The sequence below is a fragment of the Scophthalmus maximus genome, chromosome 20 (genome assembly GCF_022379125.1).
Source record: "Scophthalmus maximus strain ysfricsl-2021 chromosome 20, ASM2237912v1, whole genome shotgun sequence".
NCBI classification, from domain to species: Eukaryota; Metazoa; Chordata; class Actinopteri; order Pleuronectiformes; family Scophthalmidae; genus Scophthalmus; species Scophthalmus maximus.
The window spans coordinates 11,576,354-11,648,442 of record NC_061534.1 but is presented as its reverse complement, the minus strand read 5'-3'; the positions used below and the strand labels follow the sequence as shown (position 1 = coordinate 11,648,442).

Sequence of the window (72,089 nt, the reverse complement as noted above, 5' to 3'; positions counted from 1 at the left end):
AGGAAACTTAAATATTTGATACCTCTTGCCTATAGAATACACTCTCTATACACAGCATATGTCAACTGCATATATGAGCACGTCACAGCTTCAGGGGAATTTTTTAAAGCTTGTTTTTATTTTATTTTTGACATGAGGTGGCATGATATTGGTGTTGATGCAGGAACATCAGAGAGTCCAGCTGGTTCCTCATCTGATGAAGAGGAACTGCTGCGATCAGGCCTGAGTTAATACAAGTTTTACAGCTGCAACACAGACGTTTAAATAGGTTTCAGTCATTTCACCATACTTTACAGAAGAGCGCTGTGTGTTTCTGATGCTCTGCTCTACATCCTCGAGTCTGCCACCATTAGATAGATAGATAGATAGGTACTTTATTGATCCCAAGCTGGGAAATTCCGGTGTTACAGCAGCAGGTATCACACAACCCATCTTACAAAATATACAAAAAAAATCAATGTAAAAAATACATGAATTCCAAAAATATAGAGAATAAGGAAAATAAATATAAAGAATTTACATGAGATATTCATAGTGGAAAAAGAGCGCAGTATGTGCAATCAGTTACCAGTAATGTGCAGAAGAACTTGAAGGTGCTTGTAAAGCTGAAGGTTTTTTTTAAATCTTATGAGCTGGTAGTCTTTTCTTGAAAGTCTTTTCCTGAAGGCCTTTTTAAAAGCACTGTACCTGTATTATACTGGCCATAGAAAGTATGATGGAAAGTCAGGATGGTAATATTTATTATAAAATCACATTAATTATTATATAATTCATTTATTTGTTATAACATTGACATGGATAAGCACTAGGGAAATCTTCATGATGATAGTAACAATGATTGAGGAATAATGTGCAATAGTTTTCAGCCATGAAGTAGAGACTAAAATTTAAAATCCCCCTTAAAACGGCGCGTGGTGCACGGAGAACCACGGTTCCGTATTCATGACCTGCCCCCCAGCCAGCAGACACGACACCGAGCGCAGCTGGCAGCAAAGTGTGGATGTTGATGTGTGTTTGTGTGTGCGCACATGGTGGCTGCATCTAAAGTAGCCCCTGTTGTACACTCACGGCACCGTGATTCAATTATATAGAGCCAGTGCCTTGCCTGAATATTAATCTGGGGGGCCCAAACTTGATTTGTCTGGCGATGGGGGACACAAGCCCATCTGGTTGTATGGTAAGTGTGACTCTGTGTGTGTGTGTGTGCGTGTGTGTGTGCACGTGTGCATGCACATGCGTGTGCATGAGAGGGGGTTGTCTGTCTATTGTGAGACACAGAGGGACCTGTCACCCAGCTCTGAGGAAGACTGATCAGTTTATAGGAGGCAGACAATCTCACACACACACACACACACACACACACACACACACACACACACACACACACACACACACTAGAGAAAAAATTAGGGATAGTATGGATATATTTTTCAAAATGCGGTTGATAAGCTGCTGGAAAATATGAAGATGTAATAACAATAGAAAAAAATCATCCCTCTGGCAAGAGAAGACTTAACATTTTTATTCGGGTAGAGATGAGATGAGTCACAATAAACAGTGAACACATCTGCACTAAATGGGAATTTGAAGCATTATTTTCTGCTGTTGTTGCCTTAAACTGAAGGAAAATTCAAATCTCTCTCCAGGCAGCTGACTTATCTTGTGGATGGACCATCATATTCAGTGTAATGACAACATAAAAACCCCATATACGCATACAGCTGTGTATGTATCCACGACCCCCTGAGGTCAAGAGGGACCCCCCCCCCCCACCCACACACACACACACACACACACCCTCCCGCCTCGTCCTTGTCACATTGCCCACAGTCCTTTGGGACAGAGGCAGCAGCGCCCCGGGGTAGGGACGCAGCCTCTCCTTGACCTCCCCTGTGTGCAAGTGACCTTCCTGTGACGTGTACGGTTAGCTTTTATACTGGTGGAGAGGTCAAAGGCAGTGGCTGAGAGGAAAGAGGCTGAATAGAGGGAAGGCAGCAGAGAGGAGGGAGAGGGGAGGGGGGTGGAAAAGGGTTGGAATAGAAAAAGAGATAGGGGAGAGAGAGCTGGGACAAAGAGCAGTGTGTGTGTGTGTGTGTGTGTGTGTGTGTGTGTGTGTGTGTGTGTGTGTGTGTGTGTGTGTGTGTGTGTGTGTGTGTGTGTGTGTGTGTGTGTGTGTGTGTGTGTGTGTGTGTGTGTGTGTGTGTGTGTGTGTGACAGACAGATGGGGGTGGGTTGAGGAAGTTAACAGTTCATCCAGCCTGTCTCTCGCATTCTGCTTCAGTTATTTATTTATTTTTTGCTTTTCTTACTTTTTTCGTCAACAGGAAGGCTGCAGGGTACAATAGGGGTGATAATGCAAGACAAATGCACGCACGCACACACGCACGCACACACGCACGCTTGAAAGCAAATTGCAAGGAAGGCGTCCATGCCTTTTTGCACATACGGCTGGTGTTTTGTTTTAGCCTGCGTGTGTTTGCATGGGTGATAGATAGAGGTGTGAAGAGGTGTAGACAGAGGAAACCATAACAACAGTGTCTGCAGACATTTCTAGCTTCTCTGTCTGTGTCATGTTTGTCTTTTCGTTAAAGGAAAAAAAAAAATCCCCCCCATCTGTTCTCCTCCCAACCTTAAAACTTCCCGAAAAAACAAACCTTTCACAAAGTAGCTTCTGTAAGCTCACCATTAACGGCCTCAACAGATCCCAAGTAGGTTTGATTGTCTATCTCAAAGGTTTTAAAACATAATTGCTATAAAAGAAAAATCAGGCAAAAACCACAAGTGTATCAGCTCATTAACTTGAAACACTTTTTTTTTTTTTAACAAGGCCGTATGGTGTCTTAATGAAAATATTAAAAAAAAGATTTACCTTCTCCTGCATCTGGCATTTGAATACATGGATTTTGGTTTGAGGTCACCTCTCGGGCAGCTTACTTCAAACGCCTTAAAAATGCAGGCTCAAATAAACGTTTAGCTATGTACGTTAGCTCGCAGCTCAAGATATGTTAACAATAATATCTCAGCAGAGCCTGTGGCTCTGTAATAACAGAGGGCCGAACAGGTTTTTACACCTGTATGTTAATCCTGACACTCTGGTGTTTCCCTTGGCTCTGAGGAGAGTGTTAAGACAAACTAGAGTTTAATTACTGACCAGGCAGTCACTCCCCGAACATGTTCCTTTGCACTGTAAACACACACGGCAGATTGAAAATAAGTAGATCTACTGTAACTCTATGATCTCCTCAATTCTTTGTTTCTGACTAACCTAATTTATGTACTCGACCTGTTTATTTCTGTTCATTTCATGAACATCCCTCATTTCCTGTCTTTATGCCGCCTTTATTGTGCCCCCCGATCTCCCCGCATACCTAGACCTTATCGGTTAAATGCACGTTTATGGTGTGAGCTTTATTAATAATTTAGATCAATAGTATCAGCCATTACAAGGAGGAAAAACACATGCCAGAGGAGATGTTAGCCACAATGGTTTTGTTCTGTAATGGCCAATCGATAACTTAATCAATCTGTCTGTGAGAAGCATGAATGATGATCGGCAATCAAGTCTCACCGGAACCAGCACAGCATGACTTTATTGGTAACACGCTAATTGGTTAAAAAAAATCAATCCAGTTTATCTGTTTGTCTAAGAAGTTTGTCAATAAGGCTGATTTTAGTCAAGATATTCCTCATATTTGTGATTACAGTGAGGTTTCACAGTTAAAATCGATCAGCAGAAAGCCAACAGTCGATGTCACTTTTCCAAAGCAATTACATATAAATGACTGTTCTGTGTGCAACACTTCTACACAGGCACGGATTTTTGAGATCACACCCAAACATCAGAATTAGCCCCAGGGGACTTGATAATTTTTTGTGTTCCCTTGTGATCCATTCTCTGTAACCTCGAGACGGCCATTTATAGTCAAACCTCGATTTCACCATTTTAGTGGAGGGTAAAAACGACACTCGGTGAGCAAGTCTGCGGGATAAGTACTGGAAATCCACCAAGGCTTCGAGCGACTGGGGAGACGAACCGCCCGCTCCTCACCGGCACGCCATGAAATAAAAACAAGTGTTTGTGAGAGGTGAGAACTGAGCCCGATCACCTTGACTAAATACCTGTTTCACACCAAAATGACCGTGTAGACCCGGATTTTTTAAACTCGGGTCGACCCGCGTTTAATCGGGTATTGGCCCCTTTCACACTGCGAGCAGACCAGGGTGTGATGGCCGTGTAGTGACAGGTGGCGGCCATAGGTGGCGGTAGAGAGCGGCGCGTGCCGTAAAAAAACAGAAAGCATGGTCGCCAGTGAGCCGGTGGTCAACGTCACCTTCTATCTTGTACTTGTCACTCTTTCAAAGTTTACAAACTCAGCGCAGTGTTACGAGCCGAGCCTGGTCCTTTAAGCAGGTGGCAACATGGGGTTTGAAGTGTGTGTGTGTGAGAGAAGAAGGTTGGTGCTGCACGATGTGTTTGTGTACATAGCTGCAGCCACATAGAGAATGGGCTCCGCACATCATCCATGTGAGCGACAGTTTATGGCCACTGTGTGTGTCCGCCGAAGGGTTGAAATAAAGTGCCCGGTTCTGAACCTCATCGATGATCTGGATTGTGTTAGTTGTTACCACAAACGGGCCAAAGCTCGGCTCAGCGATCTAGCTACAAGCGAGGTCTCTTTACTACAGCTGGTGAGGTGACAGCAGTTACCGACAGAGGATTCGAGCCTTCGTTGCCTGCGTCATCACGTAAATAAGCGGGTTCACCCGGGTGTGACGTTCACATCAATGCCGATGAGAGGAGAAGCCGATTATCACCCGGGTCTATTGCAGAGTCATTTGACCCGGGGCTGAATTCGCTTAAACGTTGTCACACTGCAGAAAATGCCAGGTGTTAGGGCAGGTTTAAACGGTTTTTTTGGCCAGTGTGAAAGGGGCTTAAGAGGACAAATATCCTGTTACCAAGACAACGTGCCTCTTAACACCTACTACTCCTCGGAAGAGAAACAAGCGTCACGATCTCGACTTGCCAAACACAATAACTGTGCGTGCGTGCGTGCGTGCGTGCGTGCGTGCGTGCGTGCGTGTTAAGCATTCAGAGCTGGAGCCTGGAGTCATTCCTCCCAGAAGCGTGGCATAGTTGTGCTGACACCAAATAATGTCACTATTGTAGCTCCTGGTGCCACCAATCTCCGCGTCGGCCCCAGTGTCTCCGAGAGAGGCCCTGCGATCGTCTGAATAGGGCGATGAATGGTCCTTTGTCTGCAGGCCTCGTGTCTGAAGTGCAGCCATGGAGGCTCTGACACACACACACACACACACACACACACACCACACACGTGGATGGGCAGATACGAGACCTCGTGAGATGGATAATGAGTGACTTTAAAGAGGTGAGAGATGCTCCAACCCACACACTGTCATTATCATATATATTGTATTGGCATTTCACTCATGACTCAATGTCAAAAAAAGGTACATATTTAATGAAAAGCGTGGCTCTCGGGTGAAGAGCACCAGGCCAGAGTGTGTAACACATCTGATCTCATTCAGCATGTTATTATTGTCATAAAGGAGCGATTATACACATTGTTACCTCAGGGAGCCATAAAGGGGCTTTAATGGAAATGGAACCCTTCACCACAAATGTCATTTTTAACACAGGTTTTAGAGGACTGCTGTTCTCCTGCAGCTTAATAGTATAAAGATTTAATTGGAGGGGAATCACCTCTGTTGCCAAGTTTCTTTGTGCTGAAAACTTGATAAAAAGACATTATGATGAATTGTCTGCTCCACCTCGCACAGGGAGAGATGGACATAAAGCTAGGTTCTGTTTCTTTGTCAGAAAGCGAAAGGAAGGAAATCTTGAATGGAGATACAGAAACAAGGGGAAAAGGGAGAGAACAAGTGTGTCTGTTGTGGACATCTCGGCTCTGTGGGCACAAATTGTTTTTCCGGCACAATGGAGCATTCAGCGGCAGACGGCAACATAGTCAGATCGCTGTCCCCGGCTCCTGCTCACCCTCTGGACTTACTGTGGTTTAGATCACCACATTACCCACTGACCAACCAGTGACATCAGACAACCAGTCAATATGTGTGTGTGTGTGTGTGTGTTTTTGTTTTTATGTTCACATCAATATATATCATTTAGTTTCCGTCAACACGAGAAGTAAAAAAAGTATGAATCATTATGTCGCCTTCGAATTTGGTGTCTCTTCAGTCTACAGCATGAGTGAAAATGTCCAAGCAAAAAAAAGAGATTAGAAAAAAACTGAAGCACTGAAATACAAAGTAAGCTTGTACATGTAGAAAAGGAGTTGACAGGAAGAGAGCTTCTTTGCAATTAGAAATAGAAATGGGTGACAAAAATGAATCAGGTGAAGGTGTCGACTGTTGAGCCTCCAGAACAGAACAGCGTCGGTGCACCTAGGCATAGATGTACTCACAGCTTACGATACACAGATAAATGAGTCTCTATGACACTACGTGTGGTCACTGTTGTAAAGACGCTTCAGTGGCAAGACGCCGGTCGGGACGCAGGTACTTTTCCTCAGAGCTGCTGAGGAAGTTGTCGACTCCACTTTGGAGATAACAGAGGAGAAGAAAGAAGTTCGTACACTGAAGCGCTTACCTCGTTTCCTGGCTCCTAGTTTTAACTAGCGGCAGTGTATAACCTCCAGTTAAATAAGTATGAATAAGTAGACTGGTTGTGTTACTTACTGATCTAGTTGAAAGAAGACAAACTGCATGTTGTGTTTGAAGGATCTGAATTCTGGGAGGTCTCTTTTGTTCCTCTATCAACGACATTCTTTTTCTCTGGCGAGGTTGAGTTATCGGCTGTTCCACCATCTGCCATTTCCATCACTGGGCATAGATACCTGGAGAAGGCTAATCTTTTCCTTGTTTTGGTTACGCAATGGATGACACAGTTCCATTGTGGCGTAAATCAAGACGTCCGTTTTCTGCGAAAACCACTTGGTGAAAGAGAATGACATGGTGAAAGCAAGACTTATAGGGGATCAGCATAAGAGTAGTTTGAGCAAAAAGTTTGTTTATTTCTGCTTTAAGTGGAAATCTTTGTGAGGTTAACCAGTTGCCTAAAGGTGATTTGTTATGATACAACAAAATATCAGCAGGCAGTGTGTGTATGTAGGTCATTGTAACGTCTTTTATTCCATATCCTATATATCCACCAACACTCCCTGTGAATGTCATTGTTCAAGTTGTAATCTTTCCAGTCTAAAAACACAGTTAAAGGACAATTCTGGTATAGGATTGAAGAACGTAAAATAAAAATATGGATTTGAATGTGTGCTCATACTGGTACAAACACTGTCTCAGCAGCTGCGGCACTAAACCGCTTTGGTTTGGTTACTAGGCGACCAGAAGACGCCTACGGTATTTAATATCTATGTTTGTATATGTGTGTGCTCGTCGGTGCCATGTGTGCATGTCATAGTTATGTACCAGATATAAAAGACACCGGGATGTGAAGAGAAGTAGGGGATGAGGGAGAAGACGAAAACAGCTCTTGTTTTAAATGTTGGATCTATTGGAGGATAAAAGACTTCAGAGCTATTAAGCTGCTGGAGTGGCAGCAGACAGAAATAATGAAGAGGTTCTGAATAATTCACACGCTGGCCGATTGTTTTTGTGTTTATCAATTCACTTTTCACTGTTCTACTTCAAAAGCTCTGCCACCTACGAGTCGACCAGAAATGTTGAGGTGAGCTGACCCTCTTGCAACAGCACTCTTACTGAGACGATTTCACTGATATCTCGGAGCAATGTAATCATGCCGTCTGTTCTTTCTGACTGCCTTGAGCCGAATGCATGTTCGTTTACTGTCTTCTTGCTGCTCAATATCACCATTATGTTTTACAAAGTCTCGGGGTCTTAGTATAAATCAATCAAACCCTGAGAGGGAAAACTGTTAAAAGGACAGGTGCTGCTCTCGATGTGCTCTCTTGAGGTTCCCAGCACGGCCAATCAGGCCAACTGGGGACTCTGCTTCACTGATGGAGGTGGAAGTGGCAGTGAGTGGTTCTATGTGTATCTGTGTTAGCAGGGTGACAGAGCTTCCGCTTGTCCGGGTTGTTGCCCTGCGCACTTTAAGAGGCTACAATCACCTGCCAGCTGGAACCAGAATAAGCAGACAAACAAATACAACAAATATTGACACTGTACTGTAAGGCTAGATCTCAATTTCAATGTCCATAACTGAAATCATAGGGAATTGGCAAAAGGAAATCAATTTATTAATTAATGCATAATTTTGTCAGATTTCATTGTTATTTGTACTCCTTGTTTCCACCTCAGCTAGGTATAAAAGCTTTAGATTTAGGGTTGGAATTAGGGTTTATGATTTTTATTTTAACACAAATTGAAAATTTGCATTGAAGACGTGGATTGAGACTCACTGTGTTCTCCTTTTAGCATTGATCAGTTTAGAATGGGTCTGATGGTGATACAATATGTACGATGATAATCAAAGTCACGTTCAAGTGAACACACCTAGAAAAAAGAAAATGACATCCTCACAGATGGTCCAATATTTGTTCACAGCTATCTAACAATGGCAGGACGAGGGCCCAGTGTGTCTTCTCGTCCGTGTGGGATGTGTGTATGGACAGTAGCTATCAACAAAACAAAGACAGACAGCAGATATTAAATTTAAAATTAAAGATGTTCTGTGTGCGTGTGTGTGTGTGTGTGTACATGAAATCATTTAGACCGAAGGTCCACAGCGATGCCTGGAACTTGTGGGCGTTCAGCTTTGATACTCACCATCCAAAATCACTGAATCATCACAGTATTCATACAACGCCAATACCAATAGAGTTTGGACACAAACAGATTTATTTAGGGAATGCAGTGTTGCCACCACCAAACCTCCTGACTCATTCATCATCACTGTGATGAGTGTGATAATTGGATATAGATGATGCAACCATGACTCAGGATTTGTGTATATGTAAAATGATCAATGTTACTTCAAGCCTACAGCAAATTCAAAAAGACTATTTTTCTGTTAAACTAAACCTTAGTTATTTAAGCATTTATTATTATAAGCTGTTATTCACACTTTAAAAGCGCCAAGACATATTGTAAATAATAGAACAAACCGGATCTTTTGTGCATGTCGGTCTTTTGGTGTTATAGTGCTGCTTAAATGACTGCCGGCTTCTACAGTGTGAACATTTCCCTGCATATGTAAGTGGAAATTGGAGTGTGTGAATGTGAAAAAGCTCTTTCTTCTGTTTTTCAACTGTAATTGTAACTGGCACCTACCTTCGCTCTCACCAGTTGACGCATCACCGGTGGCAGGGCATTTCAGCCTGATAATCAATACAAATTCCATGATTTGAGATGATCAAGGTGGTAGTTTAGAAACCAGGGCGTTCGCTGTTCGGACCAAGAAGCTGTTGAAAAATGAGGTGTTTGCGAATCAGCTGGTCGAATGGACAACCGTTATTTCAATGAGCCAGATACTTATTCAATCAGCGTGGCACGCATTCGGCTGCTGTGAATAATTAAATCGAATCAGTCAGAATTGGCAGATGCCCAACATCAAAGGACACTGCACGGGGATGGGACCAAAAAAAAAAACTTGACTGGAGCAGCACTAGTCTGGCATCACCAGAGCAATCTGCGCTTGGATAATGGATCTGGAACCCCTCAGTTCATTTTCGATTTTCTAGGCGCCGTTATCAACAGTCGCAGAGGAGACCTATAAACAATCTGAGGAATGAAATATGTGACGTAGAGTGAAAGAAAGATATATTGGAGAAGGAAGAAAGCTGTGGGAGGTGTTGCAGGAGCTCTTCGTATATGGATCATATGAACCATGTTTGCATTCATAGTCCAACTTACTCTGGATGTGACTCTGATAAAGATATATCGAGGAGGAACAACACCCATTTGTAACAAAGAGAATAAATCAAGACGAAGCTCAGGTCTGGAGATGATTGGTGATGACTAAGTGGTGAATCTGCCACGGTCTTTACGGATGATGTTGCCAGCGGGGCAGTTTGCAAATGATTATGATGCAGTTGAGTACTTGCATCCGGAAAGTCTGAAGCCATTAAGAATATCTAGGCTGTAAAAATAAAAAATAAAAAATCACAAATACAGTACATGATGAAATATTTATTTTGTCAGTTGCTTAGATTACAGTGATGAAAATGGTTGTTGATTTCTGATGACCAATTAATCATAATAGTCATTTATTCAGCAATCGTTAGATTGCGCGTCGTTAGAAAACAGACAAAAGAAAAGAAGGAAGTCGTCATTTTTTGTTTTTTTAATGTGATAGGTGTTTTTGGACATTTATTAGACTTAAGAGTCAATCAGTGATATATATTAATAATATGAATGAAATATGCAATATGCAATACCTTTTTGTCAGATGAATAAACTAAGGGCGCATTCACATCTACCTTGTTTGGTCAGGACCTTCTGACTTTACAGTTCAGTCAGAACCAAAATAACAGGTGTGAAAGGTGCTTCGGACCGCGGCCCAGACCAATGCACCAAAATTCTGTCTGACCAAAACGGGTGGTCGTGGTCCGATCAAACTTCTTTCACAGTGTGAAAACACTTTTTTTGGTTTGTTCAGACTTTCGTACCAATTCTAGGAAGGTGAGACGGCATTAAACAATAGAAGAAATAAAAGAAACGCAAGAGAGGCAAAAATTTGTCATGGTACCACATGGGGGGATGGACAAAATATTTAGGTGCATTGCAAGACCGATTTGCATTTGGCAAAGGATCTGAATCCCCTCAGTTCAGGTCATTTTTTATTTCTAGGGGCTGTTAACAACCAGTCGCAGAGAAGAGAAAACGTGTCATGGGACCACAAGGGGGGGACGGACGAAATATTTAAGTACATTTTCACAGGATAGCTTGCAAGTCTTCGCCTTTGATGATACGATGTTTGAAAAACAAGGACGTTCATGTGGCGCATTAGTGTCGAGTACTGCGCCTGAAGTAGTAACACCATAATGGTATGACGGTGGTAACTGGCTCATTCACTTTCTCCATTCGGAGAGGACGAAAGGACCATTAACCGAATTAATTAACAACACACACGTCATCAGACACACGTCAGTCTACAAACCACTCAATGTCAAGTAAAGGTAGAGGGGATGACCACGGGACGTATGCATGTCATACAAAATCATCTCTGTGCGCTCCCTAAATGGCAACGTGAAACCAAAACTCATACCTCTTTCACACCAAAATTACCGGGTAGACCCGGGTTTTTTAAACGGTGGTCGACCCGCGTTTGATCGGCAATTGGCCCCTTTCACACTGCGAGCAGACCCGGGTGCGATGGTGGTGTAGTGACGGGCGGCGGCCATAGGTGGCGGTAGAGAGCGGCGCGCGCCGTAAAAACAAGAAGAACAGTATAGTAAACGACAGAAAGCATGGTCGCCAGTGAGCCGGTGGTCAACGTCACCTTCTATCTTGTACTTGTCACTCTTTCAAAGTTTACAAACTCAGCGCAGTGTTACGAGCCGAGCCTGGTCCTTTAAGCAGGTGGCAACATGGGGTTTGAAGTGTGTGTGTGTGTGAGAGAAGAAGAAGGTTGGTGCTGCACGATGTGTTTGTGTACATAGCTGCAGCCACATAGAGAATGGGCTCCGCACATCATCCATGTGAGCGACAGTTTATGGCCACTGTGTGTGTCCGCCGAAGGGTTGAAATAAAGGTCCCCGTTCCAAACCTCATCGATGATCTGGATTGTGTTAGTTTTTACCACCAACGAGCCAAAGCTCGGCTCAGCGATCTAGCTACAAGCGAGGTCTCTTTACTACAGCTGGTGAGGTGACAGCAGTTACCGACAGAGGAGTCGAGCCTCCGTCGCCTCCGTCATCGCGCAAATTAGCGGGTTCACGGGTGTGACGTTCACATCAATGCCGATCGGAGGAGAAGCCGATTATCACCCGGGTCTATTGCAGAGTCATTTGACCCGGGGCTGAATGCCGATTAAACATTTTCACACTGCAGAAAATGCCGGGTGTTAATGGGTTTAAACAGGTTTTTTGGCCAGTGTGAAAGGGGCTTAACTGGATCACTAACAAGTACAACTACTTTATTACTACTACTTTAGTACTACTACCTTTATTCCAGACTTTCAAGTGTGAAAACGCCCTAAATCGTTGGTTGCTGCTTTTAAATAAAGTTAAATATTGATATTTAGACATTCACACCAACCATCCGCACCTACTGTGCATATGAAAATGTTGGTATATCGGTTGTTGTACTCACAAACTGAGAGGCGCACAGATACGCAACACAACATGTACATGTAGAGTTCATCGTGTGTGTGTGCGTGCAGTGGCTTAAGGGAGAGCCTGCAAGACAAAGCAGGACGTTGTACAAGAGTCCATGTGATTCACTGGCTGTGTGCGCCAAGCTCCTTTTTTTATGTGTTTACACACAGTATACTGAGAACACGCCTTGCACAGCACGCCACCTCACAAATCAAAGGAGTGCTGGCATGCAGGGGAGTGGGTCTGTAAAAGTGGGAGAAGCAGACGACGGCGGCAGCAGTTTTGATGAAGACACACTCGGGTTGATGTCAGCTCTTTGCTGTTGCCTTGCTCCAGTGCTTCTCTTTGATGAGCTGTCCACAGACCTTCGTGTTCTTCTCAGGGCTCTTTCTTTTTTGCTTCCCTTCACTCCGCTCTCTTTTGCCGTCTTTCAATTTGGTTCTCTTCACAGAACTTTTTTCGACTATCCGTCACAGAAGTTCAGGTTGCCTAGCAACAGGGTCGTGCTTGTCGCATCAGGTTGCCCCTATGACAGTCGCTAGGTGGGAGCCTGGCAACAAAGACATCAGGTCTTACTTCCCACCGCCTGCCTGCCGACACTTCTATCAACCTCCAAAGGCTGCAGTGTGTGTGTGTGCGTGTGTGTACAGTGTGTGTGTTCACTTCTGCTCCAGTGAGCAGCAGAAGGTCTGCTGATGCTACCCTTGTCCCTTTCTCATCCTCTAATTATGGTGTGTGTGTGTGCATGCGTGCGTGTGTACATGTTTGTGTGTGGATTTCTGCTTGAGTGATCGGTCACTGAGTGCAGCTCACAGCGGAAGCTTTGCTCACGCCAGGCTGTCAGCCACAAAGAGAGACGTATTTCTGGGTGGCTGGTGTGGTCAGGCTAGAAAATGACACACACAGACACACACAGACACACTAAATGACAGCGTTTAGCTGAGATGAACCTTGTAATAGAGATAAATGCGGCGAAAGAGTGGCTGATCTAATAATTCCTCCTCATGTTGTTTTGTTCTGTTCATACGCTCCTGATTTCTTTTCTGTGTTGGAACTTTTTTCTTCTTCTCCCTTTTCAATATTTTCCCCCTCTCCCTCGCCTTCGTTCCCCCTCTTTTCTCGTCTCCCCGTACGAAAGTCCGTCTGTTTACATTGGCATTGTGGATGTTGCCGCTGGCAGCAGCCGAGTGAGAACAGCCGACTGCAGCGCACACACTCTCAGCCAGGCCACTGCGAGGGCACACGTGCTCCTGAACAACAACGGCGCCACGCTTCCTCACCTGGGAGTGAGTTGTGTTATTCACATTTCTGCAGCAAAGGTCGAAGGTTGTTGCCATGCTGAGCTGAATGGTCTGATACTTCTCTCAGATACACTATTGCCGATATAATGTTTGTTTTTAATATCATAGAGCATTTAACAAGAACCTGCGTTACGTGGTCTTCTCTTTGAGTTTTGGTGTCTTTATTGTATATTGGAAATTGTGGAGCGATGGTGATTACACAACATGAGTTTAGCTAAATCTGCATCTCCTAGTTGTTGTCTATGTCGAGCAGGTGTTCCACCACTTTGGTCCAGTTTGAAATATTCTCAACTATTGTTGAGAATATTTTCTACAGACACTCATTGTGTTCAGAGGAGGAATCTTTTATGATCCCTTGACTTTTCTCCTGTCAACACTGTGAGATTAATGATGATTGGATGAAATATCACCACATTTAGTTCAAATATTCAGGGCCCCTGCCCCTCAGGGTGAATTAATATATGTGCGGTGATTCCCGAAAGTTTCATTGAAGTGCTTTCATCTTGTCTGGTTGGTTCAACACTTTGGTTTATTTGTTCAAGACGTTCCTATCAGCTTAAGTGGCACGTTGTGTTCAATGCTAAATAAAAACAATATTAATACAATAAGAGCTTTACATGGTTAAAATAGGATTATAACTAAAATGGAAGTAAGGAAAATACCCTAAATATAAGATTAAGACAATAAAAACAACAGTAGCGAAAACGCTCGCATACAAACAAAAAACAACAACCAGATGATTAGGAATATTAAAACTATCTGCTATCATTTAAATAAAGGCCTTTTCATGAAGATGATCTTTGAGAAGTGATTTAAACGTTGTCACTGATTTGAGCAGTTCTCAGGGCCAAGAGCTCCAGAGCTGAAGAGCCTTGACTGAAGCCCGGTCTCCTTCAGTATTGATCCAGGCCTTATGGTTCCGAGGATCTGAGGCTGCACTCGGGCTTGAAGGAGAGCAACAACACGGCAGTATAAATGATGAAGGCCAAATAATGAAGTATTGTAAAATCCCAGTTCTACAACTGACCAGACAAACCAGTGGAGAGAGGCTGAAACAGGGCTGATATGTTCTGGTCGTCTACGATTTGTTAAAAGCAGCTGCACGTTGAGGTGTGTGAGTTTTCGACTCAACCCTGATACAGTGAATTATAATAATCTGGCCGAGCTGACATGAATCATGTATCAACTTCTCAAGGTCGGGAGAGAGAAGACCAGACTTTTTGAGATGTTCCTCAGTTGATAAGAAATTGACAGAACAACTTTTGTACGTTATTTTTCTGAGGTGAGGTCGAATATTACAGGCAGGTTTCTGACTGCAGGTGTTAACATTTGTAGGCAGGGAGCCAAGATGTTTTATTGTTTAATTCTTTTCTTTTTTTAACATCTTGGCATACAGATGTTTTGTTAGTGAACACTCTGTTTGGTACGAACAAAGAGAACCACCAAGTCATTCTTGCCATTGTTGAATGATGAATCCAACCAGTTTTGGATTCTGACTGCTTTTACTACTGGTTTTATTCTTAACACTTTTTCACTTCTTTTCAGAAAATTGGGACATTAATTAAAATGAGAAAAAAAAACACATTTTGGCAGTGTAGTAAAACTGCTTTTCTTCTGGCAGTTGTTTTTGTCATTTTAGCTACTGGCTAAATTTCTGTTAGGGGTTTATGATATTGCTGAATGGAGGTGACGGAGACGAGTTTAAATTTTGCTTATTAAACCATTTTTAGGCTCAATAGATTCAATCGCTGTGTGACGGTCCATGTGAATTGATGGGGATACCGTCCATTCACAAGACACAGAGACTAATAATCGGTTGATTCACTGAATCAGCAGCTCAGTGAAAAGGGCCATTCAAACAGTCCATTCAGGAAATCAGCAGGTCATGACATCATTTCCTCCACTGCCTAGTCCAGGAAGCAGGAATACAGCTTTTCATATTCCGCTCTGGTTGAGATCATGTTTTACTCCCAAAAGCCCATTTTTATATATAAAAAAATGTATCCAAACACTCTTACTCACATTTTTTCGGTGCGTGTCATTTTTTTGCTCACAGCAAACTGTTATTTAGACTTTTTTTTCATATTCTTACATTATGTAACACCCTGCTCCTCATCAGTCTTTACTAAAAACGAACTTCTTTTTTAAACTTCTTTATTTGCATTTGAGGGCAATGGACAACACAAAGTGAACAACAACTAGGGGGAATCTACGGACGGCTGTTGTCCAGGAAGTCCAGCGGTTTGTCCACTAAAAAGAATTTGTGATGGTTTGATCCCCGAAGCGTCTGTGGGCATGACACCTAACCCTAAATTGCACCTGACAGTGTGTGAATAAGTGATTGTGAGTTGTACTGTAAAGCACTTTGAGTAGATGATTAGACTGAATAAATACAGTCCATTTATTACACAGAAAAATACAAAACTCTCTGCCAGGAAATAAATCATTTAAAAATGTGGTAGTTTCCAGAATTATCATGGTAACTTGGTCTTTTGATATAGGCGATCAGGACAACAGACGTTGCCTGTTGAGATGCAGTAAACAAGGGAACATGGATAGTATTAGATCAGATCTGACAGTATTACTGTCAGAGTAAAGGCATATACTGAAAGGACACTGATTTAATTTGGAAGCAGCCATAAAGAAATAGCGCTAATACAAGTATGATTAATAAATAAATGGTAGTTCAGAGATTCTATACTCCAGAATCAGTTTTCGATGGCAAATAAAATGTCTGAATCCAAATATAGTTGAACGAGGATCTGTTTTTTTGGGGGGGGGGGGGGGGGCAGGATAAACTACAGTGCAGTAGCGGCTGCTGAGATGTACAGGTCAAGAGACCAAACTCAAACCACTTTGTAGCCCACAGTTATTGATTTCTCCCACTGCAGAGTGTACTGGGAAACATCTGGGGAGGCATCTGTGTGTTTCAACTCCACTTTGTTTCACAGAGTATCTGGCCTCTGTACCCCTCAGACCAAGCAGACGAGATGCTACAGTTACACTAAAGCTGATCAAACGCAGAAAGACGCACACTGCAGGTGAGACGGCACACACACACACACACACACACACACACACACACACACACACAAAATGGCCTGAAAACAAAATGTGAGCCGACAGACGTCTAAAAAATAAGAGACACATCGAGGAGGATTTACTTGAACGTAGGATGTGCTCATGTTGTTTAAGTTTGTGGGAGTGTGTTGTGTGTCGAGTTTGTAAGCAGTTCTCTTTAATGCGAGTGTGTCCTCCCTCTTCGTCTCGTCCGTCATCCGGCCAGCTGAGCTGCAGCCGGCTTATGTCTGGCTCACACAATGGACAGCGCTGGTGTAAGTCACCCTGTTCAGACACACACACACACACACACACACTCTCACCATTCATCCACTGTGAGCATAGAAATCAGACGCACGTCGGCGCCCTGAAGCATGCACGATTATATTTACTTCACACAACTAATGATTATTTTTTTGTCTTTTTTTTTTTCCAGCTAAGTTACTCATTATTTCTCATTAGTTACACTATGATTCCCAAGTAGGACTGCAACTCAATAGTATTTTCATTAATGATTAATCTGCATCCACCCCTCCTCTGAATGTCCTGGACATTTTCTTGGTGTTGTAAACGCATGTTAACGACAAACTCTGGTGGACAAAAATCAAACACGATGTCTTCCAATGTCTTGTTTTAATTTTCAACCAAAAGCCCCCAAATATTATCCTTAGATTCCCAAGATGCATTTAGGCAAGACAAAAAAAATATATAAAAATCTGTGATACACACCCGTAATAACCAGCTGACACTATAGAGTAGAAAAGTCTGGTTTTATAATCTGCACTTTAAATCAGTTCACCCTTGGATTCTGGCTGAATTTTGGACCGTCCCCATCTTTTGTTCCAAGAAATTCAACAATCAAGCATTTTGAGTTTGTCTCTCACTTTTTTTTAACAGCAGTGCCTCATGGGTATTGTAGTATTTTCAGCTGTCACTCGTGCTGAAGTGACAGACGAAAAAATGGTTTCTCTGATAGAAAGTTTAAGTAGTTTAAACTGGTGCAAAAAGACAAATCTATATGATTGTTGTGTTAGTCAGTTGAGTCCTCAGTTTCTTGTGAAGTCAATTAAAGAATATTGTTTACATTTGGAGTTGGAACAAAACACAGCAGATCATCCCACTTTGCAAGGCTAAACTATACCATTACATATATGTATAGAAAAGCCCATAATTCCTCATAGTCGAGAAGCAGGAAACCGTAAACACAGTTCCTTCTTGAACTCATCACTTAATAAGTCTCCTATTGTAGTCTTTTTTCCTCCTGTCACTGTGACGAACACTATCTTGTTTATAAAGTGACCCGATTTGTAAATTTGAGACGAAGCTACTGTAAATATACATGTGTTGGTGTAGGCTCCAACATTGCCAGCCAACAAGACATGATCCCTGAGGGCGAACGCGTCTGTTCAACTGTGTTTTCACTGCACACAGCTAAATTAACCGTGATGCTAATTGACAGCCAGAGCTGCCTCTGCCTTCCTCTCACCATTTGCACTTATTGCTCAATAGGCTCCCCCATACTGTCTCAAGATTCAGTTTTTTTCTATATATATGTGTATATGATACATATTTCCTCACTTAATCTCCTCCTACATTTCTTTCACTTTGTCCGTCATCATTTCTTCTTACTCTTTCTTCTTCTGCTACAGCAGCTGATTAAATCTTCTTTTCTTCACACTGCCTTTGCTGCAGAGTCGGCCCATTACTGTGCAATATTTTCCCCATTGCCTCTGTTTGTATTGTGTTAAAAAGAGGTGCCTCGAACGTGTCGTGAATCCAAATGAAACAAAACCATTGTCGTGAATCCATCTCTGTCAAGGACACTACAGAGAATAAGAAAACAAAGCTCCTCATGGTGTCGGTGGATAATATTCATATATTATATATATAATATTCAGACACATGGGATTGTGTTGATTGATGTGGACGAGTGCTGAAGGACGTCCTATAGGTTCCAGGGACGGGGTGGGGAGGCAACCCCGGCACTAAGGGCTCCCGTTGGGATGCCCGCAGTCAGGGGGCCTCAGGCATGTGTCAGGGCCAACCAAAGGCAAATCAGTGTCCAAGGACGCTCTGCAGCACGCACGCGCGCACGCACGCACGCACACGCACACACACTACTGTAAATGTTCTGAAGTGTGGTCTGTTTAATGTGTGATGATGTAAAGGCGAAGACATGTAAATGAGGCGCTTCACTGTGCACATGTGTGAACAGTGGTGCCAAGATTAGTTACGCAGTCGATCTGGTTATGGCCGTGGGGGGGGGCGGGGGTGCGTGCGTGCTTCTTCTGTGATGCCAGAACATCTTCATCGTAGCACATTGACTCGTGTGACTGTGCCACTGAGGGAGCTGACATAAAAAACACAGACCACACGTTTTGTTCCGTCACGTCTTATGTTTTTTCCTGTTAGTTTATTTTTCAGCTGCTAAGAAAAACAAAACAAACAAGATGACCCACTGTCGCCAATCTACTTGTTTGTGCATCGACCGGAGCCTTCAATATTATTTTTTTTGTCAATATTCATGAGAATATGCAAATGAAGGTGCATCTCATTCAATCGTCGAGTGAGTCATGTGACCCGAGCAGAGGGGTCTAAGGGCACGTGGGGTGGGGGAGGCTCCAGCGCCACAGATGAGGGGGGGATCCCCACCTGCACCCATCTGCTGTGAGAGGGAGCCACTATTTGCATAATGGAAACTGGCCGATGGGTTTTTTTCTTTTTCACAAAGTAAAACACAGTAATACCACACTTACACACTTGCCAGCAAGCAAGGTATCACGACAGTTTGAGATGTGTTGAAAACCCACCAAAATTATATATATATATAAATGAGCTAAATATAATTTAAATAGAAACCTAGAAACAAAATAAGGACAAAAAAAAGACAGCAAAACAAGTCACTTCTTATGCCAACACACACTTACAGATAATCAGGCAGAACCTCCCAAAAATATGTGAGCTCAAATCACCCATCTCCACTAACTAGTCCTCTGGGGGGTGTTCCTACCACACAGGATCTTTTATTCTTGATGCAAGACAGAAAAATCATATAAAAACACTTGCCCACAGAGGGTCAATGGGAAACTAGGTATGAGTATGCATGTGTGTGACTCCCAAGCGAGGATTCAGTTCCCAGTAGAGATGCACGGAGCTGAAAGCCGACATCTAACAGCCACAGTCTTCCTCTGTTGCACTATTCCCCTCTATTTCCTTGTTTTTAAATACTTGCAAATACACTGTATGCAGATTATATATAGAGCCCATTTACAAATGGTACGTGATTGGCTCGGTACGTCAATATCATATTACACGCGTTAGCTGGAATAAGGGTCACGTATGAGAGAAGCTAATGAGGTCCTACAACATGAGTTTCTTCTTTTTCGTCATCACCATTTTCCAACACGTGGGTTAATTGTTGTTTCTTCCTCAAAAAAAACAATCAAATATAGTCGATATTAAACACTTGCAAAATGTCCACTGCAAAGAATGGCTCGAGTTAGAGAACATTTTAAGAAGCATTTTGCTTCTGTTTCTCTGTGTGCCATGCTTATTTTCTTTTTTAGTCCGTCACATCACTTTTCTTGTGAACTGTTAAGTCCTTGACTCGCTCCCTCGCTGTTACAGGCCCCAAAACAAGTGCCTATAAAATGGTTAATTGACAAGGCCACTAGTCCATTAAAACATCCTAAAATCGCTCACTACGCTCAACCCATATTTTCTCACTGAGACTTTTCATATTCAAATACCACAAGCACTGATTAAAATCCAAACGTTTGCTTATTTAGAATTTTCTTTTTAAAGCAAACTGCCTCCAAACAGTGCAAAAACAAATCAAACCTGTGCAATGAGGCCTACCGCTATCTCATACGTACATTTCATCGTAAAAACAAGACAATAATAAAACAATAAATCATAAAAAAAAATATATATAACAATTGTGTCAATGATGTGGTGAACAAAGCATGGACATGCACAGCTTAATGGAGGGGACGAGACATTCCCCTGTAGGACAAAAACAAGAGTGATCATACAGCAGTGTCTGTTTTAATGCTTTTCTAATGCTGGACAACCCCCCCCCCCCCCCCCACCCCCCCACACACACACTCTGCTGGTCACACTGGGCCCAGCTCTGGGAGCAGGAGCTGGGGAGCCAAGGGGGGTGTGTTAGGAGTGTGTCGTCTCACAAGGGCTCAAGCAGCCATCTGCCACCCTACTCTGGCCAGCCTGATCCTTATCCTCGGCCCAGCAGGCCCGCTGTCTCGTCCCCACAAAAAGGCCTCCTGCAGTGGAGGGGGAGCTGGGGAGACAAAGGCGGGGAGGAGCTTTGGGAGCTCCACACCGAGACCCTTTGACCTGGTTCCCTGGCCCGGCGGGGGCAGACGGCCCAGACAGACAGCACTGTCTGCTGCCTGCCTCCTCCTCCCTTTTATCAGCCCCACAGACCCCAGGGGCTGACGCAGAGACAGAGGTGGGGGAAGGAGAAAGACACTGGGGGAAGGAGAGGGTGGCGGGGCCAACGAGCACAATGAAGAGACCGACACAGACGACACAGACCCACCTCTCTCTATTCCCTACAGACAGGCTGCTGCCCTCTCCTCTCCCCTGTGTGACCCCTCTCTTGTCTGCTCCCTCCTTTAACCCTAAGCAGCAGCCACAACCAGACAAGGACCCACACTCCGTGTGGCCAAGCTCGCCCCTACTGGCCATCTCTCTGCCAGCGTTCTCTCAAATCTGTCAGACACGCTCGTTATTGTTTGAACGCCACGTGTGGTGTTTTGCCTGGATGGTTGAAGGACCACCTCTGTGGTGGCCGGTGTGTGGTTTGTCTGTGGCAGTGTTCACCTATCGTGGAGATGTTAGTGAATTGTACAGTTGCGTTCAATAACCATGTCAAGCATTGAGTTATTTCAGCTAGAGGGTGGTGTTGTTATGAAGTTCCTGTTTTGTAGTGAAAATGTCTCCTCTCCTCCGGCGGCAGCTGGCACCTAGGCAGTAGTGGTGAGCTTCTGGATGGTACGGTTGTAGTACTGGGTGGTGAGAGCCTCCAGGGGGCTCCAGCGGTGTGCATGCAGCTCAATGACCTCCATGAGGAGGGAGCGGGTCAGCTGAGATTCGGCCGGACAAAGCATCTTGTCCCTGACAGCCGCTAGGAGCTCGGTCATCATCTCGGGGAGCTGCTCCTCCAGGAGACGCCCGGCGCTCTGCAACTGATGGAGGGAAAAGGGACAGAGGTAGGAAGGGAGGAAGTAATGAGGCAGGAGGTCAGAGAGGTCTGAACACGTCTGGATACTGTAGTTACAGTCAGACAGCAGAGGCTCACACACCCTCTGGCCATAGAGCTCTGTGTGTGCGTGTGCGCGCGTGCGCGCGTGAGTGACACAGATGGGGGTGGGTTGAGGAAGTTAACAGTTCATCCAGCATGTCTGTGTGAGATAATCAAGGCTACAAAGGTTTTTGTTGATGTTGAGCGTTTTTGCAACTGCTAACGAGAGCTCACCAGACGGTTTCTGTATTTTTACAAAGCTTCTACTGTCATTGAATGACCCAGGTTTGATTTTAAACAAACATTCACCTGCAAAACTATTATTCATAACTCTGAGGAGAATGGCAGAGATAGTTTGAACACAAAATTAAAAGATGCAGTCCAGAACCTCCATAATCTTCAATAGTGATGTAAACATACTCAGTTTAAAGCCATAGACTTGGCATTTAAATAATATTTTTTTTATACTTTGTGTAAACCTTTCATTGACACATTTTCTATCAATTAAACATCTTGACACATGTATATACACACACACATGACGACAAATAATTTGTTAAATGCATTTAAATGTTGCGTCTATACATTTATTTCAAATTGAATGTGCTGAAGCACAGAGCCTGAAGAACAGGTCTGGACTCTACTGTTACTACACTACTAATTATGGGGACTACAACTTTGTATTAAAAGAAAAAATTGTGTTCATGGATTTGAATATATATTGTGTTAGTATTTGTAAACCACATATCTGTTATGATGTTCTACAATGTTGTTGCCTGGTTCTTAAAAGAATTCATCCTCTTGCTTCTCTATTTGTGTCCCGTATGTCTATATTTGGAAGGACCTGTTTAAGTTTTAGACCTTGGAAATGAGGACAATTTTGCAAAGTGAGGACATTTTCACATTGAGACGGACCTCAAAGGGCTGTTTGTGTGTATTGGGGGATACATACCTCCATGGAGCAGCAGAGGACTGCATCTTCCTTAATGTCTGTGGACTCTAACAGCTAAAAGAGACAAGAACAGACAAATCCACATGTATTAACAGCAGGACGATCTGCATAGTGAGCAATTGCTAACAAGGCTAGCAGATGTATAAATATGTGTACAGTAGGCCACAGGGGGAGATTTAGCGAATGCAAATGTTTGTGCGTCAATCAGTTCAGAAGGAAAAAGCCCTAATCTGGACTGTAAACATTTTCTTCATTGACATTTTGACTATTGGAAGACAACATATACAGTGCTTTCATCCTGCCAAGCCACAGCTGATCACATATCAAAGCCTGCTTTGTGCACACTATGTTATATATATATAGATTCAGTTATGACTGTCAAACTAGATAAGTTCTATGACATTCATTCTCTGAGCCAGGCCATACAGCAATGATAGCAATCATGACTTCCAAACAGCTGTTAAAATACATTATATATATATACATATATGTAGATTTTTCTTTTTTAAATGCACAGCACTGGTATTGGATCGGTACTCCATATCGGCTTCATGAAGGGAAAAATGGTGTTGGAACATCTCTCCTCGCAGTGATGAACATGGAACCTGCAGCTCCTCTCTGCATTTGCATACAAGCTAAACAACCCTGCTGCGAAAAAAATCTGTTTAATTTTAAAGTTTCTAGTGAAAGGGAACCCGTGATGGAGATAACCACCATCTGATGAAAATCTGCCAAACCCTTGTTCGGCACGAGCGTGTCTCTCGTTTCCACAGCGTAAGCTTAATTGTATAACACCTATCGATAGTGCCCGGCGGTTGTGCAGACGTCAGCTCCTCGCCGTGCTCAGACGGTAGTGGTGACAGTGCGGCCGTTTGATGTGGGAACACGAGTCTAGTCGTTCACGGTGTGACGAGCGGGACTAGCTCATAATGAGTTCCCTGGGGAGCCAACAGAGTAGTTTTTTCGCTCAATGTGTTAAAAATGGTCTAATCTATACTTATCTATCATCGTTCCTCTATCAGTTGCAACATCTCCCCCCGCCCATATGATATTAGTGCTCCTCCACCATTCCTGCATCACAACATACACCCCATCACTCCGTATAACTTTCATTTTGTGAGGCTGCTTTACACACATACCCTCGGCTGACGCTGAAGACAGTCGGAGACAGATCACTGGTTTGTTACATCATCAAGAAACAAAGCTCTCCACTCTCAGCATTGGGAAACCTTGGGATTCTGTGTCATTTGCTTTTACAGTGTTTTTCACTAAGAAAACAAAAACAACCATTTGATCAGGAACATAAAAAAAACAAAAAACTAGGGCAGTGGTGATCCTTTTGATCAGAGGAAACACACCCAACAACACAGAGTGAAAAGAAAACATCCTTATTCATTTGGTCTACATCCGTTCGACTATGTTACTCAAACACATTGAAACCTCACATCAGACTGTTGGCCCAAAAAAAAGAGAGGATGTACCAACAAAACATGTTTCATCAAGATTATGACTACTTCAACTTTAACCAGGTTTCATTTAGTTGCATAGCAACAGCGTCAGGACCAGTTGCATTACATAAGATTACTCTGTTTCTGTTGCATTACTGCTGTATGTAACTAAACGGGGAACAAAAAGGCCCATTAACAAAACGGAAAGTAGAATCTAACACACCTCCAGCTGCTCCATGCTCAGAATATCAAGGTGCTGATACAAGTCATGTACAGTTCATTATCATTGTCTCCAATGGAGAAATACCAAGGCAAAATGTGAAGAGCCTCTGATGTCACAAGCAGACTGTGTGAGGCCAGACTTTCTGCAGTGGGCAACTGCAAACCAATATCCTGATAAAGTCCTCTGTTGGCCACATACTGGTCATTTGCTTCAATAAAAATATGGTTTTACGTTTTGGCCTTTTTTGTCTTTTTTAGAGGGGAGACATGATACTTTTTAAGTTTTCCCTTTACTATTATATATGATTTTTGTGTAAGTAAAAGGTCTGCGAAGTAAAGGAAGCTCCTCATCAGTAGTCCCTCCGATACTTCCGAAAAATTGTGAGTCACCATGTTACTGATGTTCATAATGCATAGCAGCTAGTCTGGCACGCGCCCAACAAGTGGTTGACCAATCAGAGCAGAATGGGCTCCTGTCTTAAAGAGACAGGAGCTAAAACCAAGTGTTTCAGACAGAGGCTGGAAAAAGCAGCTGCAGGAATGGACAGTCTGAGGAAACTGATGTTTACTGAACATTAAAGTATGGTAACTTTCTCAAGTAATAACCCAAATTAAAATTATGAACCTGAATATGAGCATAAAGTGTCTCCTTTAATATAAGGTCCAGATCTAGGTAAGATATAATTGAGTTTATACCATAGGCTGTGACATTACGTACTTCCATACCACAGTCTGGGTAATGATGTACTTCTGATTGGAGTATTTTGATTTCAACTGTTTAATGCACATGTTGTTTGGCTCATCACTGTTCTAGATTTATGCACTTAGTTTCTCAACCTGTGTAACGACGGCAACGCGCTGAAACAACCCTGTATGGCCAGACTACACTCAACAAAAAAGTCTTATTCTTATTAAACTTTTTATATAGACGATGGATCAAATGACTGTGTGATGTGAAAGGACCTTGTGGTGAAGATCCTACAGACCATTATTATCCCAACGACAACAAGTTCCCGCTTTGCTCTCAGAACAACATTAAAGACACAATAGCGAGAATGTCTATTCATAACAACAGGGTGAGTACAGTATCTCTTAATGTCACATTGCACATACTTTTATATATTTAATTTTATTGTACTTTAAGTTCCTGTCTTTCTCAAAGCTAATTCCTTGTATGTGGAAACCTACTTGGCAATAAACACGATTCTGATTCTACCGCACAAGATATTTTTTTCATGATCGTAATGAAACAGACACTATTTCTATTTTCAAATACTATCTAATGCTACTCTGATGCAGACGCTATCAATGATTATCTTACTTTATAATGTGGGTTATGTGACTCAGTTTCGCCATCAGAGGGCCGTCACGTACATGCAAACACACTTATCAACACATCACAGATGTTACCTCATTGCTGCCACTGAAAAACATACAGCAACACCCAGACACGATAGGCACATATGCAATACACACACACACACACTGAGTGGAGCAGACGTTATGGCACATTGCTTGTAGCTGGAGTCTGACAACTACATGTTACAGCAGAATAGTCAAAACAGCAGATGGATACGAATCAGGAACAATGGCTTTTGGAAATCGAGATCGCCAAACAAGCATATGGGCCCCTCAAACAAACACACACTCACGTGTTTTGAAATTGTTGACAGGTGTGTTCTCACACACTTAGCATCATAGCGCCACACATGACACTGCTGGTGCCGGGATTTGGAGGTGAGTTTGTGTGTATTTCTGACTGCACACTGTCGCCGAGCCTTTTAACAAGCTGAGATAGTGCCCTGGGCATATGCTCAGACGGGGTGTGGATGGAATTAGTTGTCTGCAATTGTGTTTGTTAGCCAGACGCAGGGTGCGTGCACTGAGTGCCAGACTGGCAAAGGTGTGGACTTGGGCAGTAAAACTGCCTGGCACGTGCCTCAGCCCTGCAATTATTTATTTTCTGACGCTCCAACTACACAATGACAAAAATGATTTTCACTCCCAGATTCTGTCACCTCCCTCTCGCTTTTTCTCTTCTCTTCTACCTGTTATGCCATGAGCAAACTTCCTGTGCACTAACTGTCAACCCGACCACAGGCTCCCCCACTTCCCCCCCATTGCTTCCCCTTTCAATAATCCATCTGCTGTTAACCACTTCTGTATCGCGGTGTCTGCTGCGGCTGTCCTGTTTGGTTTCCATGGTGTGTGTGTAAGAGAGCATGACCAGCTGATGGGAACTGAACCTGAGGTCACGTATTTTCCTGGAACTGATGGCGTCCTGACTGTTTGCGCCGCTAACCAAACCCCACTGTGGTGTCTACAGTCTAGACTAGGTCTGGCCAAATACAGGAAACTGGCCGGCACCACACATCGATCTGAACAGACAAGACACACAGACGCTACTGGATGCTTTTCCTCTTCAAAGGGTTAAAGGGCTGATTGACTGCTTATTGACAAACGTATTGACGAATAAGGTACAGATGTGGATACGGACCTCTCGTAGGCAGGTGTAGATGGGACACACCAGCACCCTGAATGGCTCTCCGGAGCTGCTCCTCATGGTGCCAAACACCTCGCACAAGAAGGTGATGAAACCCAACCAACCCTCCACATCTGACTGCTGGAGCTCCTCTCGACGGGCGAAATCCCTCTGTGGGGGGTGGAGAAAAATATGACTTAATTTGGAAAATACGCTGGAACACACGCTTTGTAAACATGTAATTCAAGTTCTAAGTAGGTGGGTGTTTAAGTGTTTCATAAATTCATCAGCAGTGGAGGTAATCACCATTAACATCTTTACCATATCTCTGATGGGGAGATTTTGTAGGTGGCAAATGTATTAACCCAGCAGCTTAAAGTACTTAAAGCCGAAAAACCCATTAAACAAATTCATGAATTTCTTTTATCTGCAAAAAGTGCAGGACAATATGTTAATTTGGTTTGAAAGTGAAGGGTAGTGAACAGTTTCAGAGCTGCAGAAGTGATTAATATGGGTTAATGCTAAATGTGCACTTGTAAAAGATGTTGCGCAGCAGGTTAAACTGAAGCTTTATTAAGAGTCAGAGCAACACACTCGGCTTTGAATGGTATTCTTCTTCCCCAAAAGTGTTCTGAATATTACTGTGGACTGAAGCGAACTGGAGACACGAGCAGCTTAGATTCTCTGTCATACAGCGATGCTGTAGGCCTGTTTGTGATAGACTGTACAGACTGACAGACTGTACTGTACTGTATTGCACAAAATACGCAGCCTTGAATGGATCCAACAGAAAATTCACTCACACTGTCAAAAACAAACATACCACGCACACAACGACACACGCCTCTCATACACCTCCAAGGACATTGTATTGGTATTGGTATGGTATTTGACGACAAGCCAACAAAATGGGGGGAGATACACAAGTGCAAAAAAAAGACAGAATTATTAAAATAGATATTCTCAGGTAGGTACAGTAGATGATGGAGAAGGAGCCAACAGCATTAAAAAAAAGGCCACTTCTCAGCCACGCTAAATAAAGAGTATAATTCATAGGTAACAGTCTGGCTATGTTTAATCAAAGCAACAACAGACCCCGATGCCTGTCTTTTAATAGAGCAGAGCGGTCCCACACTAATTACCCCCATATTGAGATCCAGGGGTCTGGAGGCAACATCATTAAGGATGGCCTTCACGAGCCCACTTATGACATTTAAAATGTTTTAAAAGCAAAAAAAAGCCAAAATGTCAAAGACGAGGAGGGGGTCCACTGCTGGCTGGGAAGTGGGAATTAAAGTGAGAAATAAAAAAGGGACCATGTGGCTGTGATAAAAGGGGATTAAATAAACGTGGAGGGGAGGGGGTGGAGAAAGAGGATTAACACGGGATTCACTACTGCTGAGTCTGGGATAAAAAAATCTCAACATCTAAAGAAAGGGGTGTTTATATTGGAAAAACAAAAACAGAAGGGAGGACGAAAAAGTGAAGCTGGGAAGAGCATCTGTGGGAGACGAGGTGAGGCAGCAGGGTGGGTTAACATTTAGACTTTGAATGTCACCTGATGACAGCGTGCATGTCTTATTTGCTTGCTTCTAGACTGCCGCTCTGGCGAGTTTGTTTGTCTCTCAGGATGGAGCGATGGGTGAAAGGGAGGAGCGGTGTGGTTACTGGGGGAGGGGGAGGGGAGGGGGGGGGGGGGGGAGGCAGGAGCGAGGCACTGGCCTGTGTCGTTCTGGGGTAAGACAGCTCATGGGGGGCACTGAGGGGGAGAGGAGCAGTGAAGAGGATGTTTTCATCGTGGGTGCGAGACTACAGTGCCGCACACCGAGGGGATGGAGGGTGAGGGGGGTCTCTGCCTCCCTCCCCACTGGGTGTTTAGGTTTGCTTCTTTGCCCAATGACATTTACAACTTCACACACACAGTTGGCTTCCACCTGGACGGGCTTCTTGTAAAACGAAACACAGTATGTCGTATAAACAATTAATGGTTTTACCAAAAACATCTACTGTGTTATCAAGTGCCAATATCTTACTGTGAGCTTTTAAACAGGCATCTGGTTTCATGATAATTGTAAGTCTTGAAAAGTCTTAGAAAGCATTGAGTTTACTGTCTGTAGTATGAAAAAGGCTTAAGATTCATTCGAATTAGTCGTAACTGCTGTTTTGAATGTTTGCAAAACTGATTATGAGGGTGGAAGTTGCATACACTAACTGCTGAAAGAGACCGTCTCATCCCTTTTGGTGGAGTTTGAGGCAGCAGCATCAAATCTTGAGCTAGCTACACTAGCTAACTGGAAGCTAACCGACTCATAATGGGCAAATGTGGATTTTAGCACAAGCCTCAATGGACAGAAATTAATTCATCAGGCTGAAGTAATAAGGTTATTTATATCAGCAGGAATTTGTATACGATGCTGAAAAATACTGTGCTAAAAGCAACATAATAATGAATAAATCTAGGCCGGTAAGATTGTCAGACTTTGTGAACCCTGCAGAAACACTGTTGTTTGGACTTTAGCGGCGTGTGTGTCTCGCAGCTGCATCTACGACAAAACCGAATCCCTCTCGGCGCTCTCACCTGCAGCATGTTGAGGAGGAGCGATCGGAACTTGGTCCCCTCCACCATGAACAGCGCCATCTTGTCGCAGAGCTTGGCGGCCGTGGCGGCAAAGCTCCGGTCCGACATGGCCTTGGCGTAGATTGTGCCGACTACCTGAGTCAGGGACTCCTCCGACCGTGCCGAGCACTGGGCCTCCTCCATGAAAGAGGCCAGCTGCTGCTCCACGCCGCTGCTGTTGCTCCTCATGCTGTTGAGGAGGTCCACCAGCCGGTCCATGTTCCGTGACCCAGAGCCCGACGCCTCCACACGAGCCTCCTCCTGAGGCGGCAGAGGACACGGGACATTAGTGACAGTTGAATGGTGGTGAAACGACATTCACTTCAACAGCTGAACCAATTTTTCAGGCGTATTACTGATAGGGAGCTGATGATGCCAGTCAGTCAGACCCAGTAAAAAAAGATAAAGTCAATAATTGTATATTTCATGGTTTGCGGGTGACATTTTATTTCTTAAGAGTTTTGCACCAGTAACATAAGCATGAATGTATACGGCAGGTAGAAAGATTAGCATTAGTACCAGTCTAATGTCTTGATGAAATCTGGTTGTATTACTTTGTTTGTCCACCCCACAGCCTCAAATTTATACAATTGATTGGTCAATATTTCGGTTTATGTAAAACGTATGTTTGTTTTCATACTACCATTACTTTCACTACCATTTATTTATTATTAGAACCTTTGCTCTGACACAAAATTCAGCTCTGGTTTCTCCCTTTTCTTGTGATCCTGTTTCTACACCCTGACTGGAGTCCACCAGTAGTGCAGTAGATTGGATATGAATTGAAAAGGCACTAGTCTATATAAGGTCGTATAACTCAAAAAGGTCATATCTGCGCAACAACCAAGTCATGAGGTTGAGGGACTGCCTACAGGGCTCTGAGACGGGATTGTGTTGAGGCACACAAATCGGGAGAAGGCAACAGAAACATTTAAGGTTGAAGGTTCCCGAGATCACAGTAGCCTCCACAATTCTTAAATGGAAGAAGATTGGGACACCCAGGACTCTTTGGAGAAATGACCGCCCAGCCAAACTGAGCAATTGGGGTGAAAAGGGCCTTGGTGAGAAAGATGCTCCAAGAAGCTGATGGTCTCTCTGGCTGATGATCAAGAGAAATGTGAGGCAACTGAGCTAAAGTTCAGGCGTTCAAATGGTCTAAACACTTGTCTGATATATGATGTTTTTCCCCTTTTTAATACATTTGCAAAAAAACATCATAAAAATCTGTTAACTAAGTAGATAAATGCCTCAAGTAACACAGTGAGAAAAGTGCGTGCTTACATGTTCGTATATTAATGACAGCGTATGTGTTTGTGTGCGAGATCATAATTAAAGTAATTGTAATACCAAATGGTAGCGCATGTGTACACATGCACATTAGTCCTGATTGCCTTAATACTGACTGACAGGCACTAAGCAGCTTTCCGGTACCTTGTCCTTTAGTCTCCTCCTCAGCCTCTCCTTTGACGACTGCAGCAGGCTGACTTTGGGCTGCTCCGACTGGGCCTCGCTTGCCTTTCCACTTCCCGCTGGGCTGGGAGATTCCTTATTAACCGGCCAATCTGGGAAAGTATTCGTAATGGGCGTTGACTCAGATTTGGGTGATTCACCGGGACTCTTACGGCTGCAGTCTTGAGGCGGTCTGAACTGCTCCTCAGCCGCTCTTACATTCTCAGTCTCTTTGGTTGTTCTCGGGGTTACTCCTCTGTCACCTGTTGTGTTTGTTTGTCCGTGCCCCTGACCTTTCTGATTGTGGTGCCAGCGCCTGTTCTGGCTGTACCCGTAGTGAGGGGGTCCTCCTTGGCGCTGCCCATGTCCTCCTTGGTACAGGCGGGGCGGCCGGTCAGCACTGTTGTTTCTGTTATCTCCCAGTTCTGTTATATTCTGCTGCTGTTGGTTGGGAGCCTGCTGTTGGGTTTGATCCCTCTGGTGCTGCGGCGATTGTTGCTGTATCTGCTGAGGCTGGTTCTTCCCCCCTCCTCCTCCTCCTCCTCCTCCTCCTCCTCCTCCTCCTCCTCCTCCTCCTCCTCCTCCCTGAGGCCGCTGCTGTCTCCTGGAATCAGAGCAGTTTTCAGTTAGCTTCATCGTGATGTACTGTAGCAGCAGCAGCAGACTTGTACCTTAAACTGCTCTGCGTCACTCTGACCACCTCTCAGTGGCACCATGACCTCAGTGGCTCCCTCCTAAAACTCACTAAAACTTAATGGTCCATTTTCTGTTTATCTTCTTTATCTTTATCTAGTCATAGTGACTAACCAGTGCTTTTCTGTAAATACCACTATCACAATTCACAGCCAGCAACAAACGGTAACCTATCATCTACTGACGCAATATTTAAATAGATACATTTTCTAAAGCCCAACGCCTGCTTACATGTGGATGCCCCGTGCGTCTGTGTTTTCCTGTCCTGCATTGCTCTGTCCTTTTTGCTGCACTGGCTCTGGGCTTGACAAGCCGCTGACATATGGTCCGCTGGATTAGTCACCCTGGCACTGAGGAGGCAACCAATTATTGGCCTCAGCCTGTGAACTATCACAAACTCAACAAGCAGCAACCATCTCACCTTTGTTCAGATACAAATTGACTCCAAAATTGCATTTTACACCTTGAAATTTTGCAATGTGTGTATGAATGTCTGCCGTTATTTAAAATAACAAAAAAACAGCAACAACAGTATATGGAGGACATAAAGTAACAAAGTAAATGGAGGATTTAACACCTCTGTCATTTTGAACCAGACAGGATAGCTTTCATTGCTCTCACATATTAATGATTTGTCGGTTCATTTTGTCTTTTCTCTGACCACAATCCTCTGAAGCTCTGACCCAGTTACAATATGAATTCAGCCCCCGTCATGTCTTTACACCTGCATCCAACATTTTGACTATGAGAACCGACTGTTGACAGTCTGTCCAACATGTAACAACAGCAGGAACATTTCCAGAATATCCAGTGACGTCTGGGTAAAGCACGCACGAGGCAGGACATGACGATAATTCCACTGCGGACGGCAGTGTTTTTGTTCACACGCTCGCTCGCTGTGAATTTTTTGGGAGATTATTCCTGCTGGATTCTTACATGGGCTCACTATGGCATGTTTTGGGAAACTTGACTAGGGGACTGGTGGGAAAAGATCCGGAAAATGCGCGGGGCAACATTTAAGGATATTTGCATTCTCACGTATAGCTTCTGCAGATACATATGCCCTGCTCCAGTTGACCAGACTTCATTAACCTCCTTAGCAACTGCAGATGTAAAGTAGCTATAGATGCCAAAGTTAATACGAGCTGCCTAACAAATACTAAACTAAAAAACAACTGTAACAGCATGAATGCTGAAAGTTGTGTACAGACACAAAAAGTCCAGATCATATGTTTGAAATTAATCCTAGTGATTAGAATGTATGCAGCACAGACATGGCATTTGTGCATGTACAGATGCATACATTGTAAAATCACACAAAGCCACAGTTTTAAGCCACGTCGGCCTATTGTACATCAGTAATACGTCCACAGAGGATGAGGATAACAGAAAAGAGACAGTACAAAGAAAAGACAAAAACAAAAAAAAGCTAAGTATGTGTCATTCATCAGACTCTATAAGCCTTGTGGGAGGCTGGATTGACGAGCAGAGAAAGTATGTCATTGCCAATAACTGTAATGTGGGTTACATCAACCCTCACAAAGCCTTTCCTTGCACTTTTTTAATTCAGCAAACCTTCAATAGCTTGATTACCAGACAAAAAAATAATGAAAATAATAATGACAGAGCCAGACAAAATCACAAACTATTTGATCTTTTCCCAAAGGGAGAATAAAACCTCTACCTCAAAAGATAATTTTGCAGACAGGTTCATTTGAACAAAAAGGAAAGTTTATCAATAGTTCATTTAATGCAGTAATTTAGACAGACTACAGCATGGACACATTTTCATATATCAGCAAAACTGACCTTTGGAGAAAAAGAAGTGGTAAAAAGTGGACAAGGGCTCAACGAACATTTGAGTCCCTAAGGCTCGGTGGAAATGGTGGATGAACTTGGAGACAAACCAGTGTATAACTCCAGTCGCCTACAATATGTTTGTCAACTGTACTTCTGTATTACAAAGCGGGTGAAGACACTTGTCTATGGTGTAAATGTTAGTCTTCAACAAATGAAAGGAACATATCACAAATGCACCTTAAAAAATGAAGTTGTTAGTTTTTGAGCTGTAATGATTAGTCTACAAGTAGACGATTAATCTGCAACTATTTGGATTTGATGGATTTAATGTATTTATTAGTTAAGATTGATGATTTGCTGTTTTTCTGCTTTATATCTGTGTAAACTGATTAACTTTGGAATGTGGACTCTTACATGAGGAAATTATGAAGATCATTTTGCCGTTTTATTTTTACATTTGATAGACTAACAGCAGATTGATTGGTAATGACAATGATCATGAGCTGAAGCCCCTTTTGATTTCTCTGTATGTGTGTGTGTGTTGGCAAAAGCAGAGTATATTTTTTGTCTTTTTTTGTGATTATCCATTTGGTTTATTTCTCGCTCGGCCTCTCGGCTCCACTCTCTTGGGGAGGTTGGGAGACTGTTCATCTTTGGACTCTCATGTACTCAGCAGTCTGTCTGGCTCCAGCACTTTGCAAATATTCACAGCATCTTTCAGAGTCAGCTCTGCATCAGCCCGAAACAACTTCTATAATCACACAGCTCAACTAACTTTCCTGTCAGAGGCCATTACAGCATTGCAGGGCGCAATATGATGACGTAATAAAAAAGAGTATCCACACGGGACATTTAAGTCCAGTTAGGATCGAATCTGGTTCCATTGTCACATTTTGCTTTAATGAATACACCAACTTTCCCTCTTCAGCAAAGCGTAATATATATTTTTTTCCATATTTTGATGTTTCTGGCATTTCCAATTGAAAATGTTCACGAAAACAACAGAATGGAAACACCTATTGGTTAAAGTGCACCCTCTTGTCAGGCGCTGCTTTTAGCACGTTCATATTTATTTTTTATTTTCTCTACAGCAAACTTCTGATTATTACATGGCTGCTTATCAAGGTTTTATCTAATCTTTATATTCAGTGTAACAGCTTAAATCTGACTGACAGGAATAGTTTCAGAGAGATTTCATTGAATGTGACTGCACAGAGTGAGATTTCATAATCTTTTAAAGCTGCAGACGTCTCAGGGAGACAGTCTGGAGTTGAGGAATATACATCCCCCCTCCCGGGACAAACACCTTGGCTCATCTGATGATTAATTTGCTCTCTACTGTAGCTGTTGGTTTAGGATCCACTCTAATAAGACTGTCTCCACTGGTGATGCAGGGAGGTGAAAGTGAGACAGTAATAAAATGTTAATCTTATTTAATGACTGCTCTGCTGTAGCTGGAGTATTGCTCGGATTGACCATATATCAGTCACATTAGTGCCAGGGAGATGTTTGCATTAAGGATAAATGATGGGGCCGCTAATGAAATTTCATCTCACAATATCTCGTTACTTTAACAGATCTTGTCTGGCGTGATCGACTGTTGTATCAAATGAGTAAACACTCTTTTTTTTGGGTTCAGATGATGACTCTGATGACATGAATCACAGTTGAATTAAATGTTTGATGTTGCTTGGCCGGAATTCTTTTTTTAAAATTTTCATCCTACCTACTTTTTATATCAGAATAATCACAAATCTGATGGAGAAAAACCCCCACACCAGGAGTTCTTCTTTCTTTTCACACCGATTTCCAGTTGCTCTTTAGATGCTGAGGCTTTGGAGAGGAGAATGAATCAAATACAATTTTCAGATATGAAAGCTGGGTCCGGACATTCTCCAGAGTTTCCATTTGGTGCTCTGGGCCTGGGCTCATTATGTCACTAACCTGGCTGAGACATGTCGCCTTCCCCCGGGGCCAGTGGGCAGAAGTATGGTTAACTGGTCTCGGGTGAAATGATCAACCGCTCTACAAGCAGGAGAGGAGGGTATGCCACAATGCAGGTGATTGGAAGGATGGAGGAATGGAGGAGGACAAGGAGGGACAGATGACGCGTGGAAGAGGAAAGTGGCAGAACAATTTGTGGAAAAACGGCGGGAGGGGGGTTGTAGATTACAGGAGACACCGCAGAATATAGAAGAAAAAGGTTGGAGGGGTTTGTGCCAAGCAAAGGAGGGAAGCAAACACAAAAACTACAGGTTCATAACTATGTCTTTCAATCAACATGCACAGAAGTAAAGGACTTGAAGGATGCTATGGGAACTAACAAGGTGAAATGAATCGGCAGATATGATCGTGGGAAAAGGGAGGCTGCTGATGATCAATCATGTCGGTTGCTGTGAGTGTACATGTATGTGGACGGAGGATTCGTGGACCAATGGTCATTGGTTGACCCAGACTGGAGAATCGATTTGCCCGCGGAGGGGGGCTGTAGGCTGGACAGTCAATAACACGGCCCGAGCTTCATACAAGCCACAACACTCTGGTTTAATGAACTGTGGGATTGCGACTGCCCGACTGAACATTTGCATCACTCTTGACCAATGTTTAGACATTTTCACGAGTTTTAAAATAAAGAAAAGTCGAACTTACTGAAAAATAGTGACTGTTTGTGCACACATGCATGCATGAATAAATTGGAGATTACAGTCGATAAGTGTGAGTCATCATGCCCAGAGGGTAAAAGGCAGAAACTGTTCATCGCAGCTGCAGAAAAACATGCAGACCTCAGGGACACGTGTATAAACGATGCATATACACAAATACCCATGCACACACCATTTCTCAAACGTGAACTGGTACTTGCATTCACAATGGAGACACATCGTACATACTAATATACACACAGTTCAGCTATGTACAGTTTTCTAGAGCTAGCTGCAGAAAATGCCAATTTCACTCGCGTTATTGGTTCTGCAGACTGCACAGCAGTGTATTTTAATCAATAGGTGCATATATTAAATTAATTTAAAATAATAATTTAGGAGTAGGAGACACAACCAAAAGACAGTATACAAATGATAACGGCATTCTAACAAAAGGATGAAACACTTTTGGTCGCTTTACTTTTTGGTTCGGTATGTACTGACCAAATTACTGGTATTTTGACATCATCATTGATCAACTTTCTGATCCTTAATAATGAAAATGGGCACAACAGTTACAACGCTTTGTTCTAATGTGTTGGGGAACCTCGCCAGTGTGACAGCCGAGCTGTTTTCAGAATTGGGGTTTGGACATTTTCCTGACTTTGCTGTTCACATGGGACAGACGCAGCGGGAGATTGTCCGAGTGTCAGACGCGTTCCCAACAGCAGGACAATGTCCAGAACATTCTGTGGCGGCTGGGTAGAGCAGCAGGAGGCAGGGCATGAACATAATTACGTTACAGAAAGCAGTGATTTTTCTGGAGATTTTCCTGCTGTATTCTCACATGGTCTCACTGACAGTTTCTGGAAATGTTTCTAGGGGCTGGCAGGAAGACTTCATGCAAACATCCAGAGTTTGCGGACATAAGATTCTCATACAGCCCCTCCAGAAAAGTTCAGGAAAATGTCCGGACTTCAGTGCATGTGTGAAAGCAGCTTCAGTTATACTGTAATTCTATACCGTTCTCGTCATTGACTAATGAGTGGTAGAAAGACAGACGTTTTCATACGCAGATGAATTATTAGGTGCCTGTTTACTCAAGTGCATATGCATGCGTGCACACACAGCACACATCTTCTCGACCACAGGACAAGAAGTGGAACTGGTGCTCGTGTGGTCAAACATTTCAGCTCTCAGCAGTTTGAAGTTCTTTTTCAGCTTGGTTCCAACTTATCCTTTTATAACATGCGGAAACTGGACGCTCAATCAGGCAGATGTTTGTTGTTGAAATAATCTTTCTTCAATTGGAAAATGTGCACTTCTTGTAAACAGACGTCAAAATAAAGTCTACATGTGTAAATGCCCCTCAATTTACAAAGAGAAAAAAAGGGAGGGATAAAGAGCATATTAGCTCCTTTTTCCCCCTTTTTTTGTTTTGGAGCAGAAAGCAGTAAGCAGCACATTCCAGTAAATCACAACTAATTTCAGCCCTGCTTGACGTGCCTACTAAAGTAGAAACACATGCACCACCTCCCCTTTCTTTTCCTCCCTGCCACAGCCAGCCTACACTTTTCCTTTCCTCACTCTTACATTCTGTGTTTCTCTTTCTTTTCCCAATACGACCTCTACCCTCATGTTTTGCACCTACAGTCGAAGGATCAATATTTTATAATATTTACTTCCACATTTCATCATGTGATTCCAGCAAGTTCACTTTTTGTGGTTTGTCGATGCAATGAATATTTATTGCCCCAGGCGACTGGTTGTTTTCTGTCAGGGAGCCTGAATGCAGGAGAATATCGACATAAGAGGATTACAATGTTTTATGAACAAACATGTGACGTTAATGTGTTTGATGAGCAAACACACTAATCTTCAGAAAGGACAATATGGAGTAATTATAGCTGTGGAGGACATTTTCTAATACAATAACCTGTTTCCACACTTGCTCATTCAAATAATCACTGATACTCGCTGAAAACACCTCTGGGATGTGGTACAATGACAGATTGGGAGCTTTAATCTGCAGAAACGATGTGATGTAATCGTGTCAACACGGAGCAGAATCTCCGAGGACAGTTTCCACATCTCGCGGAATCCGTGCCAGGAGGAACTGAGGCCGTTCTGAGAGCAGAGGGAGGCCCTACCCAGCATTACTTTTGTGTTCCTAATAAAGTGTTCAGTGAGTTTATGTATTTTTTATGAACTGCCAGATGGACCAAAGGCGATATTTTTTTGCTTTTATGAACAATAAACTTTTATTCTATTCTACTCTCCTCACTGTTGTCCGCCCCCTTCTCTCTGTGTAATTGTTGCATACTGTTAAAAAGAAAACCAGGATTCATGCTGAGATAGCTCGAAGCACAACAATGAATGATTTAGGCGGTTGTTGACGTGTGCTTAGTGCGAACAGTCATTTCGCTTTCTAGGCCAGTTCGTGTAAGTCTGCTTCTACAGTTGTACTCTCCCCTTTAAATGTCTGACCATGTCTTCTTATCCTCTGCCTCATCCTAAACATCATCTCGCTTTCTCAGTTGCTGCAAATATATTTGTCTAGCCTGTGCCGTGCCTGTCTACAGTGTAAGGAGACGGGAGGCTGCGTGTAGCCCTGAAACATCGCCAAACGATAGATGAATGCTAAACCAAAGCTAGTGTTGTGTTCACATTACAGCCGAGTGAGACGTCAGTATCAAAACCGTTAACAGGGTGTATTCGCCACACAAGTTAAATGTGTGGAGAGAAAAAAACTAGTTGAGACATTGTCAGCTCAAGTGTTCAAATTTCAGAACCACTAAATTGGACTAAATTGTATTTCTCATTTCTTGTGATTGACAGTTTTAGAATAAATAATAAATTCAAACGTTCAATTCCAAGTATAGGAATAAACCTTCAAAAGTTTTTTTTTTGGGTTGGCAATTAAAAAAAACAACAACTTTGCTGCTGGCCCCATCCACAGCAGCACATGGCTCAACTTCTGTGCCGGTACTCTATGAGCACGCCGAGCCAAATCTACTTCACATAATAAACCACCGATGGATAACTACCTCATACAACCGCACTTCAAATAATCCGAACCATCCCTTTACGATCCCTTGGCTTTTTCAGTTGTTCCCAAAGATGCAAAAAGGGTCGGGCTGGAGTAACTACGGAGGGAAGGTCATACAAGTCAGTACTTTCTTTTAAGATGGAATTTCCCTGGATTTCAAATTAGCATTGTATTCATTTGACCAGGGATATAATAACACATGAATCAAAGCACATATTAATGCATGTGTAAATGCATGTGCAATGATTTGGGGCTGCTTTGCTGCCCTATGATCCTGAACAACTGAACATCATTGTGGGGAAAATAAATTTGTAAGTTTATCAAGGTGGCTGTTCACCAGCTGAAGATCAGTAGAAGTTGGGTGATGCAGCAGGACAATGACCAGAATATTGCTGAACTGAGGCTGTTTTGTAGGAAGAAAGGTTCAAAATTCCTCCTGAACATTGTGACGGTCTGAGAAATCGCTTGTTTGGGGTTATTTCTGGTTTTGACCAGTTACTGAATCCAAGGGTTCACACATTTTTTCCACCAGCATTGTGAACACAAAATAATTGTGATTGTTTGTACTTAATATTTTGATTGTTAATATCTCATTTAGACTTTAATGTAGATCCGATCACATTTTATGACCAATTATTGCAAATAGCGAATCACTCCACAGGGTTCACATACTTTTTCTTGTCACTGTAATTATCCCATAAAAACAAGCTGTAAAGTCCCGACGAAATGTGCTTGGAAGCAGAGTGGATGGGAAAACAGGATGGACTCTTGTTAATATTTCCAGTTCACAAAAACAAATAGATTAAAACCTAAGAAAACTATGGTTGGCCCAAATGTATATTTTTGTTCTTTTCCTTTTGCTCGGCGTGCCCTGCACCCATCACACATAAACACAATAGCTCTGGACAGAACCAATTACACTCTGTACTTAAAAACAAGGATGAAAGTGCTTTTATCCATTTTGTATAGCTAGAATTTCCTCTTTTTAACCGCAAATACAGCCCAAATATTTTCTCTTTGCTGGTCTCTTAGCAACTGAAGAACAGTTTTCCAGTGACATCAGGGTACGAGAGAGAGAGAGACTTTTTTTCTCTTAAGGACCTGGTTTCAATGAAGTTGGGGCTGGGCAAAATGACATTTCGGAGTGTATACAATTTCATCATTTTACTTTAAGATTTAGTGCCACATTGACAAGACAAGGAAATAAATATTCACAAAAGGAGAGGACGTTTGACCTATGAAATGTAAAACCTTGAACGTCTCCTCAATGTTTTTTCTCTCCTCTTTTTTCTGTCTGCAGAGAAGTGTGGAGCCTACATTCCTGTCTTGACACTGCTTTGGCCGGGGAGAGATGTTAAGGCTATGGGACTGGCTGTGCACAGACTTCTGACATCAAACACAGAAAAAACATTCCCCCCTGTGTGTGTGTGTGTGTGTGTGTGTGTGTGTGTGTGTGTGTGTGTGTGTGTGTGTGTGTGTGTGTGTGTGTGTGTGTGTGTGTGTGTTACCGTCGGTCATTCCTCCTGCGTCGGAAGAGCTTTTTGGTGTGTGCGATCTCGGCCTCGTTAGGAAGGGGTGGGAAAACCTGTTGGAGACAATTCATGGCGTCAGAGACAGCTGCTGACATGTCCAGCAGTTTATATCACTATGGAAAGTATCCGTTAAATGTCCCCAAACTCTTGAACCCATGCACTGTGAAGGAAAGGTAATCACAGTCTGTAAAGAGGAACCACAGCTGTTTGCTCTTCATACAGAAGTCTTTCCTTGTACAGAAGCGCATCTTGTCTCATTACCAGTGAAGAATTAAAATGGGTACTTCACCGTACTTGTGTGGCTCTTTTCGTACAGTTTGAAATAACTGTTGCGTAGATGCTACGATAAGTTAGTGGTGTTTGAGTCTGTTGTTGGGGACCAGTCTGGGCTGCACTGTCACTGCTTTGCATGAACACAAACACACAAAACTAAAAGTCCCACTAATATTTTTAGTTGCAGGAAGTGTCTTAAGATTTCTATAATATTTGCACAAACACGCTTCAGACATCCAAAAACACATACAGTAGATATTCAAATGAGTTAGAGAGAGAGGCTGATATTTGATACTGCTGCTTTAACCTACTTCTCTTTTAGAGAGGCTGCTGGGGGATCTTTGGAGTCTCATTGAATCCAGATGTGGGAGGCAGAAAGTGTATGTGCGTGTGTATGTGCGTGTGTGTGTGCGTGCGTGTGTTTTGTGTCCATCCGGGGGACACACTGGCACAGTGACGTACAAAAAAAAGGCAGACACATATGCACTTAAACTGTCTGTTAGCTCAAAGCTTTAATCTGACCAAAGCAATTTTAAAAGGTTTCCCATATGAACCCAAAAGTATTAATATCCGTGAAATTCGGCTTTTTTCCAGACTTCAACTTCTCGCCACTAGAAGAGTCTGACAGTGAGAAAAATGAGGTAGAGAATGAAACAGAGGAACTGTTGCATGTTTGGCTACTGTAGTTTTCCTCTAGGATATCATTAGCTGTAATTCTGTCTTCAAATGGCAACCAGATGAGAGAGAGAGAGAGAGAGAGAGTGACACACACACACACACACACACACACACCCCCGCTTATAGTTAGTTGTAATATTTTTCCATTGCTTGATCAGATTGCATTTTTTTGCTGTAAATAAAAAATACTTCGCTTAAATCAAAACTTTATCCATAGAAGTATGCAAAGAGAGACTATACGTGTGTGTGTGTGTGTACAGTTTATAATGCATCCAACAGAAACATGGCGACAGGAAACGAGAGATGCCGTGTGTGTGTTTGTGTCAGTGTGAATGTGCTATCTGCAGGTAGCAGCCAGTGCGGGGGACATCAAAGAGAGGCCTGTGCTGTGCCGGTCCACAGACAGAAGACCTCTCACCCCGAGGCAGGCAGAGCAAAACCTGTGGACGTGACAAGGAGGTCGGGGGGGGTTGGCTGGATGTGTAAAGACCGATGAGACCGAGAGAGAAAAAGAAAAAAAGTGTACATAAAATGCTGGGGACGGGGGCTGCATGTAAATAAAGTGTTATCCAGGGTCCGGTTTTAGTAAAAGATCCACAAGCAAAACACTGCACAGTGGTTATTAACACAATGACCATATGAAGTTTGAAATCTGAGACGGCCGCAATCACAAGCGGAACACAACAATCAGCCAGTTCACAGCACAAAGTTATCGAAAGCTGGCACTGATTTGATTGGCCAGCGCCACACGGGGTTCTGGTGTCTGGAGGACAAATCACAGAGGAGACTTGTTGTTGTCGCAGTCTGGAAGAGCAAAATGAGCCACATCATTTCAAATTTTTTTTTTTAAATAGACGGCTCTGATGTAAACTGTGAGTGACGTGAGGTTTGAAGAGCGGAATCAAAAATGACAGCAACTGTCAAGGAGAAGCTTTGCATGTGTTGAGGGGGCTGAGAGTCGCGAAGGTTAATTTGAGAAAAACGCAGCTGCGTGGAACAGGCAGTCGACCGTGAAGCCTGGCTCAGTAGTGAGCAGATTCAATCTAAAGCATTAATCGTTTGTTTTGACACAAGCCTATGCTAAAGGAGCTAGTGCTATTGACATGGATTTTTTTTCATATGTCCTATTGAATATGTTCCGACTGGATTGTGTGTTTTCTTCTTTATCTGTAGCATTGCCCTGACTTTCCCTTGATAAACAGATAATTAAATGCACCCTCAATAGTTAGTATGTATGACAGCTATCTAGCCTGAGCCTTCTGTGGAATACCAACTATTAGTGACCTGATTTTTTTGTGATATGTTTATCTTATGTATTTTGTATATACGCTACATAGGTTTATTTAACCTTGTTCACTATATTTTTATATACTTATTATAATATTTTATATAGCCAGACATTTTCCTGAACTCTTCTTGAGGACATTTGCCAGAGCTTTTCCTGTCAATGTCCTAGTAAAATCTCTGGAAATAGGATTGAGTCAGGAAAATCTCTTTGCATGCTGTGTTGAACGCTTCTGACTTGGACAATCTCCAGCTACGTTCGTCGTTTGTAAATGGCAAACCCCGGGAAATATCCCGACCCAATTTTCCAGAAATTTAGCTGAGTTCATGTCTGAAAAACAGCTTATGATATTTTCATTGCTGATAACGGTTTTGCATGAGTTGGTTAACATGGATTATGTGTATTTATCAGAAGTCTGAAGAACCTTGAAACGTCAAAATAAAATCCTTTGACTGTAGCTTTTAGGTTTTCAGATCTCTCTTTTCAGATTTTCTTTGCATGGACTATAACTGCACGTGCATCTCAACAGCTCAAAACTTTCATCCCTACTTCAATCGGTTTTAGTTTCTTTCATGAGGAAGAAACAGCTCATAAATCGTATTCATTTGTTGTCAAGCTTAAATGTTACAAACCTGATTGAGGTGTGTGTTTGTGTGCACATTGTGTTATGTGCTTGGGTGTGAGTGTCTGCCTTGAGAGGAAGTTGACATACCCTGCAGCATTCCAGGAAAAATCACAGGTCACTGGGAGAGGCTACCTGGGATGCTAACAGAGAGGATGTGTCCTTAAAACAACTACACCACGTAGCCACCTCGCTATGAGCAACGACAGAATACCTTCCTTCTCTGACAGGAAAGTATCATTTTGCTTTTGAATGGCTGACTGAACCCCTAAAGAGCTAATTTCATGACTTAACGCCCCGTAGCGTCTAAAAGGGGTTTAATTTTTCCGAGAATTTAGCCATAAGGGTCACAGACCTGGGTCAGATACCATTGTTGATCCATTCATAACAATGACGCTGCTTTAGTGTGAAAGTGGGTATAAGTAACAAGGAAGGAAAGTCAGGAAATGAGAAAAGCGAACGGGGATGGAAATGTGAAGAATAGAAACGGAGAATAATGATTACAGAACTTTCTCTGCAATTGCATAGAAAGTGAAGTGCGCGTCTTCCTGTCCCTTCTAGTGTGCAACAATTCTGCCATGATGCTCATTCAGCCGGCCCATTGTTTCTCTCGGTTTATTTATGTTGCTAGGGCCTTTGGCCAAAAGCAATAAATATTAAAACTGCCCCAGGGGTGGCATTACAGGACAGGTTGTTGAGAGCAGAGGTGAGAGAGCAAGTGCGACGACAAGAGACTGTAAATACAAGATAGTGAGCACGTAAAAGACCTAGAGGGAGGCAGAAACGCATACATCTGGACACTTTGCCCACAAACCAAGTCTGGATGAATAATGCTTCTTCTAGTGTCTGTGTCGAGATTAAGTTGAACTATTCTGCTTTATGTGTTGGAGTTTTGTAACTAAAATGCATTTCATGTATTATTACATAAAGACACAAAAATCTATAACTGTGACTGTTATATATCAAGAGAGGAAAATTTTGGCACGAGGAGAAGCAGGAACAACCAACTGTGAACCACAGACTGTATAAAAATGGACGGCGGGTCTGGAATGTGAAGCGAACGCGGAAGTAACTGAAGCCTGTATTCTCTGGAATGACCAGCAGAGGCCGACTCCACTGGTCCGTTTCTATAGAAGTCTAAGAAAATGACTACTTCTCACTTGATTTATAACGACTGTAAACATTTTCCGTGAGGAGTGAATGGTCTCAATCACTAGTCTCAAGTTTTCTCCAATACAGCATGATGCTCATTTTGTAAAATGAAGTATCTCCCTGCTGCTGACGAAAAATAATTCTTTAAAAAATCAGGTGTGTGCAGCTGACAGGAGCTGCAAAGTGATCATTTGTGGGATAATTCTCTTTTGCTGACTCTTAACGGATCCTTAATGAGGGCACCCCAGTGGCAGACTATCAAAGATTAACACTATATACCAAGAGAAAATACTGTACTCTTTAGCAAATATTAGCATTTTGCATCGTTGACATTTTGGTGTGCTATTGGGAATTTACTTGAAAACTGTAATGTCTGATTCTGTGCCCAATAGAAATCAAAACATTTCTTCTGTGATTGCTCTGATTTTTAAAACACATATCTGAAATGTGTTTAAAATAACTTAGAAATTATATTTAAAAAGCTTCTTTTAAAGGTGAATTCCCTGAGAATTAAATGACAGAAAATAATAAATCATATTGGAACCGTCACATTCATGTACTGCAGTAACGATCCCGGACATGCTGTGTCTAGCTCGCTCGTGTTATAAATCAGGTTAACATTTAGGACTTCTCAAATTGTTTTTTATGTCAAATCCATAGAGTAAAGGATTTGCTCCGTGTTTCATGATTCCTTCTTAAGGCCTTTCGTGTAACTGACTCTGCAGCCAAAGCCTGCAAAGAGCAACGAAAGAAGAGATTTAGAGCTGACACAGTCAGGTATAGCGTGTGATGGGTGATAATAGGCAAAGAGATGAGGTCTTGACATCCGTGTCTCCTTTAATAAGTGATCTGAGGCTTGGGCCACAGTCGAGCACCGACAGACAGGTACATCAAAGAATTTAGGGCAGGGGTGAGGCTACAGGAGACAGAGCCATTGTTGGATCATCATGTCGGAGAGAAAAAAAAATGGGGGGGGGGGGACTATAGTCCCCTATAGAAATGTAATCATGCAACAACCATGGCTGCAGCAGCAGGTTTCGTGGGCTTACAGCTCTGTTCTAGCCATCACTCTTGATGATGGAGAAATGTGCTCTCTGTGTTACATCACATTGACAGTCACTGCTTCTCTGGAGGATCAGGCCTGATGCTTTGTGGTCTGGTTTGCATTATAATTTTTGCAAAGACCCACTATTCTTGTGGGGACGGGGGGTGATTTTACTTCTATTTTACAAACATAAATTGACTCTATGGGTACAGTAGCAGTCACAGGCGACTGACCGACCACAAACAGAGGCTAGGGACTTCCTGGCTTAAACTTGTCATTATGATGTTAAAACTGATTAAACAGTGTAATGGCGATAAATTGGTCCCGTATAAGCCTTGCTTTTACCTGTGTATTTTGAGGAAAATTACAACTATTTATGACACAAATGACCAATTGCGTAACCAAAACATGGAGGAGAATTGCGTCCTCCTGGTATTTATCCCCATTGATGGAATGGTAGACGGTGGAAGAGCCGAATGGACAAAAACAACTCAACCTCCCAAGAGAAAAAGAATCCTTATCACGGAAGAACAAAAGCAGGCGAAGAAGGAGAGTGATATAAGAAGAGATAAAACAAGAGGGAACCTCGGACAGGCATTCACTCTGTGGAGAGAGAGCCCTGGGATTTGAGAAGCTTCAAAAACAATATACAGCGTGTCTTCTCTCAACAAGATCAGTGAGTAACACAAGCAGCCAACTTAACAAAACTACTGGATGTTTAACTCATGGTTATATGTTCTAATTGGGATTTTTACAGTTGTTTTCTGCTTAGGACAGTATCCAGGCTGGTAGTAAGTGGTGTTCACAACTTCCTCGGGAGCTCCGAAGAAAAGTACCTGCGTCTGTACTGGCATCTTGCGACTGCCGCGTCTTTACAACAGCGACCAAACAATAATACCACCTGGAACCGCACGTAAGTTGTCTGTTGCCTCTTTAATTATGTCATGATTGTTTCTTGGGATTTACCACACCCGTAATATACCAGAGAAAAAGGAAAAAGGGGACAGTAATTAAGTTAGTCAATTTGATTAACCTCGTCTTTCTGTACATATTTACGTATTCTGGCTGTCATTCATGTGGCACAATTGACAGATAGCTCTGTGGGATAAGTGACACATTTCCCATGGTGTCCTGATTTCATGCATGTGTCCAGTGTTTCTCCCATGCTTGAGCCCAGAGTATAACAGTGTTCAGTGGTGATTAAGTCAGTACGTGTGGGGTTGATGGAGTGCAGGAGCCAAGCAGCAGTAGGACCAGGGACAATAGCAGGAAGAGACCACAGGGAGGGGGCTGCCGGTCACCATGACCCCCTGGATATTGTTCTACTGCCCACCAACATTTGAAGGGTGGAGGGGAGGAGGGAGTAGGATGCAGCGTAACGATGGTGGTCAGATGAGGGTAGGAGAAGGGAAACGAAAAATGGGAAGACGCAGAGGGAGACGAGGTAAAACGATGTTAGAAAAGACATGAAGCAGACAGACGAGTGAGTGTGAGGAGAGCAGAAACACACAGGAGTGGTAAAATGTGTGTGAATCAATACTGTGAGTGGAACGAAGGTCTCAGACAAACAGACAGCTGATAGACAGGCCACCAAAACAGCCCACTCCGCCCCCAGTGTCCCCTCTCGACTGGAGCCCTGCTCTGCGGCACGTACACTTCCAGACAGAGGGCCGACCAGTCTGTAATATCTCAGCTCCAGGCTCCTGCTTTGTTCTCCTGCTGGACGGCTTTGTCCAGCTCACAGACCGGATGTCTCCTCAGTGACTAGCCACTTTCTCCCTCTCTGTCCCGGCTCTCACCCTAACCCTGCTGCTCGGATGCCCTCCATTTACAAATCAGCCGCTTGTAATATCGTCCGAAGTCCCAGTGAATTTTTATGTTGTGGCCATAAATTTTTACTCTCCGTAAATATAACATTTGATAGGGAAAAAGTAATATCTTGCAGTTGGTCTTTAAAATAGTTTAAAAATAATAAATAATTAGTGCAATTAGATTATTTTTCATTGATTAATCTGTTTATTATTTTGATGTTATGTAATGTAATGAACATGGCCATCCCAGGTTCCGAAAGAGACGTCTTGAAAATGCCTTTCAAAGTTTTGTCCGACTAGAACTTGGAAACTGTGATATTAATTTTTTAGTGCCAAAAATACACTCTTTTTGGCATTCAATTTTTTTTTTTATAGCTCTATCGGCGTCTTGATTAATCATTGCAGCTTTACACAGGAAAATCTGTTTTTATATTGTGTATGTATATCATTAAATATTGGTGGCACTTTCTAACATAATGAAAGGTAATACTCTCAATTAATGCTGGTGGGTTCATCTGACTACAGCTGATGATCAATGATGCTGTTTGAAGCAAAAGTAAATTTTTCTAATAGGGTGAAGTTAAATTACTGTTTTTAAGTGTGTCTGATTTGAATTAAAATCAACTCAAGGCCATCACAGATCTGGAATTACCTACCTGAGTAGCTTGGGTTTGTTAAATCATGACCTTTAAAGTGCCTCTTAAAATATTTGTTTCTTTCCTTAGTGTGTTTTATCCTTGATGTGTCATTATCTCTTAGAAACTGTCCATTGACTCCATTGTCCAATTGGTTTTACAAAACGCAAACAAATAAATCTTATTATTATTATTATTATTACTGAGTCCAGCTATTGGTGTTCATGTTTCATATTATTCAGGATGTCTGTGATACCTTGCATGAATCCGCATCAATATTTGCTCTCTGACCCCTGAATTCTTCTGTGGTTACGACCTGACACTGGACGTGCGGCTGTGGTTATTGTGCAGGTTGACATTCCAGAGAGGCCGGTAGAGGTGCAGGAGAATGTGAGGGCGAAAGGAGGAAGCCCATTCTCACACAGTTGCTCACACGTACACACATGTACACACGCACGCACACGCACGCGCCGCGTGCGTATTCGCACACACAAGATTTTCCACATCCCAGGGCTATTTGTGAATCTATTCTGGCTCCTGGAAAGGGGAAGTGAGGGTTGGTAGGAAGTGTGGAATGCAGTCGGGAACATTGGATGATGTACCCCTGCTGTACAGTAGCTGGAGGTGGTGACTGGTGAACAGAAAAGGTGTTGCTTAGTTACAAGGATTATGGTAGTAGAAATGCTGGATGGTGATTTCTATGATAAACAAATATTATACTCTACATCTGTAAAGCATAAATCTATAAGGGCAATATGCAATTCATAAAGTATCAATCTGATTGATAATATAACAACTCAGTGATTGTGGTTTGACTGCTTTATTTTACAGTGTGGTCTCTTTAAAGCCGTTTCTCAGACATAAACTCCAGAATATGTCTAGAAAATTGGGTCCGGACATGTTCTGCGGTTTGATGTTCACATTATGAAAAACAAGCAGGAGATTGCTCAAGCTGGTCACGTTCACTAGAGCAGGAACATTAACGGAACAGTCAGCCGAGGGGTGGCGCCTCGGTTGAGCACCCTATTGCTCGCCATTAATCTTCCAGAGATTTTCTTGCCGTATTCTCACATGGGCTCTCTGATATTTTACGGAAAATTTAAAAGCAGACTGGCAAGAAAATACCAGAAAATGTTCAGTGGAACATTTAAGGATTCTTGTCTCACAGATGGCCCCCTTTAGGAAAATGTCTGGACTTCAGTGCATGTCTAAAAGCAGCTTAAGAACACTGATCAAGTGGAAAATGGAAACTAAAGTGCCGTCCCAGTTGTCTTGGGGAACATTGTTGGCATCAGTGGCCCGGCATCACCGCTGAACGACTCGTACAGGCAGTGTGTGAGAGAGTGACTGTGAGGGTGGCAAAAGTCAGAAACAGCTCAGGAATGTGAGGCAGAGAAACAGAGAAAATGTGGCAGTCAGCTCCGTGTATCTGACCTCCCTGTGTCCCAGTGCTAACACACATCCGATCCCAGGCAACACCAGACAGACCCAATCCTTCTTTTGGCCCCAACTGAATGAACGGAAAAGGCAATGTTGGCCCTGGAACTGCACAATGCGGAAGCCATCTTGGTGGCACAACTAGGCCCATCTTGGCTGAAACTCCACGAGAGAAGAACTGAGGATCAGCACAGAAGCCAAGAGGGGAAGGAAAGAGGAAGACACTGTGGCTCAAACACTGTGAAAGATGGAAGACATCTTGGCACCGAGAGGCGGGAAGGAAGAGAGACGGGTGACATCGGTGACCCGCAGTGACCTCTGCCACCTTGGAAAACACAATACTCATTGCCATGTACCCTTTAATGGTATACACAGCTGCAAAATTAATTTCTTTGTTGACGGCAGATACATCACATTCAGGGATGCAATATAATGCAATTAGAGAGGTGGTATAATATGCCGGTAACGCAGGAAGGACATACATCCACACTACAGAAATAATCTGAACCTGCAGTCCTATAGTCAGTTAGAAAAATCAAGAGGGTTTTTCTTTTGACAAAATCAAACCCTCTCTTGAAGGTAAGCAAGAACGCATTGTCTGAGGAAGCAAAAAGATGGATTTTTATACTGAAAAGACCATAACAGAAAAACACCCACTTGATTTGTCCAACTCAGGCTGCAGTAGTTTAATATTAGCTTCAGCTGAACTTAAGAAAACAAAAAAAGGGACAACTAATAATTCCTACAGTTTTTATTGACGTGGAAAAAGTGTGAACCTATTGTTCGAGTTAAAAGCTGTTGAAGCTTGAAACTGACAGAAGAACAACCATGACTGAAAAATGACTTCAGTATATTCACTCACTTGGCAGTTCATTTTGCTAGAAGTAATGAAGTCTAGTACAAATAAGGGATGTAATAAATCATCCCATGACAGTTACTGTTCAATTTGTGCCAGAACTATTTTAGGGAGGTGACAAAATGGTCATTTTGGAGGCTGCAGTTTGTGGTGCAGTTGTATTGTATTGAGTTAAACAGAAATGTGTTTCTATGAGTTTGTCTACTTTCTCTATATCAATGAGGGGAAGGCTTACTAACACAAACAGTTCTCTGTGTAATGCCGTACAGCTCAGCAGCACCACAAACTACATCCTTCACAATTATCATACGGTTTAATTAACATCAATTTCAATAAAAACTCACAAAAAAGTCCCCTTTACTTTTTTCTCATCAATTATTGAACTGAACTTTGCACATTACTGGTGTGCTGAATCCCAACAAACAATCGTGCCATAGTAATTCATTTCCCATTGTGTCAATTTATGTTTATATAAAAAATCAGCTTGTGTCAATGAAAAAACAGCAGCCAATCTGTCCTCATGAGATTATAGGGTGTCAAATTATGTTATGCAAACACAAAGCACTACAACCTTCATGGAGGAGGGCTCAAGTTGGAGATTATATTGATCTTAGGCTCCTAATAAAGAAACAATTGAATGTAAATTGGGTTTCATCTTTAAATGTTAATGACAGATACAACCACCAGGGGTCAGTATAACATTATCTATTTTTCACATCAGTTACAGCTCACTTCAGGCCCTGACCAGTAGGGGTCACCAAAGGTTGTATTAATATCTATGCTGTACAAACTGATCTTAAATGTAGTCAACATTTTTAATATTTTTATTCTTATTCTACATGATTTTTCCTTCTTCTAAGACAGGTAGTAAACGTAGATCCCTGCTTTTACTTTACTGCAAGGATCATACATGTTCTGGTGATCTAGTTATGAACCTGACACAGCACCACTGCTCGGTGCAGTGCGCCTTACAGTTGTGTTCTCTACCTCTGCCACAAGAGGTCGCTCTCTAACAACTAATAGAGGAAGGCTTTCTTTCTGCAGGTGACAAATCAATCCAGTTGCTATAAGAGCAGTTTTGCATGTTTAGAGAGTGAAAATAATCTTGCTAAGAGCATTTAGTTTTAGAAAAAGAGACTTACAGAACGCAGATGGGGTAGGAACCTCTCTATCTCGTTCATGTCTATGCCGTCATCCTCCTCAAACTTGTTTTTGTTCATCCTGAAGTGAGAGAGATAGAATCAATGAAATGTAACCCTCGGGGGATGACAGCGAAAAACTTAATGTGTTCAAATAGTGACAGAGAACATGTGACAATTTAAAGCAGGGCAGCCTCAGCAGGGCTGAAATTCTGCAGATAAAATAAAAGATCCAGATCTTACCCCTCTCTGTCAATTTGTGGCAGGTGCTTTGGCGTTCCTCTGAGGTGTTTCCTGTGGAAATGGCTGAAGTCTAGTTTTTCTGGCTGCACGTCCCAACCTGCACCTCTTTAATACGGAGACAAAAAGACATAGCAGAGTTTAGTGACAGCCAGCAGGGAAAGAGCGTAAAATCATACAAGACACCTCGCAACATTTTAAACACAGATCTATTTCTCTTTGTGCAGAAAACCTGGGCTTTAGCTGAACACTGCGGAGGAAAACAGGAAGTTATAACTGAAAAATACACGTTGATAAGCCTTGCAGTTATCTTGTATTACACAAGAGTCCAGGTAACTGGATGTCTGAGCAGAGCCATATATCTATCATGGCATATTATTCTATCATATACATCATATTTCTCAGCACCGTAAACACTGTGCACTATGTACACATGTACTGTTTTTATTATAGTTGATGGTTTTTATAGTTTTTATACTGCACCTTTTCATCTGCTTAAGGGCTGCTAACTGTTATATTTTTCATCTTTGTATTTAGCCACTTTCTTCATTCATGTAGTTTTGAAATTAGCTATTACTGTATGGCTGCTATGATGAACGTGATCCTACAATAGACTTTTGTCACCGCTAGATGACACTGTGGAGACACTCATAAAAATGTATGAAAAATAAAGTCTGACCAATATTGTTTTTTGATTTTGTTTTGAGACACTAAGCTACAGCACAAATTTCCATTGCAAGGTCATTTCTTTACATAGCTTTAACTAGAAAGTCAGAAGTGCCTCCTGATTAAATGTCAATACCGATTTTCCCTCAGTTTTGTTTTAATCTGTCCTCTACGTCTCTGTCTGTATGAGGGCAGAGTTTCTTACATCACCCTACTGGGCTGACTCCTTCGCTGTGCTCAGATGTGCCAACGTGGCCGGAACTTAGGTATCTGATCTGTTACCATGGCAACCAGTCCTCCCTCCAGAGAAGCTGATTCATGAGCCACTTATTTCCTCTCTTTCCCTTTTTGCTCTCCTCCAAGTTTCAGGTCCAGCTCTTGTATGAGAAATTCATATTTTTTAAACTTTGTTGAAACTAAAACAAGATTTTGTAAAGATTTTCAATCAAGTCTCACTCATTTCAAAGCAGTCAGGCCTTCACTTGTTCGGTGTAATACTAGAAACCAGCGGTGTTAGCAAGTGTATCATCTTGATTAATGTCAGGAGAATGAAGCAGGAGATTGTGAGAATTTCTGGAACATTCTGTGGCGCCTGGTTAGAGCATGCAGGAGGCAGGACGTGATGACACTTCCGAAAGCAGAGATTCTGTTTACATTCACCAGCACGCCCACTCGCTCGCTGTGAAAACTTCATACATTTTCCGTCTGAAGTCTCACATGGGCTCACTCAGAAACATTTTACTAGGGGGCTGGCGGTAGTGCATGTCAGACAGCAGCTTTATTGTTACTTTGGGATGACGAATCAGAGCTGACGTATCCAACTTGCTGAAGGTACATTTTTTACAGTGTGATGCATTTCATGTAGATATGTGTTCCTTCCTTTTCAAAATGATCTGGTCTTGAGGACAAAATTTGGGAAACACTGTATTGCGCTAATCAAAGCCAAATCTAACAATTGGTTCACTGACCTCAAATTAAGAAATGGAACTGTTGACAGGAAAAGCTAAATTCAAGTTGAGTAAAGGACTATAACTGAGGAGTATTAGAGCAAGGGACTCATTGTGGGTCTCAATCGATTCTATGACCAACAGCAGCTATGGTTAAATTCCGGACTCAGTAGGAAAGGAAGCTTTGTGAAATGGCGAGACACCTACCCGTGTGAGTCCATCGTGTTGGCAGCCCATATGTCTGTGCCCAGGATGTCGAAGGAGACATCTCTGTTCCCATTCTAGACAGAACAGGAGGAAAAAAGAAAAAGATGAATGCTTTCAGTATGACATCACAACGCTTCTTACCTAACCCTCACATATCTAGCTTACTTACAGTGACCTGGTACAACAACAGGAACTACTCTTCTTAAAAAGCAGAATCTAGAATAGAGTCTCTACAATTTTTAAATGTAATTTCTACAAAGGCCCAGTGTGTAACAAAGGTTTTCTCTCAAAGACATGAGAGACATTTAACAATGATGACGAGTTGATTTGTGGTGACATGTTTAGGTGCACATGATCAAAGATGGGTCACAACCACAACTGAAGACACACTGGGGGAATGTTTTAGCAGTAAGAGACACATGAGACAGCTGACAAACACAGACACAGTTGTATCTTTACCATGGCTGGGGCTTTGAACTGATTGTTTCTGCCTCTGCTGCCGGAGCGTGAGCCAGAACCTGGTCTGGACCCTGAACTGGGCCTGGAGCCTGTACTGCCATTACTGCTGTGTTCCCACTCGTCCTGCACAGTCGACAAAGAACAACCAAGATTCAGTTAGAGTGAAAGTTTACTCAGACGCGCATACACATACCCCTCCTCCAACAAAATAGGTCTCTGACAATGTTCAGCTGATATCAATCATAATATATATATCTTCGACCCAAATTCAGGTATGTAAACCAACTCTCTGATGGAGTTGGCTAGCTTTTTGTTATTGGAAGCCAGTGCACCATTTCTCCTGTTCCTGCACTTTTTCTGTGTTACAACAGCCTGTATTGCATTGCTTAACATAAGGCTCTAAATTCAACACACTTACAAGTACAATTCAGCAGTTTGTTAAGAATCTGTTGTCGTTGTGTCGAGATAATGGCTCCTTTTTTTGTTACTATGTTTGTTTTCATCATTGCTGACTTGTTTCTGGTTGTAGATGTTTCTGAGTTTTACTTTGCACTGCAAGAGAAGACATATCACAAGGGCTATATTTTGTTTTCTTAGCCAAGTCAGATATTTCGGAAGCTGAATGTCAATAAAATGTATTTAAAAAGGTCAGTAGCAAGATCTCTGAGACTAGTTCTGCTGCATTTAGAATGTATTGCCGGGTTTTTGGTGCATTGATATAAATACTGACAATTCAGTTCTAGTCTCGCCTTCATCCTCCCTCGTATCTTGAAGCATTCTGCACTCTATGAACTTCTCACCCATGCTGTTTCTCCATCACTAATCACATCCTGGTGAGTCATTCTAATGAATCTCTGAGGAGCAATAATGGTCTCATTCACTACAGTCAGAGAAGAGCAGAACAACACACGCACATACATAATTAATTTAAGATTATTTAGGTACTGTTTCTACCCTCGATGTTAACAAAAGCAAACTATGTCTCCAGCAACCGTAAGGAAGTAACAGACGAAGTGAGGAGAGGAGACATGATTGAGCAGGAATGAAGGAGGATGCAACAGTGAAACACAAAGCAAGGGATTTAAAATTTGAAGAAAAAAAAGAGGAAGAGACAGAAACTGATTAAAATGAAAGAAATGAAAGGAACCAGTTGATGGACAGAACAAATTCTGAGACAGCAGAAAACTTATTGAGATTTAACTCATTGTTTAAGCCTTTTTTTAAATTAATTCCAACATAACTGGAACTGATCTTTTTTCTATCTACACATCGATTTGTTCACTTATTATTAATGTGATGCAACTTCAATTTAAAAAAATCAATAACCCTATCATTAAGTTATTGTCCTAACATTGATATAGAATAAAACATCCACACCTGTTGACGGTGTTTAATTTGAGACTGTAAAGACAGTCACTCATTGGTCCATCTTTACATCCAGTGCAGGCCCTTGTGATGGATGGAAAGCTACAATTTACACAACTTTGCTGCTACAGCCCTGAGTTAAACCAGTTATTCAATTCATTAATTAAAGATAGAACCCACACTTTTTTAAATAATCAAATCCCAGGCACACTTACTGGCTTGGTTGAGCCTCTCCCCTGCGAATACGTCCAGCTACCGTCTTTCTTGTCGTTGCAGTCGTCTGTCCACTGGAAGGAGGAAAAAAATGGATTGATTATGTGTAAATAAAAACCACAAAACAAACAAAAGTTGTCATAAATTCGGTGGACAAACAGTAGTATGTGCAGAACACAGGACAGTTGAATACAGAGGCAGTGTGTCTAGGTTTACACATACATAACAACAGTGTTTTGATGCGTTTCCCTCCAGCATAACCATAATCCACAAACCAGTGAAACCATTGCAGCCTCTAAAAATATAATCACTGCCCCAATCAGATATTATATATAATAACAGCATGTCATCCATTTATGTGATATGGCTCTAACCTGTGGCACTTTGCCACCATTGTCCAAGTCCAAGTCCCCATCTGCCTTGTCTCCCAACAGCCCCTGCACTTGGTACTCCAGCACGTAGCTGTCGATGAAGCGCTCCAGTTCCTCGATCTCCTGTGAGCGTGTGCTTCCGGCCTCAGACGATGCAGACGCCACTGACGAGTTTTCCATGGCAAACGGCGCCTCAATAGGTGGGAGGGGAGGAGGGGGAGGGAAAGTGACCTGTGTGGAGAGGAGAAGAAAGATGGAGAGAGAGGGAGGGAGGTAAGCTAAGAAAAACTCGACGTGACGAATGAGGAACTTTCATATTAGAGCGTTCATTTCCTCTGACCACAAGGCTTAAAATAACATCAAGGCAACAACGATGTGATTTTCAGACGGGTTTATGTGAGCAGACCAATAAGATTGTTTACATTTCATTAGTTGTGTGGGTGTGTGTATATATACACATACATACATACATACATACATACATACATATATAATTGACTAGTGGACTAATGAAATGTAAACAATCTTATCGGTCCTCCACTGGAGGATATAAATCCCAGGCACATAAATCCCAGTGTGCCTGGTATTTTTATATATATATATAAACACTATATATATATATACACACACACACACACACACACACACACACACACACACACACACACACACACACACACACACACACACACACACACACACACACACACACACACACACACACACACACACACACACACACACACACACACACACACACACACACACACACACACACACACACACACACACATATATACACATATACACATATATATATACACACATATATATGATTATGATTCTTTCAATAATTTTAAAGCAAAAATCATAAATGTTTCTAGTTCCATCTTCTCATTTGTGATGTTTTTTTGCTTTTGTTTCACATATTTTATCATGAAGAGAGTATCCTTGCACTGCTGCTTGAATGATAAGTGAATATATCTCCTTGAGCTTCAGTATACCACAACCAGACCTTTCCATTCCTTTCTTAATCGTGAAAATATTCAGCAAGATGAAAATAATCGAGTGTCATGGTGTCATGGTGTGGATCTACAGCAGGATCAGGCTGTGACTCATGTCTGCTACTCCCTCTGGTGTCTCCACGTCCCTCTCTCTCTCTTTGTTTTTTCACCTCTTCTCTGCCATCACCCTCTCCTGTGCCATCGGTGTTGATCACCTGACCCATGGCCGACAGAGGTAGCAGCTTCCTGCCTGCCCAGTCTACCGCTACTAAGCTCCTTTACATCATGGCTTGATCACCAGCCATGCAAAGAGGATTTATGGCCCTGGAGCACGCAGAATGGTATCTGTGAGCCCTGGGGACTCGCTGGGGAGCACTGTGCATTTTTAGCCAACAAGTCAGCGACAGCCAACTCGGCTACACAAGATCTAACGCCTCTGTTTTTGGTTTTGGCTACAGGACTAATGCAAGTGATATACAAGTAAGACTCTCCTAAAGGGACTGTAAGCGTTTGTAACCCAATACAGTATTGGGTAATATTCAGCGAATATTTACTCACGGTCTGCTAGCTGTCGGTTCTGTGTGCGTGCTGAAAAAAACAATCACAGCCCTGACTCTGCAAATGGAAAACAAAATGTTACTACTGTGTGCAGTGTGTAAACTTCCCTAATGCTAAGAGACATGCTAGTGACAGACGCTAGGACTCAGGTGGGGTTTTTTTTACATCGAGTCTAATTTTTACTAACTGCACTGTGTGGTATCTTATCAAATGATTAACAGCACAACAACACAGTGAAGAAAGGAATCAGAATACATATTTCAACAGAAGACGTAATACTGACAACCATGTTTACAACTTTTTTACTGTACTTGTAATGTCATGAGGGCAAATGCTCCATTAGCAGATCAGACCTCAGGTTCAGCAACAGGACAGCACAGCATCCCTGCTGGGCAAGACTGGAACCTGAACCCGTCTCTTGCTCTCTACTCATGACTATCCTGCTGCTTTCCTTCGTCTACATTCGGGATTAATGCTTAATCCCTTCGTACTATGCAGCACGGTCAATATCTCCTAATCTGACCTAGTCTCAACAGTATAATCCATACAATGATGCCACAGCTTTGATTAGCCTGGAGATTTGCCGGCTAGTTTTTTTTTTTTTACCCATGGGAAATAAACAGCACATGGAGAGTAATACATGGCCCACATGACCATGTAAAGCACACACACGTATGGTAAATGAACTGGACTGTATTTTCTAGTCTTATCAATCAAGTCACATTCACATATCCGTGCAGCTCTTCTATACTCACATCATTCATACACTGCTGTAGTGGGATTTCTATGGCACTGGTGTCCGGAAACCTGCTGACCAGATGACCTTTAGATGACCTTAAACTGTCTCTCACTTCTTCAAAGCATCCTGTTCCAACGCTTATGAACCGCATCTGCTGATAGACCTATATAGCTATGATCAGTTCAGACTGCTTTACTTCCCTGATTGATCAACAGCTATACTTTAATCAAACCACAGATGTATCCTGCCCTCGTAAAAAGGATGGTTTCCTTGACTATAAATATCGAGTGTATGCAGCAACTCTTTGTCAGTCATTTAAGACTCTGTCTCTGATGTACTGACCCCATTGCAAAGGCTTACTCACAATAAAATACTACAATACTCTTTTTAGATTCCTACCACACTTTACAACCGCAATTTAAGTGTCTTGCACAAGGACACTTTGTCATCGACCTTCTGGTTAGTGGGGCATCTCTTGTGCCACCCCGCCCATAAGTGTTCCATTGCACCAAGTTCATCTTTGTATGCAATTTTAAAAATATCTTAATTTTTATTTCATTGATTACTTTTCCAACTGATGTTATTTATTGCATTTGAATGTCCGGGGTAATTTGGGAGCATGCAGAAAAATTCAACCTGATTACTGGCCCCGCTTTTTCCCTGTCCCAGCTCAACCTGTAGTGCTGCCCCCAAAACAAGACTATTCATCATGTCACAAGTCTGTAAACTCAGTTCAAAAAAAGACAGATGTCCCCAAGTAGTACAAGTCATGCAACTCTGCAGTTCCTCAGCCAACACAGACTCTGCACTCTCTAACAGCCTCCTGCCACAACAGTGTACACTTGGCAGACAAACACATCAACATGTGGAAACTCTATGAAGTCAAGAAACTATTTCCAGCTGAACATGGCATGCATATTTGAGTCAAACATCTAAATGTGCCAGATTTAGCCATGCAGATTAGTTTTGGTTTGGGGTGTCTTGCAGTTTGATGGTAAAATCCATACAAATAACATAAAGACAAATAAAAACACAGAAGAGCATACAAAATGAATTAATCAATGACTCAATCTATCGTGCAGTGTCTCACTTTGACCATACAATGTAATGTACCTCAAAACAACAGCCCTGCACTAAATCTTCTTTTAACAAGGCTTCATTTTATTTTTCAATATTTACAGTAATTTTGTCAGTAAAGTGTTTATTCAGCTGTAAGGTGACGTGTTGTGGCCTCTCAGTAAATATTGAGGTATTTGCATTGTTTTTCAACACAGATTGAATGAATACTAGTCTGGATGTTTGTAACATGAGGTTAATTGAAGCATATTCATAGTGGATATCCTACTGTTGTCCTTGACATGTAGTATAGAATTACTGCCTGAGGGGAAACAGGCAGTAATTCTAGCCAACAGCTATTGACCCATCATCCATTAAAACAGCTCATCTAGTTCAGTTTTTGTCTTGGTGTCTAACCAGTTTCTACGTATTAGCCCCTGTGTGACACTTTTTAAGTATTCCAAATGCTTATTGTGCTGGATTGACAAACCACCCTTCCTGTGTGGGACTGTGAGTGCATAACAGTCACTGAAAATTACATCAATGTCTGTATCCAACTTAAATACTGGCTATATGCATTATCATAGAACTGGCCTGCTGTATGTGAAATGGAACACAAAGTCCTCTCTATCCCGCTGTGTTTCACAATGCTCCAAACCTGCAGCACTAGTCTAAAATTCGAAGTTCTGATATGTGCTGTCTGAGGGTTTAACTTTCCGGCTTAGTAACAACAACGTCAAAGTTCTTCAGGTGGAGGAGAACATTTTTTTCCATTCTAACATCAGATCAGTGTGATGGTCCAGGGTGGTGCAAATTTGCTCATGTGAGACTCATGAGCATTTGATTACCATCATCACTGGGAAGTTGGGAGGAGACTCGTGGAAGGAATTCATCCAACTCAAGAAACAGAAAGAGCTACTGTCTTAAGTACACAAGAGACAAACTAACACACACATGGACAGGGAGCCGGGGGCCTGATCTTTAGCTTAACAGAGAAACTGACTCGGCAAGGCCGGGGGCACAAAGAGCCTCGCGAGGCTTCTCAAATTTACCAAGCGTTTCATCTTGGCAGTGAATAATACACCTTCAGATGATGCAATATATGGGCTCTCACCCAACAAGATACTGACGCAAAGGATGAGGGGAATGTATTCACAACAACATTCTTGTATTTGAGTAATGATCTCAGGTGAAAATGAGCACCTAAGATTATTTTAATTTACAATTATTCTATTAATTTGTTTCTTGATAAGGCGAAGTGCAAAAAATGTATACATCAAAGTGTGTTTAAGTTGTATGAAGCTCTGATGTGACACAGTCGTGACAGTCTGTTGGGTCTGAAAACTACAAGTTTGTAAATGAACAAACTCTTTGTAGCTCACTGCCCATCTCTGCCTGAGCTTGCAGTAGCTGCTACTACTCAGTCAGCTGAAAAAAACGCCCATCACAGTTTCCAAAACCCAAAGAGGACACTTGAACATTTTGTCCAACCATCAGTTTCAATCAATTAATCAGAAGATAAAGTAAACCAGCAAATATTCACAACTGAAGCCAGTGGGTTTCCGTCAATACACAGTTTGATTAATTGACTTATGGCTGCAGCTTCAGAGCGAGTGAGAGCCAAACCTTTAAACTAATTGTGGAGTGAAGAACGAAACAGAAAGAGAGTTTGTCAGACAGACAGATGTTCATGTCTGAAGAAGCAATTTGCTACAGTGTTCATCGCACTGTGAACATGTCCATGTGTAGTGCCTCTTGGTTGTTGGCAGCCTGTAAGCACATGGGTCATGAAAATGTGAGACCTCTCTCTTTCCATCTGTTTGTCTGTCCCGCCCTCCCTACCCATTCTCAAAGAGCATCTTTCAGTCCCCCCACCCACATACCCTGACCACCCCCCTCGCTCCTTCCTGTCTCAACCCTTCTGCACTCCCTTCCTCATCTGCTTACGACAAAGAGCTGCCTGCCACACGGTGCCGGCCACACTGGCTTCGATTGATGTGCTGTAGCAAGGACTGTGCCCGAGGCCCAGCACCAGCCAGACACACTCCAAACCGACAAGACAGAAACAGCATGGCACTGGACAGCAAATAGTTTCACTGTTCATGGACACAAATCTACACCATGTACATGAACTACATTTTTGTTTTAAAAATTCATCACTTCTGCTATGTTTACGCACTACTCTGGAGTTTTCGAGCGCCTTAAACAGAGAAGCTTGGAAACGATGCCTGCTCCATTTTACTTTGAAAATCAGGAGCTGCGTCATAGCATGGATGGGAAAACAATGATGCGGTCTTCAGGGTTGGTTCTTATCAGTCGCGACTTGACGAACGGCGGTGAAGGCAAAACGCTGTAAACACTCGTCTTACTTTTCACCATTGTTGTTTGTCATTCTTACTATTTTCTATAACTAAGCAACCGGCTGCAGAGTAGACAATCTGCTTCCTGTTCACACCGGCACCAACATGCTCAGAGTAAGTGGATGGTCACATGATATGCATTATCAGGTGTTTTAATATGGGGGATTATTACTGATATTGAGCGAAAGTGCTTGTGTGGACGGAGATTGTTTTCCATTTTGAATGGTTGTTTTAAAACTAAGTTGTAGGAATGCAGCCTGAATGAGAAGTGTTGGATATTTGTTTGTTAAGAGAAAGTTATGGCAAAGTCCAGTACTTTTCTTGGACTTGGACTCTAACTAATAACTCCTTTTCCTCAGTGAAGTATTAGCCTCCTTCTTTCTCCTGCTGTTTCACTGTGGGTTTTGATTTGCTAAAAACAGCTCAACTACCACTGTAGTAAACGCTGTCTCCTAACAAATCCTTCTGTCTGTATCATGGCATGGTACAGCAGCACAACACACTGTCTGATATAGGATAAACAAAGTAAAACAAGCCCTGAGCCATCAGTGATTTGCTGTCGTAGACATAGTTTACGCAACAACCAAAGAACCATGACCCTTCAAACCCAAACAGAGTTAAACATGAGACCAAATCTGCTCAGTGGGAGTCCCAAGTCAAAGTTCTCAACCCATGCAGCGAGAGCTGCTAATACGTCTAATCTGGTCTACTACAGACTGGCTGTCTGAAGAAAATTTCACTTGGGTTTAAACATAATTTGGAGTAATCTACATTTGAGAGCAGCGTAGTAGTATAATATAAAGTTTTAAACTCGAAGTGTATCAATTCACACCACATGCTCACCTTAAGATTGAATAAGGTCCACAAGTAATCAAAAAACTTAAGTCAGTAAAACATTTTTGTTTGTATGATTATCTGCCAATCAATCAGTCCGTCAATTCTCTCAGTACTCTGTGGAAAGTTCATGTAGCCGGTACCAATCACTTTCAAAATAATATTCCTAGTCCCGTGTAATGCAGAATGCAGTAAATAACCGATTGGTGCACTTGAGTATGAAGATACTCAGGTTGCAAAGCTGAAAGATGTCACTGAAATAGAGATCTATAAAAAAACAAACATATACAGTAAGTTGAAACTGGTAGAACGTTGATAATCAACTACACTAAAATTAAGGAATCTGTGTTTGTGGAGCTTAACTAACTAACAAGGGAGTCTGTTGTATTCCCTGCGTTTCATTCATTGTGACAAAGTGTTGTAAGTAAATGTGTTTACTCAATCAGTGTGAGAGCTGAATGACCTGAATCTAGAGGAACCGACCAGCAGAAGATAGCCTCCACATGCCACACAGAGGGGGTCCAAGGGTGTGTGTGTGTGTGTGTGTGTGTGTGTGTGTGTGTGTGTACACCTAAAACAATAGCCCAATTGTCCCCCTATGGCCATGCAGTGACCTAATGGCAGAGGATTGGCCATGTGCAGCACTGTGGAACTGCTGGGACTGTAACCCAACAATGTCACTCTGCCCAGATACACACATGCACGCGCACACACGCATACACACAATGCACAACATGTTTGGAGAGTAGGTAGAATTTCTGAGGCCTCAACGCTGAATGGCAACAAAAGTGAAAAGAGAGACAACAAAGGTTAGTCTGCAACAGAGCCGTGGCCATTATTGGACGAACACATGGGACGACGACAAAACAAGTAGCTCCGAGAACAAAGTGTCAACCACAGAAAGACCACAGTTGCTCATTTTCAAGAAATACGTGGTTTATCATTTGCATTTCTGAACTGAGCCAAAGCTATTGCGGGTTTTTCTCCCTCTCTCGCCGTTACCTCTCTTTGCACTGAATCATCCATACAGTACTGGCAACGCAATGAGCAGCAGTTCCCACTGAAATGAGGCGACGCAGCCCGACTCAGGGTGTTCCAGTTTTCTGCAGGCGACTACTACTCTCTCCATAGCATGTAGCTGCGAACGCTCCTCTTCCACATTCTTCAAAACGCTGCATGTCTACCAAAGGGTGAATGCCAAAACACTAAACACCACCCCTTATCTTGGCGTTTGCTTTAACAGGAAGCAGAGAGGTAAAAGTAACATACTGCTACTCATGTAAACCCTGGTACCTTCACTATTTGATGCTGGAACTCCGGGATCACCCTTTTATTTCCTGTCACTGTTTGATCTCAGAGGGCAGAATTCACAGCCTCAGTCATTCATCACATCAATGCAGCGCTCATATGTGCTGGGAGTGGAGGTCACATGGATGATGACGCTGCACTGACTCTGGTCTAAAAGAAGCCATACTTCAGGCCAAGTAACTTCTCGAGTGACTGTGACAAGAACATTTCAGTGCTCAATAGTTACCTTTCAAGCACAAGTTGGCCTGTTGGTGTAGTAATAATAATAATAATAATACACGTTTCAGGCTAGATGACCAGGGTGCACCTATTGATCAGTCCGATCACAGACTAAGATTGACGATTAGATCAGTTCTGTGGGAGAGGACGCTGAACAAAATGCTTCTGTAATTTAATGTGCCACTTTTGTCATTAGGTGAATAAACAGTCTAGTCATCAGGCACACAGATGTGTAATTACAGTGTTTGGGTATAACCCATGTGCCAGATGTGAGAGCAATCTAGTCACAATATATTTCAAAGTCAGTGTACCTAAAGCTGCGTTCAAACATGCACTGAAGTCCAGACATTGTCCTGAACTTCTCCAGAGGAGCTGGTACTTTCATGCCAGCCCCCTTGTGAAATTTCCAGAAAAATGTCAGAGTGAGCCCATGTGAACATGCAGCAAGCCTCTGGAAAGATTGACAGCAAGTGAGTGGTCGTGTTGATGACTGTAAACAGAAACACTGCTTTCCGCAGCTGAACTATCGCCATGTCCGGCCTCCTGCTTCACTACCCAGACGACCACAGAATGTTCCAGAAATGTTCCTGTTAGTGTGAATGCGTCTGACCCAGGCAAACTCTGGAAGATGTCTGGACCCAATTCTGCTGACATTTTTCAGCGTTCATGTCCAAACACAGCTTAAGATAGTTTAATTTGAATGAGACATAAATCACCTTAATCATGTCTATGCCTTGCATTTCTTGATAGAAACAATACCGCATGACACTTTCACAATGTGCAACATACCACAGTTAACTGTCGGGTTTCTTCAACAGGAGCAAAAACGAATAACAATTTGACATGATAATAATAAGTATCGATAAATATTAATAATTTCATTGTGTTATGGTTTTTGGCCATATCACCCAGCCTGACATTTACTGGATGAAACGTTGGTAGGACCAGTTACTGACAGATGCAGTGTGTAGTAGAGCATGCCAGACCTTTTCTTTATTCTGTGTTTATTACTCTCTCTTAGTTGATGGTACAGTCCCAGAGTGAAAACATGTTCTGGGTCTCTAGATTAGTTAGTTGATGGCTATTGACCTCTCTCACCAGATGGGAAAAAAAATGTCAGTATTTATTATATACTCCTGAATAACTCCTTAAAGCATACTTTACAAATATGTCGGTAATGATCAATCAATTAATTTGATTTTACATTGGCCCAGACATACCTTTTAGTTATTGGCATTGATTTCATGAATATTTAAAATTAACCCACAAATGTTTGACCTTTTCATGTTCGCAACACATCACAACAAGTAACTTTATCAGGCTGTGCACTTAGTCAAGTTAAATGTCTCTTTACATTGAGCACTGGGTACAGGATCTGTCACTGGCTCAACCTGATTTACCACTTAGCATGTGCCAACAACTTGGTCTGGGATCATGCACATGTTCCCTTCAGCGGGATCATCGTTCGTTAGCCTGTTCTCGGCAGAAAGTGCCTCTTTGTTTCAAGAGAAATCAAAAAAATAAAGTGCACATAATCCCATCTCGATCAGTCGGGAGGAGGGTCTCTGTTATGTGACTTGTGGTAGCATGCAAAACATTCCTCTACCTCTGTTAAAGTCACCCTGATCCAATCACTCAGCGTTGAAAGGCAGGAATCTCAGGAATGTTATGAGACAACTGAACTTAATTAACATAAAAAACAACAGTCACAATTCCTTTAAAATAGCTGACCATATATATATATATATATATATATTTAAATTACAAGGACCCAATCCTTGCAGCACACATTTCACATGGTTTAGTTTTGTCCCATCCTGTGCCAATTCAGGAAACATTATGCAAACCTAACTGAAAAGGAATAATTGAAGGAGTGGATGCTGATTTAGGGAGACGGAAACCGTGGATGTCTTAAGCAGAAGTACTTATTATAAGAGCTCAATATATATCAAGGAGATTTCTGGTTCGTTTACACAGATCAACAAGATGGTCAGTGTATGGCACCCCGAGACAATCTGCCTGTTCCCGGTCTCTGTACTGTATTTAGTTTCGGGTAATGTCGCCATCTCCCCGCAACTATGACACCTCGAGAGAGACTTCAGCTGCTCGATGATCGTTGTGGCTTGCCACAGACAGGTCGACCTTGCTCGGTGCCTGAGAAGACTCGTCTTAACAGTTTCTCAGGGGAGGATAGACACAATTCCACGACACTAACTACCGACACAACTGCCATATTTGAGAGGGCAGATCCCACTCCTAGATAGGAGAAGGAGGTTTATCATGACCTCATGTTACACGACTCTGTCCCGACTGGCAGCAGCTGTGATCCCGTCTTTGTTGTGAGGGTGAACAGCTGATGCGTGCTGCTAATGTGCAGCATGCATCCGCTCCCCCTCTCCGCGGCAGACCGACACGTTGAACCTATTCCTGCCATTTTCCTGTCCTGCAGGTGAACCTCGAGGGTTGGTGAAACCGAACCGATAGCAAAGGTGGTAATACTTCGTGGCCATAACGACACCATGACCTTAGCTGCAGTCTATAGAGAGAGAGAGAGAGAGAGAGAGAGAGAGAGAGAGAGGCGGGCATGCAGTTCTACACATGTAGCACTCCTATAACCACGCCCATGCTTTCTGGTGATGCTAACGCCGTTAGCCAAGTGGTGTATCATCACTGGATGTTTTATGGTTATTCAAAATGACCGCACCACAATGTCCCCTGTCAACGCAACAAGGCCACATCTGGAGACGCCTCCACGCCCCGGTGTGTGTGTGTGTGTGTGTGTGTGCGCGCGCGCGCGCCTGCCCTGCGTATCACCGGTAACAATGGTGACGCAAGCTTTGCGGCTAACCAGCCGGCTAAGCTCTTAGCTAGCTCATAAGTCCCGACTGTAAACAACGGCCGGCCACGTTAGCACGAATACAAAACCGCCCTCCGCCAGCTGCGCCAACACCAACCGGTTCTGCCCGGTTCAAGTCGAAGTCACGACCCGGTCGAACACCGCGTATTTCACCCAACTGCGCTCCGGTTACCACGGGTACGTAGCGCTCCTTCGCCCGGCTTACAGCGGGATAAGTCCTTACCCGACGTGAGTTTGTGACTCCTGGTGAACCCGGGATCACCTCCTGAGATCAAATCCGCCGTGTCATGGGTGTGTTTCTTCACAAAAAACAACAGCGGTGGAGGGGGAAGAGGGCTGGGTGTCTGTCGGTGACTCCGACGTCCCGGACTACGAGGAAAGAGGGAATGCAGGAATGTGACGTTCAGTCGGGCTCGCTGGCAGCGGTGACACGTGCGCGCCGGAGCGGAGCATTGTGGGAAACGTAGTGCTGCGTTGACCCCGCGCGCCGGAAGAGCTGGACGCATTTTATTAGTTTTGTGTGGACAAACTGACTCAACAGTGCATGATCGTCTTTTCACCAAACTTGGTGGACCTATAGTATTTATATATCTTTTTTTTAATTATATTTTTCTGTTATATTTTGTATATACCTATTGCTTTTAAAAAAATCTTTCTATATTCTTCTGTCCACTTTGCTGCTTTAATGTCCAAATTTCCCCATTGTGGGACGAATAAAAGTTTATCTTACCTTATCTTATCTTGCTATAACTTGGGGGGGCGGGTATCTACATATGATTACCTTTTGGAGATGATCGGTCAAAGGTCAAAGTGAACACGAATGTGGTCCGTAAAACACATCCCCCCAAGATTATCTCTGCAAATGATGGGCCAAGAGAGACTATCTTTCTAAAGCAGAAAATGATTCCCCCCATCACATAACATCACATGTGAAGTGATGAAGTGAAGAAGTCAGAATCATGCAGCGTTATAAAAAAAATGCATTTTTCGAGTTGTCTCTGCATCCCACAGGATGACAGACATGACCTAAACCTTATTTAGACCTTATATAGTAGAAAGTCATTAACTTTTGCAATGACACATCTACAGTTTATTTAGATTAAACCAATTATTCATAATAAAGGGGTATATAATGAGGCTATGATGAAGTTATTAAGAAATTACATTATTACATTATCAAAAAGTTAGCATTGCCTGATAGTGGTATTTACAGCAGGGTATGCCTCACACCTCAAGTTTACATTTTGCTTGTTTAGATCCCTGATTAATGACTGGTCTGAAGTGTCCCACTGCTCACTACTATTGCCTCCTTACCCGCAGGGCAAACTTTACTAATAAACTAAACAAAAAAAAAGATACAGTTTATCCCCCTTATCTATTTGAAAAAAAAGGGATCTAATCAGGTTCTTAAGCCTCAAATGCATCTTTGTGATATAAATCCATTATGGTTGCCAGTGTTGTAAAGTAACATTCACGGAAGCGGCCTGCAATAATTCAAGTACTGCACTTAAATAGATTTGCAGGTATTTAAGTGTTTCACTTTAGTAATTTTATTTTCTGCTTTCTTTTTTCTACCACTGCATTTCTGAGGCAATTAATGTAATTTTGATTCCGTCATATTTATTTGTATACATTTAGTTATTGTGCAATGTTTAAATTCACATTATTAATATGTAATATATTTAAATAATAAAGGTTGGTGTATTACATAAGATTACATTATCCTGCAGTGTATAAAGCAATTAGAATTAGTGCCACCAATGCCAAGGACCATTCTACATAATGAGCATATTTTAATTCTAACACATTTGTCCTTTTGCTCAAATGAAAAAAACAAACATGTTTTATTATTATTTACAGATCATTTTTACACTGGTGTTGCTACTTTCACTCAAGTTAAATATATGAGTACTTCTTCCATCATTGATAATAGCCCAAACAATCATCTAACACAGTGTTGTAAATTATAACATGATGTAACTTTCTTTGGAGGTGATAATGAAATAAGATCAATTGTCATACTTGTGAGAATTTTAAGTTGCTGATCCAAACATCTAACCTTATTTAATTGCAATAAAGTACATGATAATCACTACCCACAGAATCATTTACAAATCTTTATCTGCACAACAATATTTTGTAAAACTTAAAATTGGTATATAATGGCAAACTTCGAGGCTAATTCATTTAACATTTGAACATATCTGAAACTCGTTTCCTGCCAATTTACTAAATGAATGACAAAATGTCTTAAGAAAATAAACTTGAGGTGTTCAGTGACAGCCCCTAATGTGACAACAAACTGTGCAAGCTGGCTGGTTCAGGTGAAGTTTTTTGAAAATGTAATGGATTTAATGGAGCTAAACCCCAAGTATTTTTCTTTCCACCTTTTTGGTCCATGCAGCTGAAAATGTCGGTAGTTGCTATGGCTGCCATATTTCCATCCCTAACTTGTTGTTATACTGTCATGGCTATGTGTGTGTGTGTGTGTGTGTGTGTGTGTGTTTGTGTGTGTGTGTGTGTGTGCGTGCGTGTGTGTGTGTGTGTGTGTGTGTCACATCTTTGTATCTGATGACTGCTTGAATCCAGTTCAACAGGTAAAATGTGTTTTAATACTTTCCCATCTTCACTCCCTAAAGATAAGGCCCAACCTGGAAACCAAACAGTTTGGGCTACAGATCACAGTTGTAACCGGCTGAAGAATCTTTTCAATGTAATCATGACCCCTTGTGGACAATGAGAAAAGTGCAGTTAGAAGAATCTCCAGCTTGTGAGATTCTGTACATGTACATGTATGGATTTATGAATATGCAAACCACAAGTATTTACCGGGGTCTTGTCAACATCACAAGACTGATAAATACTTGCATATGCACATGTAACAGAGCTTTTGATAGTCTTATAGAGACAGAAAGATCAGATAGAATAACACACAAAACAAAGAGACAGACAGATAACCTAAATTCTGGATTAAAATAAGTAATAGATAAATCTGAAAGCTTATTGGAGTGACGGGTAAACAGACAGCGGAATGGAAAGTCCCCTCCCCTGCTCCAGATGGGTGAATAGCATATTTACCACCACAGTCAGAGGCTAATTGACTCCCATGCCATGATGGAGAATCCTGCAGGTCACTTAACCCCCCCCCCGCCCCCCGATTCATCTCCTTCCTTTCAGTCTCCTTTTCCGTCTCCCTCCCTCGCCCAGTTCTATGTCTATCCTTAGTTGTCCCATAATTACTTTGTTGTCCTCCTCACTTCGACCACAGCGCCGCAAGCCATGCAGCCCTCCAGTTCCCTCCCATGCTGCTGTGCATTGTCTCTGTGCAGATGCTTGATTTACATCGCCTCCTCTCATGCATGTTCACCTATAGCTTTATTCTTTTGATGTGTGCCTGTAAAAAAGGAAAACTAAGGTTGGGATGTCCTCAAACAGAATTTGAGCTGGGGAAGAGGACAGAAAATGTCATGTGGTTCAACGCTCTGAATTCATAAATCTCTCCCTGTCTTATAAATCTTGTATCTGTCATAAACAGACGAGTCTGTAAAACAGCCGATTTGAGGCTTGTGTGATGCTAAGTTGTAAAATTGGTGAGATTCAAAGTCATTTGCGCTGTTGCCAAGGAAACCATAATGTTGAACTGCCATATAATTTCAATGTTCTAAAAATGTCAACTCTTGTTGCGTGGCACGCACTCCCTGAAAAGTTGTTCACAAAAACTAATCTAGTAACGTTATCATTTTACTTCTGTCTTTCACCATTCATGTGTCAGTATTTAATAAATATAAATACACCCAAAGGGGAGCTAAATATATTTCTATGTAAATGTTAATGTGTTAAGTTAGAAATATTTCGTAGTGAGGAGTGAGAAGTAAGAAAGCAAGGTCACCTAAATCTGAAAATCTCAATTATTAATTGACTTCAGTCACATGTCCGTGTAGGCAGTGCCAACAGTTTATGTTAATATATATATACACATTTAAATATAAACACGTTAGAAGTTTATTTTGTCACTTTACTTCTCTTCAAGTGAACTTTACTGTTTATATATTTTTCAGTGCTGGTTTGACGGTCGTACAGTAAATTCTGTGGAGCGAGAGGGAGCCAAGCAAAGGCTGAAATTGGCGTTCCTCCTCAGGTTGCCCCTGCACAAAGCTGTGTCCTCACCAGAGGGATGGTAACAAGGCACCAATTAGCAGTGGAGAGGGCGCATGATGATATTTCCGTGTGCTTGCGGCCTGGGCTGCTCCATCTGTGTGTGTTATAAAAGGCAAAACCATAAACATGGAATTAGACAGCACAGGCCCCACAGCTCTTAAGGTCACAGACTCTCCCCTCCTGTGGCTTGTGAGAGCAATGGTGTGATATAAACAACACGGGCCAGCAAACTGTTATTAGTGTTCGTGTAGGTTTTCTAACAGGGCGACTGATTACTTGTGCTTGGCGGTATGTGAAGTTCATTAGGGCCAGCGGCCCTGGTGCAGCAGTTCTGCTCTTTTTACAGGGTCGAATGGGTGCAGGAGATGAGGTGTGGGAGAAAGATCACAGTGAACCAGATAGAGGGAAACTAAGTGGGTGGAAGGGACTGAACATGTCTTTGTGTAACACACACACACACACACACGCACACACACGCACACACACACGCGCACACACACACACACACACACACACTGATATTGGCCAGGGTTCAATTTGTTGAGTAACAAAAACATGGTAGCTTCTCTAACCAGTAGGTGGGGGCAGTAGACAGATCATAGGAGTGTTGTGTTGTTGCCATTGTAATGTGCTGTAAGTCATAGATCTACCGTTACCCACGTGTACAAACCTACACACTGTCAGAGAAGCAGCAGAAAGTGCTTCTCTGAGACATTTGTCTTTTTTTGTTGGCACTCATTCAACTCTGTGCCACATTTATGTCTCTGCAAATAAGGTCCAGCGTCATTTACACAAATTATGACT

General features: G+C 42.4%; 1 protein-coding gene across 7 annotated transcripts; it reads right to left on the bottom strand.

Annotated features, from left to right (window-relative positions):
• Positions 1 to 19,020: 19,020 nt before the first annotated feature.
• On the bottom strand, positions 19,021 to 67,577 carry ctif (CBP80/20-dependent translation initiation factor). Of its 7 annotated transcripts, none has more exons than XM_047329467.1 (15): positions 67,351 to 67,576; positions 56,196 to 56,423; positions 55,824 to 55,895; positions 54,244 to 54,366; positions 53,785 to 53,858; positions 51,968 to 52,072; positions 51,728 to 51,806; positions 40,768 to 40,844; positions 35,513 to 35,593; positions 31,637 to 31,679; positions 31,058 to 31,600; positions 29,588 to 29,887; positions 27,025 to 27,180; positions 22,858 to 22,911; positions 19,021 to 21,849 (listed from the first exon to the last, which is right to left on the bottom strand). In XM_047329467.1, exons 2-15 carry the CDS (start codon positions 56,370 to 56,372, stop codon positions 21,628 to 21,630), a joined length of 2,106 nt encoding a protein of 701 aa, XP_047185423.1. In that variant the 5' UTR covers positions 56,373 to 56,423; positions 67,351 to 67,576; the 3' UTR covers positions 19,021 to 21,627. The 7 variants fall into 7 exon arrangements, with proteins under 7 accessions (XP_047185423.1, XP_047185422.1, XP_035464129.2 ...); XM_047329466.1 differs by having other exon boundaries at positions 31,058 to 31,623; positions 31,660 to 31,679; XM_035608236.2 differs by having other exon boundaries at positions 31,058 to 31,679.
• Positions 67,578 to 72,089: the final 4,512 nt, after the last annotated feature.

Coding starts and splice junctions, on each gene's coding strand:
- ctif (XM_035608236.2), bottom strand. CDS start 56,372: ATGGAAAACTCGTCAGTGGCGTCTGCATCGTCTGAGGCCGGAAGCACA. Junction 40,845..51,727: donor TCCTACCCCATCTGCGTTCT/GTAAGTCTCTTT, acceptor TGTCTCCAACAG/GTTTTCCCACCCCTTCCTAA. Junction 35,594..40,767: donor CGCAGGAGGAATGACCGACG/GTAACACACACA, acceptor TCCTGCTTGTAG/AGCGGTTGATCATTTCACCC.